General features: G+C 33.3%; 1 non-coding gene and 1 pseudogene across 1 annotated transcript; both read right to left on the bottom strand.

Moving 5' to 3' along the window:
* Positions 1-31,896: 31,896 nt before the first annotated feature.
* On the bottom strand, positions 31,897-31,977 carry LOC120070438 (small nucleolar RNA snoR113). The gene has a single exon (XR_005479934.1). It is a non-coding gene; the product is annotated as a small nucleolar RNA snoR113 (small nucleolar RNA).
* Positions 31,978-47,722: 15,745 nt separating this feature from the next.
* LOC150038780 (uncharacterized) lies at positions 47,723-51,342 on the bottom strand (annotated as a pseudogene).
* Positions 51,343-72,089: the final 20,747 nt, after the last annotated feature.

Below are 72,089 nucleotides of genomic sequence, written 5' to 3'. Positions count from 1 at the left end.
ACTGAGTCTTCTAATCCAAAGAGAGGATGTGGCCACTATATTCAAGACTCAAAATCAACCCTTAAGGGAGCAATCTATCTACTTACCTCTGCTTCGGGGAAGGAGTGAATTCCGTCTTGTGTAATTGAGTTCCCAGCTCCCCAATCATATAGATCCCCAAAAAAGGTAAGCTTGTTGAGTCGGCAATCTGGCCACTCTCACCCATACTAATCAAAGGACTGCCCTCATAAGCAGAAGTTCTCAAAACACTCAAGACTAAGGTTATGTCACCTATGGTCGTTTTAGTGAGATGTAAGTCTCAATAATCAATAAAATTATATAAAGAGACAAATCATCTCGTGGTTCGATTTTATACAAACTCTTTGTTTATTGGATATGAGTAAACGCAAATAAAATAACTTTTATTTTATTAATAACAATGTGTACAATATTTACAAACTACGAGACTCCGGAAGAATTAGGACACCAATCCCAACAAACTCCCATTTGTCCTAATGCCTCGGGAGGCTAATGTACAATACATGAAAAATAAGTACAATATACAATAAACTAGGGCATACTCTATACCCTTCCCACTTGCCTTAGGCAAGATGTCGCATGTCCCCTAGATCCAAACTCTCCAGATGACCCTCGAACACTTTAGCCGTGAGGGCCTATGTAAACGGATTAACAACCTTGTGCTCCGACATGATCGTCGTGACTATCACATCACCGCAATGCACAATCTCCCTGATCAAATGATACTTTCGTTCAATATGCTTGCCTTTACGATGACTTCAAGGTTCCTTTGAATTTTCCACAACCCCGCTGTTATACAATAAAAAGTGATTGGAAAAGTAATATTTGGACTAACTTCCAAATTTGTAAGGAACTTCCTAAGCCAAACAGCCTCTTTAGCAGCTTCACAAGCGACTACGTATTCAACTTCCATAGTGGAGTCTGTGATGCATCCTTGTTTGATGCTTCGCAAAACTATAGCCCCTCTATTCAGAGTGAACAATGACCTTGATGTCGATTTTTTAGAATCTCTATCAATCTGAAAGTCAAAGTCTGTGTATCCAGTAAGGATTAAGTCTTTATCTCCATACACGGGCATGTAGTTCCTCGTTCTCCAAAGATACTTGAGAATTGTTTTGACCGTCGTCTAGTGATCTAATCCGGGATTGAACTGATAAAGACTGATACTCCCTACTATATAGCAAATGTCAGGTCTAATATATAACATTGCATACATTAAGATTCCAACAGCTGAAGCATAGAGAATCTGTCTCATCTCCTCAACCTCTTGAGGTGTCTTAGGACATTGATCCTTAGACAAAACAATTCCATGCCTGAAGGGTAATAAACCCCTCTTGGAATTTTGCATCATGTACCTGATCAATATTTGATCAAGTATGATTCCTGAGATAAGGCCAACCTCTTGTTCTTATGATCTTAAATGATCTGAATCCTTAGAACATACTACGTCTCTCCCAAATTTTTCATTTGGAATTGGGCGACTAGACATTTCTTTATGTCACTCAGAAAACCTACATCATTCTCAATGAGTAGGATATCATCCACATACAGTATTAAGAAAGCTACTGAGTTGTTGATGATCTTCTTGTAAACATAAGACTCATCAATATTTTGATCAAAGCCAAACGATTTGATCGCAGTTTCAAATCTAATGTTACACGATCTAGTCGTTTGTTTTAGCCCATAAATGGATCTAAAGCTTGCAAACTCTTTGCTCTTGATCTGGAACTATGAACCCCTCTGGTTGAGCCATGTAGATGGTCTTCTCAAGATTACCATTAAGAAAGGCAGTCTTGACGTCCGTTTTCCATATCTCATAATTATAAAATGTGGCTATGGACAGGAGTATCCCGATAGACTTCAACATGACAACAGGTGAAAACTTTCCTTAAAGTCCACTCCCTCGACTTGAGTATAACCCTTTTCCATGAGTCTAATCTAAAAGGTCTGCACCTTTCCATATACACCTCATTTTTGCTTGTAGATCTACTTACACCCTATAGGTTTTACCCCATCAGGCTGATCCACAAGTTTCCAGACATTATTAAAGTACATAGACTCCATTTCCTGGTTCATGGCTTTAATCCACTTATCGTTGTCAACATCCTTCATTGTTTGCTTATAAGACAATGGATCCTTAACCCCATCATCAGACATGATGTTTTGGTCTTTAGTTAAACCCATGTAGCGATCCGATGGGTTTGCAACCCTTCCAGTACGTCGAGTAGTCTCAACTCTTGAGATGGTTGACTAGATGAACCGACATCAACAACTCCTGTTGATCTATCAAATTGTTCAACAACTCTTGTTGAACCCTCCATAGTCTCACTAGAAATCTCATGTAAAACAAGTAATCCTTGATGTGGTCTTCTTCCAAGAAAATAACATTTATCGACACAAACACTTTGTTCTTACTCGGATCATAGAAGTATCCATCCCTCATTTCCTTTAGGTAGCCTACAAAGAGGAAAACTTTCGAACGGGTTCCAACTTCTTTGGGTTAGCCACAAGCACATGGGCCGGACATCCCCAAATTCTAAAGTGGCGTAAATTACCTTTACGGCCTCTCTATAGCTTAAAAGGTATTTCAGAAACACTTTTCAAGGGAAGTTGTTCAAAATGTAACATGCAATTTGCACTGCAAATCCCCAAAACGAGTCTGAAAGATGAACATTACTCATCATAGATCGTACCATGTCTAATCGGGTTTTGTTTCTCCTTTCTGATACACCATTCTGCTGAGGTGTATCTGAGGTTGAGAGTTAGGACGTGATTCTATGTTCTATCATATAGTTTTGGAATTCGAGGTCCATATACTCTTCACCTTGATCAGATCGTAGTATTTTTATCTTCTTATCTAACAAGTTTTCAACTCCAGCCTTATACTCCTTGAACTTATCAAGAGCTTTAGACTTATGTTGCATTAAGTATAGATACTCATACCTTGAATAATCATACCCACCTTGAGCTCTAACACTCATCAGACCACAAAGGTCTGAGTGTAAGCTCTGGTTTCCGTGGCTCTATAACCTTTTCCAGTAAAAGGTCATTTGGTCATCTTGCCTTCAAGGCATGATTCACACACTGGCAAGGAGTTTTCTTCTAAACTCTTTAAAAGTTCACATTTCACCAAGTTTTCAATCCTATTGAGGTTGATGTGACCTAACCTTAGATGCCAAAGATGGGCGTTTTCCTTAGGAGAAACCTTTGGTCTTTTTGCTGTTGTCGCTATATTGAACATTTCAGTATTAAGCAAGACTTTTATAACTAACGACCTTAGTACATATAAGTTATTTTCCATTGAACCAAAATCAATCTCCATTCCATTCTTGAAAATAAAAACTTTACTCTCAGAAAAGGAGACGGTATAACCTTGTTAAAAAAGACAAGAAATCGAGATTAATTTCCTCTTGATATGAGGAACTACAAAAACATTATACTACAAATAATGTTTCTTGTTCAAAAATAACTTCAGCTTGCCTACAGCAATAGCTGAAACAACCTCACCAGCACTGACTCGAAGAATTAACTCTCCCTTTGGCAATATTTGCTAGGAACTAAATCCTTGGTAGGAATAATTAACGTGATTAGTAGCACCTGAATCAAGTATCCAGGCAAAATCAACATTCTCTACCAAACACGTCTCCAAGAGAAATAAATTACGTTTACTGTCTTTATACTTCTTTCTCTTGTGGAGAGTAGTGGGATCAGTATCAGAACCTAAATAAACTCCAATTTCCATTTCAGAGACCAATTCTCGTTGATGAACTTCATCAGAGTCAGCAACACTTGCTTTCTCTTTTACTCCCTTGACATTCAAGAAAGGTTGTAGATTATTTTGGGAATTGACACTACTGGCTTCTTTGTCATCAATCCCTTTGTGCTCAAAAAGTGAGAACTGACGTTCAAATAATTCTTGCAACGAGTCCATGATCTTACGTGCAATGACTATGTTCTCAACCTTTTTGGCCAAAGCATCAAGTATGCTAGCCATAATGTGAAGTCAGGCCAACGAGTTAGCCTTCATCCACACCTCATATGCATTACGAACATTTCGCGGTGCATCAAGGGTTGGGACTTGAGAACACTCCTCAACCATGACAAACTCGAGGCCGTTTACCACGGAATATGTTTTAATGGACTCTTTTCAATGTATGTAATCGGTCAAATTAGAGGCAACTAATAGAAAATCATACATGTTGCTGAAAAAGAAACACATTAACCTACATTAGGTTTTAGCAAATACTTGTTCAAAAACAACATCCAATATGGTTTAACAAAACTGAAATGAACCCCTGTGACATCTAGTTTTGCAATGACGCTTCAAAGGTTTAGGACAAAGGCCACCGAAGGGTAGTCAATTTATCCCTCCTCTGAATTGAGACATTCTCAACCAGCCATTAATACCAGAACAACTCTTGCTCCTATAACGACTAGCCATCATTGATTTGGTCAAGAAATCATTAACTTGTTTAACAATTTTCGTAAAAGTGACCCATCATTTTAGGCCCTAGAGTTCTGCCCAAGTAGTCAATCCGAAGGAAAAAATCCGATTGGGGAAAAAACTAAAGTGATGCTATCCATTTATGGAGTTCACCTTGATATTAACCAACTACAAGACACCCATCCGAAGGGGAACGCTCCTAGGGCGCCACGAGGAAGTGTAAGAACATCTTACAGTGCGAACCAATGAAGAAGACCGCAGGGCGTGTTGACACACATTCTTCACCCACTTACTATAAACACTATCTCCGTCCACCTTGATATTGAATTATGAAAACACCATCCGAAGAACCTGCCTTAGACAAAAGGTCCCTTATAGATAGATTTAATACAAATTTAATCTTTTATACCAATCAATTTAATCATATTAAATCGATTTAAAAGATTAAACTTAGGTATCTAATCTCATTAGAACCTTGAACTTATGTCTATCTCAATCCAATTTTAAAACCCTTTTAAAACATGAGTACGCCTAAGTCCACATGCAACTCTTTCTTATTGATTTTAGTTCTAATTTCCATTATAACACTTATAACAAGAAACAACCAAAACCATCACAATGTGAAGCTACACATGCAAGGCATTCATAACTCTTATAAATAAGCCTAAATGTCATTCTCCATGCATTGTTCATTCATTGCTGCTTGTATATAATACTTATATAACAAAGCAATAAACCAAGCATACATGCTTTCATACACCTTTATACTATAACTCTTATAATATAAAGATGATGCATGAATATGCTTAATGCATGCATATATATAACTCTTATATTTCATGATGCATATGCATGCTCTCTTGAAATTTCATCATACCAATAACTATATTATAACATTTATAATATATGATGCAAGAATCAAATGCATAACTTAAGGTGGGTTTCAAATCTATATGTCATGCACTATGGCATATAAACCAACATATTATAACTATATATAACATTTATAATATCTCATGTACCTTAAATAAAAGTTGATGAACCGGGATAATTAGCCTCAAATCCTCAAAAAAAAAAAAAAAAAAAGCTAACTATTACAAAGTACAATGAGTCTCCGGTTCAAATAAACGAACCAGGTCTTGAACTATCCGAGTGAAAAAACGCGTCTCCTTGATCGTGTACCAAAGCCTTATGATCGCCTACACGAGAGAGTAAACTCTTTACTCAATCGTTTAGCAACACTTCCTAAGCTTAAACGATCATATACCTTTGACTATGTGATGAAGCATGAAGGAACGTGATTGTGCAGCGTGCATCATGCAACGGAAGCCTTAAATGATCATCTAAACGAAAATGATGGGGTGAAGCACAATCGTCTACAGATCATAGGCTTCAATGATTTGAGATTATGTGGCTAAACTCATTAGACCAGATTAATCCCCATTCGTTAACTAATGAGTCACTCCACTAAAGCCCATAGTTGCACTCCCCTCACTGTAGATATATTACGTCCACATGTTTTAACCATAATCAACAAGTCGACCCTCCACAGGTTGTTCGTAATAATGACTAGGTCGAATATCTATTTTATCCTCGAGATTACGTCTTATTCCTCAAGTTCCTACTGATCCTCTAATGAATAACTAGTTTGTGATCCAATCACTAAACTAAACTCTCTCAGCCTAGTGAAAGGATGGGGCCCCTTGTTCAATATCCGGATTCAATACTTGAAAAAAAAAAATTCTCCTATCCCTAAATCGGGTAGGCGTGAACTCCGTCTTGCTTCCTATGTCCCCAGCTATCTATTCGGTCTTACCCATGAAATGGGAGTCTTATTGAGCTGGTGCTATTGAGCCAACTCTCGCCTATGCAAATCTAAGGGTAATTGAGCCAACTTTCACCTATGCAAATCTAAGGGTAATCCCGAATAAATAGGAGTTCATATTAGCTCAGGATTAAGATCGAGTTACCTAGGTCATCTAGGTAAAATAGTCAGTCTTATACAGTAAACAGTATTATAAAGTAAGAGTGACTAATTTCTTGGTTCTGATCTTATGCAAACTCATTACATAGAACGCCACCACTCTTCATGTCATCAACAACTCTTGTTGACGGACCTGCTCTATCAACAACTCTTATTGATACATTTGTCATTTCTCTGTACATTTCTTCTATTACTAGCTTACTGAGGTTGATGATTCTTTATATAGTCTTCCTCCAGGAAGGTTGAATTTGTCGATACAAATACTTTATCTTCCCAAGGATCATAAAAAAGATCACCTTTAGTTTCTTTTGGGTAGCCTACAAATAAGACATAATTTTGAATGGTGTTCCAACTTTTTAGGATTTTGCACCAACACGTGTGCTGGACAACCCTAAATCCTGAAGTAATATAAATTTCCTTTACATCCTCTCCAGAGGTAGTAAGGTGTTTCAGAAACACTTTTCGAGGGAACCATGTTCAAAATATACACCGCAATCTCAACTGCGTGTCTCCAAAAAGAATTAGGTAATTGAGTGTTAACTTATCATGGAACGAACCATGTCCTAAGGTTATGTTTCTTCTTTCTTCCACACTGTTCTGCTGAGGTGTGCCAGGATTAGCACGGTTAATAATATCAGCCCAGGTATTAATTACACGACCTTGACTATCAACTACAAATTGGTTGAAATTGAAACCATTTAAGTTGAAAGCCATAGTGCTAATACCTAAAGCGGTGAACCAGATACCTACTACATGCCAAGCAGCTAGGAAGAAATGTAAAGAACGAGAATTGTTGAAACTAGCATATTGGAAGATCAATTGGCCAAAATAACCATGAGCAGCTACGATATTATAAGTTTCTTCCCCTTGACTGAATTTGTAACCTTCATTAGCAAATTCATTTTCTGTGGTTTCCCTAATCAAACTAGAAGTTATCAAGGAACCATGCATAGCACTGAATAGGGAGTCGCTGAATACACCAGCTACACCTAACATGTGGAATGGGTGCATAAGGATGTTGTGCTCAGCTTGGAATACAATCATGAAGTCTGGAATTCTATGTCCATATACTCACCACCTCGATCCGATCGAAGTATTTTAATCTTTTTACCTAATTGGTTTTCAACCTCAGCCTTATACTCTTTAAACTTTTCAAAAGTTTCAGACTTTTGGTGCATTAGGTAAACATGCCCATACCTGGAATCATCATCTATAAAACTGATGAAATATTCATTCCCTCTCCTCTCACTCTAACATTTAGAGGCCCACAAAGGTCTGAGTGAATTAGCTCTAGGGGTTCTTTGGCTCTAAAACCTTTTCCAGAAAAAGATCTTTTTGTCATTTTACCCTCAAGATAGGACTCACATGGTAGTAATGAACTGTATTCCAACTTATTTAGATGATCATTCTTAATCAATCTCTCAATCTTGTTGAGATTTATGTGACCCAGTCTCAAGTGCCAAAGATAGGCATTTGGAGAAATCTTTCTTTTCTTATGTGTCCCAACAGTTTTAAATATCTCTATGTTCAAAACAGCTTTGACCACAGTTGGTTTTAACATGTACAAGTTATTTTCTAATTTTGCAGAGCAAATCTGTTTATTTCCCATATTGATGAACACTTCATCATTTTCAAAATAAACTTTATGATTTTGTTCTAGCAAACAAGAGAAAAATATTAGATTCCTTTTCATAGAAGGAATATAATATACATTTTTCAAATAAATGTACTTATCTCCTATAAATAACTTCATATTTCCCACTGCTTTGGCTGAAACAATCTCCCCGGTCCCTACCTTAAAGATTATTTCACCTTTTGTCAATTGTCTCTAGGAACTTATTTCCTATGAGATAGTACAAATATAATTAGAAGTACCTAAATCAATTATCCAGATTTTATCATTTTCCACTAAACATGCTTTGATAACAAGTAAATCATATTTATCTTGTTGTTCGAATTTTGCACTCTCATCTACATAATTCATAATTTCAGATGAGTTGGGAGATACAATCCCCTGTTAAAACTCTTTTGGTGTAATCAACTGCTAGTAATTTGTTTGTTGATTTGATTTTACTGTTATTTACATTAGAAGTGAGTTTTCTAGAAGAATTTGACATGGTGATAAAATTGAAATAAATTCTAATTAGCAAATTGTAACTAAATCCAAAATCAAGTTTTAGCAAAAAGTAATAATTTTGACCAAACACTATCCATGGAATAACTCTTATTTCTATTGCCTCCAGAATAACTCTTATTCCTATAGTCGTTTAGTTATCGTTTTTTGTCAAGATCTTTACTAACAACTTAATAATTCTTGTAAGTGTGACCCGCCATTTTCAAATCTTATAAAACAGTATGAACTTGCCTCCAAAATAGAAGACAATATCCAAGATGGGACTATAAAACCCTATTCATTTTATTGAAGCCTTGGTTGTTCGAATCCTATGTTACAACCCTCCGAGGGGATAGCCGTCGCTAAACGACTAGCAAAGGGCCGCCTAAAGCAAACCAGCAGGTGCAACATAGGAATCTCACGGTTCAGACTAATGGAGGAGATCGTAGGATATATTAACACATATCCTTCACCCACTTACTATGAATTATTTCCTCTGTTTTCCTTGATATTGACTCATACAAAATACTTTCTGAATGGAGGTCACTCCCAAGGTGACACAAAGCATCATATGTATCTCACGGTGTAAACTATGTGAAGACGTGATAGTTGAAATCTATATATCATATAAATGACTTATGTTTGGACAACTTCTTTTTATTCACCGAAATCTAGATTTAAGCTAAAAATACTTTCCGAATAGAGGTCACTCCCAGAGTGACACGAAGTACCGCTTAAATCTGGATTGTGAACTCTTAGAGACGTGAGAGTTAAAAATAACGTATCGTATATGTTATTAATATCCCATTGAAGTTTTCTAATAACTCTATCATATAGAAGTTATTTAAACTGCCACTGAAGTGTTCTAATACTTAGGTTCTTTTCGACTAATAAAACAACCCTAAGTCTATATGGTTTATCTAAGTATAACTCTTATAATTGAATTTTAACCTACGATGTCTAGGTGATAAACAATTTTATTACCTCACATCACTCACAAATGCTCATAAAACCGGTTACCAACACTCAATAATCGGCCATAATCCCTAGGTAGGAGGTGTTCCGTAAACTGTCAACTTAAGTACCTCCATCCTTAGACAAGATTATATACTGGTTGAGTTTGTAACCTCGATTTTATAAGTTTTAACAATTAAGATAAGTGGTCAATCTACGTGAGCATGCAACTGTTGTTTATGGATTTTAAATGTCTAACCCAATTTTATAACAACTTATAAAACTTTAGACATGCTAAACATTCATAACATATATAAAGGCATTCAATATTTAATATAACACCTATATTAAATACAAGAAATCCTAACATGCATACTATATATTATAACAGATTATAACATACTTTCAATGCATGTAACATGCTTCCTATGGTGGGATTTTATATATAAATGACATATTATATGCACATCCAAAATTTATTTAATTATAACATACATCAAATGCATAAATAATTAAGCACAGACTAATATGATTTTAGTTTTGGCATAAACAGGCAAACAAAAGCCTAACTCTTACAATCAACTTCAAAACTGTCTTTGAATTGGTCGAACCGCTCTAAATCGAACCCAAGCATCTTGAACCAGACTGGATGAGTCTGAACCGGACCAACAAAGTCTGAACCGAACCATCTAAAAACACTTTGAGGCTGAACTAGATTGGACCTTGAGAAAACTGGTCGAACTAGCTTCTCTCGGACCAACCTCAAAGTCTTGCTAAGGTCGATCGTGTAGTGTTGAAGGCAATCGTCTGGCTCTATCGCCTTGTGTTGTGAAGTAGTACATGATCGCTTAGTGTTTACCGCAACTAAATGATCGCTTAGCTTTATCGCATAGAACTACACGATCACTTAGTGTCTGCCAAAGCTAAACAATTGTTTAGCCCTATCGTATAGAATAACACGATTGCTTAACTCCATCACTTAGCTATCGCTTAGCTCTATCATATAAAACTGCAGGATCGCTTAACAGCATCGCCTAGCGCTACATGTCATTTTTTAATGTCCGCCGTGGCTAATCGATTGCTTAGTTCTATTGTATAGAACATCATCGTGTCGCTTAGCTCATCGTCTACACGATCGCTTGGCTCCACATCTAAATGATCGTTCAGCGTTATCGCGTAGCACTTCATCGCATCGCTTAGCGAGCGTAGCAGCTACACGATCATGTAGTGCCATCTTATAGCAAATTCAACGTATCGTTTAGTTCCCACGCCAAAGCTAAATGATCGCTTAGTACTATCGAATAGCAAATTTAACGTATCGTTTAGCTCCCGCAAGTACACGATCGTCCAGCGTTCAACATCACAATGACCAGCGGCCATTGCTATATAATCATCTAGCTTTTCTTCACATTGTTTAGTGCCTGGAGCTAGACGATCATTTAGCAACTGAACCTCAACAATGATTTTGAGTAGAAGCTAAAAAACTAGAACAACAGTTTGGCATCCTTCACTTGTTTCTTCAATTACATCTTAGTTTCAACTCTAATGACTCCAAATAAATTATAGACTCTTGCTAACACATAAAAACTCATCAAATAAGAGCCAATTACAAATTTTAAAGAGAAATTAAAGAGAATTAAAATGCCAAAACTTAAAAAATATATCAGTGCATCAATTTCATATTTCTCATATAAAACACCCACCAAATTAAAATTAAACCGAATTGAATGCTTATATGATGCTCTGATACCAATTGTAGGATTGTATCAGCAATAGCAGAAGCACAAGGATCATCTAAGCACTCTAATTCACTAATTTTGACAAAATATAAAGCATGCAGTTGCAGAAAACAAATGAGTTTCACGACATACCTCTTGTAGAACTTCTTCAAAGCTCCTTCAACTACTATCTTCTCCAAATCTGGATGCAGGCCACCTCAAGATCTTCCTCACTATTCTTTTGGTGCTCTAGATTGAGTTGTGGGACTCAAACCAAGCTTGAATCAAGGGATGAAGGAGAAAAGCTCACAACAGCAATCTTAGTGAAGTACCCTTTCTTCAACCCGAATGTTCTCTAAAAATCTCTATAGATTGCATGCCCAAATTTTACTCCAAACTCTTCATTATATTGCAGATCAACATGCAAGGAAGAGAGTTGCATGAGTTGCAGCTCATGCTTGGAGTAAGACAAGGCAAAGATTGATACTTTTGTGTGAGCAACTAGAAAGATGGATAATGGAAAACCGATTTTTTCCATTTTGTGTATTACTTTTCTAATTTTCCAATTTTATCATAAAATCAAAAATGATATTTCCAAAATCCTTTTTGATTTTAAAAATTGAAAAATGAAATTTATTTCATAAATTAATTTTTAAATAAAACTAATTAATTTAGTATCAAATATTAAATTATTTTTTACACATATCCATCTTTATATATTTAAATCATATTTAAATATATAAATTCTCCTATTCCATTTAATTCTCAAATTAAACACGTAATTATATCTCATATAATTACTAATTTTCTTAATTCTAATTTGAACGATTCAAATTAACTTATCAGCTATTCTAGAGCTAGTCCGTTACGAGCTAGTAAGGGTATCTTGCGAACCTACAAATCAAGGGTTCCAATGATTCAAGAGTAATTGGCTAAAATCATTAGACCAGATTAATCTCCATTCTTTAACTAATGAGTCACTCCACTAAAACCTATAGTTGCACTCTCCTCACTATAGATATATTATGTCCACATGTTTTAACCATAATCAACAACTTGACTCTTCACAGGTCGTTCGTAATAACGGTTGGGACAAATATCTATTTTACCCTCGAGATTAAGTCTTTTTTCTTAAGTTCCTACTGATCCTCTAATGAACAACTGGTTTGTGATCCAATAACGCAAACTCTCTTAGCCCAGTGAAAGAGTGGGGTCCCTTGTTCAATATCTGGATTCAGTACTTGAGAAAGCAATATTTCTCCTATCCTTAAATCGAGTAGGTGTGAACTCCATCTTGCACCCTATGTCCCCAGCTATCTATTCGGTCTTACCCTTGAAATGGTAGTCTTATTGAGCTTGTATCGTTGAGCCAACCCTCACCTATGCAAATCTCAGGGCAATCTCGAATAAATAAAAGTTCATAGTTAGCTCAGGATTAAGATCGTGTCACCTAGGTCATCTAGGTGAAATAGTCAGTCTTATACAGTAAACAATGTTATAAATTAAGAGTGACTAATTTCTTGGTCCTGATCTTATGCAAACTCATTGCATAGAACGCCCCTACTTCTCATGTCATAACATGTACGAATTAGGATCACATCGTATGTAGTACATTACAACTTTTTGTAACAACTACAGAGTAGGTCGCATCCAATGGTGTTACCTGAATAAGGTACTCAACCTTATTCATGTACCATAGATCATTTTGACTATTTACTCGAACCTGATCCACTCTTATGTCTCTACATAAAGTTCAAGTACTCATACAATAGTCATGAGTCTTATTTTTTTGGATTTAGACTTTCATACAATTTATGAAATCAATAATAAGTTTATTGATTATAGAAAATGTTTATCATTTTATAAACTACGAGTTTTAGGACATAAAACCCAACACAATGATACGACCGTTTATCATTTTATCAACACAATGATACGAGTTTTAGGACATAAAACCCAACCCAACCCAACACAATCGATTTAAACCCAACACAATGTTTATCATTTTATAAACTACATGATTGTTTAGCCAAATATCAACGATCGTTTACCTTGGGCTACATGATACGACCAACCTTTGGCCTTCTTCCGCGATGAGAATGCATCTCCATGCTTCGAAACTTCATCACGAATGACTCAACAACTTGAAACACTTTGAATTACACACCCGATTTCTTGTTAATTATACCCAAAAACGCAGGGGCCCTTACAAATTAATACTATGTAATCGTAAAGAAAGCTTTAAACAGAGGCAACTATCCTGTAAACATTCATCAATCCATCCACAAATGCAATTAACTCTTAAATGCAATCCAGAAAACTTAAAACCCACCACGACTGTAAAACAAGTTCAAAACAAAAATGGTAATTTGGAATATCAGAACAACCTAGCTCTAATACCAATTAAAGGAAATCCAAACATGAGGATTTCCATGAGCAGCAAAAAGGATCGTTCCAAATTCCATTCGAATTGAACACAAATCAATTACAGTCTAAGCGGAAACTAAAAAGTCATGCAAAAACCGAAATTACAGCATGCTATAAGATAATACAAGAGATAGAGGATGCATACCTTTGAAGAACCATTCTTCATGAATCCCTCGATCAATCTACAAGCGTCTAAGAATAGCACACTCGAACGTAACGACCGGTACAACCAACAAACACGAACACAACGAACTGCGAACAGCTCCTCGAACCTAATCGAGTCTAACTCGATCCACGAACTGAGTGAGGACACCACCATAATGGTTATCTTTGTATTCTCGGTGTGAGAATCTAGAAGTTGTAGGCTTTGTATGATCTTGGCTTGAGGAAGAAACTGAAGGTCTACGATCAAGTAGAAGATCGGGTAAGTGGGAGATAAGAAGTTGTCTATCGTATAGACGATGTGCTCCATCGTTTAGTAAATGGAAGCTTATTGTATAGACTTAGCCACTCGATCTGTAGCAACGATCAGCTGAATGACTATCGTATAGTCAAAGGTAAGTGATCGCTTAGCTGATTGTGTAGTCTCTCAATGTTATTGCTTAATGAAACTCTTTCACTTGATAGCTTATCCGTGAGTACTTTTCAAATGAGGTAACTCTTTTCTTTTTTTTTTTTAATTTTAGGAAAACAATTTTTCTTTTATCTCATGGTTACCATAAAACTACTAATAACCTCCCACACAATTGGTTATTAGAGAAAAAGAATTAATTATCACATAATTAATTTATTGTAAATAAATATGATAACCAACTTATCATATTATATTTATAATCTATAGTTTTAATATTTAATCTCATGAAACATATAAATCATAGTTCTTTTTCTATTTGATGGTACTTGATATAAATCATATTTATATCAATTCCTCCCTTTAATATATCTCATACATTACACCAATTATATCATATATAATTGAATTTCCTCTTGTTATTTGAACACTTCAAACTAACCTCAAAATCTGCTTCTCAACTGGAATCCATTGAGCTACTAAGGGGACTTTATGAACCTGTAGCTTGAAGCTTCAACGGTACGTGAATAACTGACTAAACTCTTTAGTCACGAGATCCACCATCTGTTAACTGCCGGGCACTCCACTAAAGAATGACAGCTGCACTTTTCGCACTACAGATTTATTTATGTGTCTATATTAACCAATTAATAGTGTGATAACCCTTCACAGACCGCTCGTAAGTACAGTTGGGCCAATTTATCATTTTGCCCCTGTAGTTACATCTAACTCCTTAAGTACCACTGATTCCTTTAATAAACAATAAGTCATAGTCTTACTATGACTAGGTCCTCTCTTCCAAAGAGAGGATGTGGCCACTATATTCAAGACCCGGAATTAGCCCTTAAGGGAGCAATCTATCTTACTTCAGCTTTAGGGAAGGAGTGAATTTCGTCTTGTGTAATTGAGGTCCCAGCTCCTCAATCAGACAAATCCCCAAAAAAGTAGGCTTTTTTCCACTTTCACCCATACTAATCAAAGGACTAACCTCATAAGCAGAAGTTCCCAAAATACTCAACATTAAGGTCATGTCACCTATGGTCGTTTTAGTGAGATGTAAGTCTCAATAATCAACGGCGTTATATAAAGAGATGAATAATCTCGTAGTCCAGTCTTATACAAACTCTTTGTATAGGACACCCCTACTCACATGTCTCTACATGAATGGTCAGGATCAGACTATCTGTAGTAGTTCACAACATTTGTAAACCTTTACAAAGCGGGTTGTATCCATAGTGTCACCAGGATAAGGCATTCGTCCTTTATCCTTATACTATAGATCTTTTAGGTTATTACTTAAGGCATGATCTACTTATATATTTCATATACATACTTAAGTTTACATACAATAACCAAGGATCTTTATTTATTAGATATGAGAAAATGCTGCAAATAAAATAACTCTTATTTTATTAATAACAACGTATACAATGTTTATAAACTACAAGACTTTAGGAGAATTAGGAAACCATTCCCAACAGTTCAATTGTTGTTTTTTTTTTACTGGACTGAACTTGAAGTTTCCTTCAAACTGCCTACGTACTCTTCACAATGACAAGGATCAAGTCATGACGTAATTCAACTTTTTTTTTTTTTTTTTTTTTTTTGCTGTTCACCTTTTAAGCTCATGCAGGCTAGGAGTACCATGCAGTTTAGGCTCTTGCGATAAGGAGTTTTTTCACTTAAACTTCAGAAGCTCTTATTTCATCATGACTTTGATCATCCTCTTCCTTGCAGTATTCACCAATATGATGAGTTTTGACTTCACTCAAGGAACCTTCTGTATTTATATCAACAGACAATTTCCTCTTCATTCGTGAAAGGACACGACTGTGAATCCTCTCATCGTTGTTTTCTTCACGAAATGGTTTTTCCTTCAAGGTTTTCATCTTTCTTTTATGTTGATCGCTTGTCATCTTGAGACGATCAAAAGTAGATGTTGAAGGCCGATCTTTCTTTGATGTGAAGATACTTAACCTCTTAAAAGCTGAAGTTCGAGTTGCAGTAGACGTTGGACATTGGTTTTCTTCTGGTTATACTCAATCTTTGGAAGATTGAAGATCAAGTAGTTGAAGGCTTGATATGATTGAAGACAGAAACTCTTTGCTTCATTTCTTTTGAGTTGTCGACCTTTTTAGTAGTTATATGATTGTTGTCGGCTTCTACTATGCTGACAGCATGACATGCAATAACTTCTGATACTTCCTTTTGATGATTATCAATGAAGCTTCTTGGGAGAAATTCTGCCAAAATTACCGGCTGTCGAAGGTGAGGGAAGTCCTTGTTTTCTTCTTTAGCAGGCTTAGGCTTCCATGCCATCTGTTTGCCTTTCTTTTATTTTAGTCTTATTCCTTCTTCTATAGCTTTGATAGGAGTGCGACTCTTTTTGTGTGGAATTTGGCTGTCTTCTCTTTCGACAAGTCACAAGGATCCACCCTTTGTCGTTATCTTCAACAAGCTCATCTTTCTTCTGGGAGTTTGTCGTTTGAATCTCTTGTTAGAACCAAATAACTATAGGCTCGAAGGTTCCAAACTGAATCATGCTTTCTCTTTGATCCTAAGACGCAGACGGTGTTGGAACACTGGAAGCTACTGCTACTATAGTCAACGTTGGAACACTGGAAGCCACCGCTACTGTAGCGTGATTTGTCTGAGCTACTTAATCCAAATATAGCTCAATCTTCTTTTCATGAGCCAACTTTAGAATTCGCTCCTTCAGCATGAAACACTTTTCCATTGGGTGGCTAACGACTTGGTGATACTTACAGTAGTTAGGATCATCTACTTTTCCTGCTTGTTCTGGTTGCTTACACTCCGACAGTTGAATAAGTTGCTTCTCTAGCAGTTGCTCTAGCATGTCTGCCACATCAGAGTCAGGGAATGGATAAACCTTCTCTTGTCTTTCTCTAAGAGTTGAGTGATGCTTCTGGTTGTCATCATGCCTTCTTTCAAACTTTGTTCCTTTTCCTTTGGAGGAAAATTTTAGCAGGGTCATCTGAATGACCATAGATTCTCTTGTGGCACTATCCACGATCTTTTCAGTGTCCTTGGTTTCATTCTTGTATTTTCTCCCTTTAGGGACTAGGAAATCTTTAGTTCCCCTATTGGAAATGCTCAAATCCATATCATGAGCGTGTGTTGCCAACTCCTCAAATGTACGAGGCTTTATCCCTTGCAGAATGTAGAGAGGTTCCGTGTGCATGCCTTGGGTGCACATCTCCACTGCGGATAATTTAGTGAGTCTATTTTTGCAACCCAAACTTAGAGCTCTCTATCGATTGATGTAGTTGATGACTGACTCTCCCTTCTATTGTTTGGTGTTCGTCAGCTCCATCATGTTAATGGTGTGCCTTGTACTGTAGAAGCGGTTGAGAAACTCTCTTTCAAATTGTTCCCAGCTATCAGTCGCTTCCAACTTTAGATCAGTATACCAATCGAAAGCATTTCCTTTCAAGGTACGGACAAACTACTTTACTAGCTGGTTTCCTTTGGTTTTGGAACTTTGAAGGTTGATGCCCAACTGGCATTCTAAGATTGTCGATTCTTTTGGTGTACGACTTGTAGTACAAAAAATAAGTTTGTGACGGTCCTTCATACTGAGCTCTTATAGAGTTTGTAATCATATTCTGCAGTTGTTGAAATGATAAGGCGGCTATAGAGGTAGATTGTTGCAGCTGGTCTTCTTGCAAGTCATTCTTTCCTTTGTCATTGACTTTTGTAGCTGGAGATTAATTCAACTCAACAATATTTCGAGCCTGTATCTAATCTCTTAAAGCAGCGATTTCATGATCTTGCTCCTTTACAGCGTCCAGTAGGAGATTTATCTTCCTTTCCATCTCTGCCATGGTTGTCTCAGTCGTTACATCAGCCATCATGACAGACACTATGTCAAGGTATGATTCTTCCATTGATTGGTCAGAAGCAGAGTTAGAGTTGTCAAACAAGGGATTTTCTCTTATGATGATCTCGCCTTTAGAAGATTTCACCATCTGCTCCCAGATTTTCTCCGTGAAGACAAAACCTCGTTCTTGCTTCTGCATGCTCTCCTTTGAATTGTTGCAGGTGACAAGTCCTGTGTAGGTGTTACTTGCAGCAGTTGCTTTAGATGTAGCTTTCTTTGGTGTCATTAGTTTACTTGAATGTTGAGAGAGAGATGAGAGGTAGAGAGGTCCCATCAGGCATGCCAATTTGTTCACACGAGATTTCAAGAGAAATTTATTTCGTGGAACTTGAACTTTGCATTTATATTTAATTTTGTGGAAAGTGAGTACAATCTCTAATATATAATATTTTGATGCTTTCAAAATAAACTAGTCTTTAAGCTAGTTGATTTTCTTGAATGATCGGCCTTTGGGCTTGATGATCTTCTTGGACGATCGGCCTTTGGGCTTGATGATCTTCTTCGAGGATTGACCTTTGGGCTTGTTGATCTTCTTGGACGATCGGCCTTTGGGCTTGTTGATCTTTTTGGACAATCGGCCTTTAGGCTTGATGATCTTCTTCAAGGATCAACCTTTGGGCTTATTGATCTTCTTGGATGATCGGCCTTTGGGCTTGTTGAACTTCTTGGATGATCGGTCTTTGGGCTTGTTGATCTTTTTAGATGATCGGTCTTTGGGCTTGATGATATTCTAGGATGATCGACCTTTAGCGTTATTGTTCTTCTTGGACGATCGGTCTTCGATTTGTTGATCTTCTTCGACGATTGGTCGTTGGACTTGTTTATGTTCTTAGATGATCGGCTTTTGGGCTTGTTGATCTTCTTGGATGATCGGCCTTTGGGCTTATTGATCTTCTTTGATGATCAACCTTTGGGCTTGTTGATCCTCTTGAATGATCGGCCTTTGGGCTTGATGATCTTCTTGAATGATCAACTTTTGGGCTTGATGATCTTCTTGGACGATCGACCTTTGGGCTTGTTAATCTTCTTAGATGATTAGTGCTCGCACGAGGCTTCCGGAGAAGCTTGTTTCGTGGAGTTGAACATGAGTTGGTGTTAATATTGATATTGATGTTGATTTAATAAGATGTGGTTCGATCTTTAATACTTCATCCTCTGATTCTTTCTCGGTTGAATATGTATGCTTGATTAATAGAAGAGGGGCATGTGGATGTTCTTAAGCTTTGAGTCTCGGAAGAATGCTTGTATCTTCAAAGGACTTCAGACTTCAATCGTGGTTAAAATGCTTGTATTTTCAAAGAACTTCCGTCTTCAGAATGCTTGTATCTTCATAGTCTTCAGAATGCTTGTATCTTCACAGGACTTCAATCTTCAAGCATGATCAGATTCAAGCTATGAAACACAAATACTTCATGTGAGGCAAAGAATCAGTATCAGACACGTATCGGATACCGATACTTCTAGATACTTTCCAGATACATATCTGACACGCAATTTGACGTATTTATTTCTACACGTATTTTTTTTTAAAGAAAAAATACAAACAACTCATCTAATCTTTCCCAATCTAAAACTAGGCAACCTATATAAAAAACTCACTAGAGACCAAAACTAAAAGGAAAAAATAAATAAATAATGAATCAAACTCTAGACTAGAATCATAAAATCTCCATCTTCATATTTGAGTCTCCACAAAGTCCACCAAAATATAAACCATTTGGATATCTTTAACAATTCAATGAAGAAGTTCTTCGTTTATCTTCATATTTGTCCCTCTAATCTTCTTCTTCTTCTTCTTCTTTACAATATGAGTCACTTTTCTATTGCATTTTATTAATTATTGTAATTCAACATCTTAGATGTTGCTTTTCTTTTATTGTATTTCAATGTTTGTATTCTATTTTGTGCTATTGTTATTAACTTGTATGCTAAATTTATCTATATCTTAGATTTTTTTTAAAGAAAAAAAAATGTATCTGCAACGTATCAGTATCCTCGTTTTTTAGAAATATATATTAAAAATATATATAAGAAAATGACGCATCCTTAGACGTATCCGCATCTTAGTTTTTTAGAAATTGTCGAATCACCATATCCGATCCTATCCATATCGTGTAGCCGTATCTGTGTCTATGCTTCATTGGATTCAGGAGTCAAAGAGTTTTCTGATATAGAGAATTCCCTCTAAGCTCTCTAGAGTGTAGAATTGCTGACTCTTTTAAATGAGAAGATTACCTCTATTTATAAGGCTCTTTGATGGGCTTCATGGGCTTGGGCCTGGTTAGCCCATGGATTTGGGCTTGTTTGATCCATGGGTCGGGCCTTTAGGCCCAATTAATTGGATTTGGGTCTAATTTGACATTCAGGTCAAATTCAACCTATTTTTGGGCATAGTTGAATTTTAACCCAAATAATAATATCAAATTGGGCCAAATTAATCGTCATTGAACTTTGTTTTCAACTTCAATTCGAGACACATATCACTCTTAATTGGTCCGAAATTTGATGATTTGAAATTTGGTCATTAATTTAGTAAATGACGTAGCAATTTGTGATTGGTAAAAAAATTTCTCCTTCAACAAACACTTTAACAAACTTTAATCATTCATTGCATGCTTATAACAAATCTATCTAATTCACTCTCCAGGTCAGTTCCCAGGTAGGGATGTTTTGTTTCTATCCACTTAAATACCCTAACCTAGATAGAGTTGTCTTTAAACAAAAGTCCCTTATAGATACATTTGTTACAAATTTAATCTTTTATTTGAAATCAATTTAATTCTATCAAACTGAATCAAAAGATTAAATCTATTTCTAATCGTATTAAAAATTTGTTAAACATAGGTCTAATGTTAAATCAATTTTAAACTATTTTAAAAAATAACCTTTATTATAGATTTTAATTTTAGTTTCATTCAACTTATAATTATTATAAAGATTAAATGAAACAATTAAAACCTATACATGAATCTATTGACATACTTTAAAAGATTATGACAATTATAATTCATTAAAGTGGTGTCATACATCATGCAGTTCCTTTTTCGTTACATTACATATATAACAATTACATACTAAGGTAATGGAAAAAAAAAAACAAAAAAACAATATCCATCCATACATCTAAAATATATTATAACATTTATAATATTAATGATGCATGAAAATATTATTTATGCATGCGTTCATACTTAATAATATTTATTCAATATGATGCATATGCATGTTTAATAAATCTTGCAGTCTTATAATATATTTCTATTAAAAAATGATGCATGAACAAATGTATATCCTGTGGTAAGATTTTCCTACATGACATACATTATATCATATATAGTTAAAAAAAAATTAACCATACATCACATGCATAATCAAAAGCAACAATTTGGATTGGGATTGGCTTTTTAAAATTTTAATTAAATTAATATATCATTTTATATTAATTCAATTAATGAAAAAACAACAAAATACTTAATTATTACAAATAATAATTAAAAAATTGAAGAAAGCTGCTGTTGAACCACTTGGAAGCCCTGGACAGACCATTTGCTCGCATGCCTCTTGTTTAGAGCATAACGACGCTCAACAGCAACGTCATTACGCTCACTTTTAGAACCATATTCAAACATTCATTTTCTCTCAAATAAAACTTTATATTATTATATCTCATATAAATAATTTTATATTAATTATATTTTATAAGAGAACAATTTCTCTACTTATCCTAATAGTAGGAAATGAGTGAATTTCTTCTTATGTAGCTATGTTCCTAGCTCCCCAATCAGATGAATTCCCAAAATGGTAGGCATATTGAGTTGGCGAAACGGGTCACTCTTACTCATACAAATCAAAGGACCGCTTTCATAGTCAAGAGTTCACAACTCACTTAAGATTCAAGTCAAGTCACCTATGGTCATCCTGATGAAATGTAAGTCTCTTCTAGCAATGGTGTTATACAGAAAAACTATTCATTTCATGGTATGGTCTTATACAAACTCTTTGTATAGAATCTCCTTACATGTCTTAACATGAATGATTAAGATCAGATCATTTATAGCACTTTACAACAATTGTAACAACTATAAAGTAGGCTGTATTCGTAGTGTGACCAAGATAAGGTACCCAACCTTATCCATATACTACAAACTGTTTAAGTTACTACTTAAATGTGATCTACCTGTATGTCTCCACATATATGTTTAGTTATAGAAGATAACCGTAGATCTTGGTTGATTGGTTTTTTGTGAGTTAATACAACTAAATACCAAATAAAGATCCTCATATTTTATTATATAAATAAAATATTTGTAATACAATTAGAAATTACAAGACCATGATAGATCATTAACCCAAACACGATCAGTCTTTGACAATAGTCCTATCTCTTGTCCTAATTCAATGTCTCTATTGAAATTGGATGCTTTTTCATGTAGATAACCCCTCGATTTGAAAAGGAATTTGGGCCAGTGTTGCGACGATGTTTAATAGCATTGCATTGCTAGATAGCGTTGGCCTCAATGCCCCTCATCACTGAACAACATGCACTGGTCGACCTCCAAGTTCCCAATATCTTGACACTGTCCTGTTTTGAGCTCTCGAGTTTGCAGTGCCGTGTAGCGCCATGGTGGTTTTTACATCATTTTTTGCCTCGACTCTTCATAACTTGTTTCAGTAGCTCAGTTCTTGAAATTTACTTAATATAACACGTTAAACCACACAATTGCATAGTACATCGATAAAAAATGAAACTATTCAAAGTCTAGGGACATAATTTAAACCTACTCAAAATTTATATGTATTTTGTATAATTTAACTGATGATAAAATATAACAACTTTCATTTGTCAAAGTGGCAAAATAATTATACCTTAAGAGGGGATTGTAGATATTGTTTCATAGATATAGATATTATATATCTAAAATTTGAATGTCTAAATTTTAAATGTTTGGGATAATTAAATATTTATGTTCTATTCAATAATTTGTATATAGAAATTAAAAGTAAATAACTACTTAATTAAATTTAGGAAATCAACTAAATTTAAAATTAATTAACTATTGTTATGTTAATTAATTATTTAATTAATAAAATAAAAGTAAATAAATATATTTTAATTAAACCTAATCAGATTAATACTAAATGAATAAATAAATTAATTAGAATATTGATAATTAATCATGATAATTTATATTAAATAGTTAAGATAACATAAAATATTAATGATAAATATATTAGTTGAAGTTTATCAAGTCTAAATAATATCTAAGCTATATTTTTACTGCTAATCTCCCAAACATAAAAATTCCACACTTTTGTAAGGTATTAAAAAATCCATGTCAGATTTTAAAATTTTCTGTATAATAATTTTTTAAGTTTTAAAAAATAAAATTCTGTGAAAAAAAAAATAAAGATATTAAATATCTATCTAAAATCCCATGAAAAAATCGGTGAAATAAACAGGGTCTAAAAGAAATTGTGCCAATTCTAAGAAAAAAAAGGTGTAATTGTGCCACACAAATGTCTGATCTTTCTCAAATTTTGTTACTTTTTTTATTAATATTAGAAATACCATTTATGATTTCGAATAACAATGAATCAAGTTAAATGAATTGGTATCGAATAACAATGAATCAAGTTAAATGAATGGTTTTTAAAAAATCTTCATTGAATTTTAAAAAGGGGAAAAAAAGTTAAACCTGTGTATTTGTTTTCCCAGTTTTTTCTAAAATTTAAAAAGTTGATTTTTTTTGGGACAAATATCAATTTGTACTCCTAAACTTTGGAAATTATATCTATTTAAACCTTAAACTAACAATTGTATCAATTTAAACCTCAAACTAATATTTGTATCAATTTAAACCCTAAACATTAATATTTGTATCAATTTAAACCCTGAATTTTCATAATTGTATCCATTTAAATCCAAGATATATTTATGAAAATTCAGGATTTAAATTGATATACATATAAAAGTTCAAGATTTAAATTGATACAATTATTATTTTGAGGTTTAAATTAATACAACTCCTAAAGTTCATATTTAATCGATACCATTTCTAAAGTTTAGAGTTTAAATTCATATAATTATTAGTTTAAAGTTATTGATATAATTCCTAAAGCTCAAAGGTATAAATCAATATTTGTCACTTTTTTACAATAATTTAGGGTGAAAACTCAAATCTCGTCAAGAGTGTATGTGTTGGACTTGCTTATATTGGATTAAAAATAAACTAAAATCTTGATGGGTAACCATTTGAATTTTAGCTTATTGATTTTGAAATTAGGCTCTAAGTACTCATTTCAATACTAACTTTCATACTTTCTTATCTACTTTTAACCAATGTATTAAAAACTCAAGTCAAAATTTGAAAATTAAAAAGAGTAGCTTTTAAAAATTGGTTTTTTTATTTTAGAAGTTGGCTAAGACTATAGTCCTTGAAACTAAAAGAAATGCAAATTATGGTAAAAAATTAGGATGAATTAGATTTAATTTTTAAAAATTTAAAAAAAAAACAGAATGGTTAACAAATAAGATATTTATTTTTAGAATTGATATCCAATGAAGTGATATTTAGATCAACTTTGATCATGTTAAGATCGAGATTACGGCGTGTAAAACTTTTCTAATAATAAATAAGTGGTATGAAAAATTGAAGAGTAATTATTTAAAATGACATAAAACAAATGAAAATATTTTTAAATATAGCAAAATTTCACTATTTATCAATGATAAATATTGATAGGCATCAATTTATTAATATCTATCACTGATAAAATAGTAATATTTTACTATATTTGTAAATAAGTTGGTTCATTTTTTTTATATTTAAAAAAATCAAAAATTAAAATAGGAGGATTAGTTAAAAATTAATGATTAAATTTTTTTCCGTAATTTTTTACTTTATTAAAGAGGGAAAAAAAAAGAAAAAAAAAACTCTCCCACCTCTTTTTACCTCAACAAGTGAGCTAATTACAATAAAAAGGAAGAAAATTACTTGAGTGAGACGTTTGATTTAGTAATTATTTAGTGTCAAAATGAGTTTAATTTAATGGTAATTAATATGAGACTCTTTGTTTTAGGGTCAGATTGTCAATCCATCGTCTCTACAATTGTCGTACTAAAAAAAAGTTAAAGATTTAGTTTCTGAACTTTTGTGATTTGTATCTCTACTTGGTCTATAAACTTTTAAAAAATGTTGGATAAGTTCATGAACTTTAGATATTGTATCTAATAATAGATTAGTGAAATATAAAAGATACTAAATAAGTCAATAGCCTATAAGATGCATAAATGAAAATTTAAGACCTAGTTGTTAGACATATTTGTAAGTTCATGAACCTATTTGACACAAACATAGAAACTTGAGAGACATAGTAGACACAAATATCAAAATTAAGATACTAAATGAAAATGTAAAATTAAATTGTCAAAATGGGATAACAAAATATTTTATTTCATAGAACTCAAATAATATATCAATATCCCACTAGGATCACCTCTAACACAATCAACCAAATGATAGTACTTCAATACACCACAAATTAATCACCAAATTATCACCAAGCAATCAACCAATAATGATCAACAATAAACTATAAATTTTTTGGAAGACTAAAAATAAATAACCCATGAATTGTACGTGGAAAACCTCTTCGATGAGAAGAGTAAAAACTACAAGACTTTTGAGGAGTCCACACTTGTCAACTTCTCTTATTATGATAAAATTGAAAAAAAAAGAATCCAAATCAGTCATATAAAGATTCATTACCTATTGATACTTTCATACATAAGAGATCAATACTTGAGAGATAAAAGGAATGAAAAACACCCAGTTTTATAGATATTGTTCAACAATGCTTATGGACAAATTAAAACAGATCTCCAAATGACAATCCAATCGTTCAAAACGAGACCCCCTAACCAAAATTCAGCATGATCCAGCGGTTAGAACTTCGACAATCAACAATTTTGTGGAAGTTGTCCTTGAAAAATCGAATTGCCTCTGTTCTCCCTATGTTTCTCTCCGTTTTATGTTTTTTTTCTCTCTTCATCCTTAGATCATACCTATATCACATAAAAGAAAACCTAGGGCTTTCAAGATGGGCTAACAAAAAATTAGGCTCAATTAGGCTAAACAAATACTTAACATTTTGGGCTCATATAATACAAGTTTAAAAGAAGAGAAATTGAAGTAAATGGCTAAAATGTGTGTGATTGTGAGAGATGTCGATATTTTGAATATGCTGAAATATGGCCACTAGTATTTGAGGAGGGATCCACTCATTAGATTATTCCATATTTATCCCTACAAATTCCTACAAAGGATGTGATTAGGCGCTTCTTTTAAGTAGTTTTGAAAAGATATTTACAAATAATATTGGTTGTAGATTTGATTTAGGTTTGAAACTTAAAATTATATATTTTTAATTAATTAAAGATTTTTTTTTTTTTATATTTCCAATAAAAATATTATATATATCTTTATCTCTAGATTTTTTTAACCAGATCTCTATCTTTAGATTATGTTTATCTTTTATGTTCCCATCTCTAATAAGAGCAAATTTTTCATTCTCTTTGGCATTGTTTGACTTCATCTTCCTTAATGATGGTCGGTTAACAAAAAAATTCACACCTTGTGTCCAAAACCATGGCAACGTTTCTTGGACACAAATTTTTTTACCCCATTACCGAAAGCCTTGGTTGCCTTGGAGAAGGATGCGACAACCGAAATCCATGTCCTATAACTTGTAGGTATGTAATGTGTTTTTTAATTAACGTTAGTTTTTGTATATTAATTTGTGAGATTTTCAAATGATGGTGATTAGAATGAATGATGAATTGGACATTTGAAGAATTTGTTGTTGGAAATGACCTTTGGGCTTAGGGTCATAGAAAAAGTGAATGAGAGTGGGAAGTTTTAACTTTTGCCCACATGAATAGTTTTAGAGTTGCCTAGAGAGTATAAATACCAAGGCATTCTAGATGAGAATCCAAAGTGAGTTGATGGTGGAAGTATAACACTTTAACCACACGTGCGCGTTGCCATCACCATCTATCCAGTCGGAAAGGTTTGGGTTTGGGTAACCGTGCTTGCACGAAAAAGAATTAATTTTTTTATTACTTATCCTTTTATTTTTTTTTTAATATTGTTAACTTTTGATCGTTGGAGTTTTTATCCATTATTGGTCCGTTGGAATCCTGACCGTTGATTTATGTCCGTTAACTGGCCATTGAGGATTTTGTCCGTTATTAGACCTTTGAGGTTCTGATCGTTGGTTTTCGTCCGTTAATGGACCTTTCCGTTCCATACATTGGTGTCCTCCTCTCCTCCTCTATATAATTCTATCAGATTTATGAAGTGGATACACAACAAATTTATTCTTCCTTCTCCATTTTCTTTCTATTATTCTGAGCAACCTTCTTTTCAATTCTAGTTATTTTTTTGGCGAGTGCACGCATGAATTTGGAGGCTACATTAACCTTGGGGAACAACCAGCTTAAGCGATTAGCACCAAGGTCGCACCGTATTTGCTTCCAGGGCAGTGGTTCTTTCACTACGCAACAACATTCATGACATTTGATTTAACAATCTGAAATCAAATATCACAGATGTCGATCAAGAATGGTAAGGTTCTCCTTGATATGTCCAAGCTCGAATCACTGACAGAGCAAATTATCGTCGCTGGTCTAAAAAATTATTGATCTTCTTCGAGCAGTTGGAGATTGATTATATCATCACCAAAGAAGTGCCTACCAAAAAGTTGAGCACTGTCCCTAATCCAGAATCCTCCTTTCAACCCATTGATGTTTCTAATCAATCAAAGCAGTCTGCAAATGATCCTAATAAGTATTAAAAAGACAACAAAACGGTTCGCAGCCATCTGCTGAATCATATACGAATTCAATGTTCGATTTATTCGTGGTCAAAAAATCAGCAAAGGTAATTTGGAGTACATTAGAGTCCCTGGGGAGATGATGCTAGTCACAAGAATGTACATTGTTGGTAAATGGCTTCAATTCCAAATGACAGACGAGAAACCAGTAGTGGAGTAGATACATGAGTATGAAAATTTAATGGCAAACAATCTGGCCGAGAGGATGAAAATGTGTGAGATTCTATAAACTAATGTGCTGCTTGACAAATTTCCCCAATCCTGGAGTGACTATAGAAATCATCTAAAACACAAAAAGAAGGATCTGACACTCCAGGAGCTGATTGGTCACATGCACATGGAAGAAGCCAACTGCTAAATGATAAGCTAATTTCTGGTAATCTAAATTCAGTTAATACTAATTTGGTTGAATATTCTAGTGTTAACAAAGACAGATCCAAAAATCATAATAAGCAATCTAGAAAGATTAATTCTTTCCAGAAGAATGGACATAAAAAAACTGCTGGTGGGAAGATTGAAAAGAAAAAACTGATCTGCTATGTCTACTGGAAAATTGGGCACAAATCCTACCAATGCAGTCATAGGAAAGGAAGACCAAATCAGCAACCCACACCACAAGTTAATCTTGCTGAACAAGGTGACATAATTGCTACTGTTGTGGAAGCAAACCCTGTGGAAAATAAAATTGATTGGATACTTGACACAGGAGGTTTAAGACATTTATGTTTAAATCGAGAGCTCTTCCATGACTACGAGGACACTACTGACGGAAAATGTATGTTCATGGGTAACTCGGGCACAACAGGAGTGTTTAGGAAAGGAAAACTTCTTTTAAAATTAACCTCTGGAAAAACTTTATCCTTAAGTAATGTATTGTATGTACCTTATGTAGGAACTTGGTATCTGGGGGTCTGTTGAATCGGGCTGGGTTTAAGATTGTCCTAGAAGCTGACAAGGTTGTCCTCACAAAAAATGGAGACTTTGTTGGTAAGAGATATCTTGTTGATGGTCTTTTTGTACTCAATACTATCTCTATTTCAAATATGATGAATGCAAGTACTTCTAATTCTGTTTACATAATTGAGTCTATTTATATGTGGCATGGTAGAATAGGTCATATGAATATTGCATCAGTTAAGAAACTTGAGGATTTGAAATTGATTATTGCATCTGAAACACATGAAACTAGTAAATGTCCTATTTGTGTAGAATCAAAGTTTATCAAGAAACCTTTTAAACCTATCACATCTAAAAGTACATAATTACTAGAATTGATTCACTTTGATTTAGTTGATTTCAAAAACACCACAAGTAGAGGTGGAAAAAATTAATACATTTCTTTTGTTGATGTTTTTTCTAGATGTACTAGAATTTACCTAAGATGAAGTTGGTAGTATGTTTCTGAAATATAAAGCAGAAGTAGAAAATTAATTAAATAAAAAGGATTAAGAGGTTAAGATCAGATAAAGGTGGTGAATATAGTGATAATATACTGAAAGAATTTTGTGAATTAAATGGTATTATTCATGAATTTACTGCTCCTTTTTCACACAACAAAATGCTATAGCATAACATAAAAACAGAACTCTTAAGGAAATGATGAATGCTATGTTGTTAAGTTCTGGATTGTCTAATAACATGTGGGGGGAAGCTATGCTTTCTACCTTTTTTATTCTTAATAGAGTACCTCACAAAAAACTGGATAAGACGTACTAAGAACTTTAGAAGGGATATGCACATAATCTCTCTTATCTGAGGGTATGAGGATGTCTGGCTAAGATTCCATATCCTCTATTCAAGATACATATAGTAAGATCTAAAACGTTTGATTGCATGTTTATTGGTTATGCACAAAATAACGATGCATACAGATTTATGTGCTTGAATGATAGATCTGTATGTGAATATATGGATGCAAAATTTTTTGATCATGTTTGTCCTTTGAAAAAGGGAAATGTTGAATCTGTTAGAACAATTAATTATGAGAATGATTCTATTTCCATGCCTTCTTTGTCTAATAGTATGCATGATATAGGTTCTAGTAATATGTCTGACATTGTAGATGTTAGCAACACGGATAGAATGCCTGTTATAGAACCAAGAAGAAGTAAGAGACATAGAACTGAGAAATTTTTTTGTCCTGATTTTTTAACTACTTTTTTAGATGAGAGGCCAAATGATATTGACTATCAGTTTGCATGTATGTACCTTATAGATGAGGTTCCTAAATCTTACCAAGAAGCCTTAAATTCTGTAGACTCTAGCTTATGGAAGGAAGCTATTAAAAGTGAATTGGATTCTCTAATCATGAACCAAACTTGGAACTTAGTAGATCTTCCGAAAGAAAGTAAACCTATTAAGCGCAAGTGGATTTTCAAAAGGAAGATAAGGCCAGATGATTCAATTAAAGATACAAGGCTAGATTGGTAGTAGTAGGGTATACACAAAAACAAGGTGTTGATTACTTTGACACGTATTCTCCTATAACAAAAATAGCTACTATTAGGGCCTTGATTGCGTTGGCTGCTATCCATGGACTTTTAATTCACCAAATGGATGTAAAAACTGCATTCCTCAATGGTGATCTAGAAGAAGAAATCTATATGGTACAGCCTGAAGGCTTTACAGTTGTCGGTCAGGAAAACAAAGTATGTAAACTAAACAAATCTCTTTATGGTCTTAAACAAGCTCCCAAAATAATGATATGGAAAATTCAATGATACTTTGATAAACAATGGGTTTAAGGTAAACTCTTTAGACACGTGTGTTTATTCAAAATTGTTTGGAGCAGAGTGTGTGATTATTTGTTTGTATGTTGATGATATGCTCATTTTTGGAACAAACATAGAGGTGATATGTAATACCAAATTGTTATTATCTTCCCATTTCGAAATGAAAGATTTAGGGAAAGTTGAAGTAATGCTTGGTGTTAAGACAAAGAAAACTGCAAATGGTTTTTCTTTATGCCAATCACACTACATTGAAAAATTACTAAAGAAGTTTGATTGTTTCGATGATCCTCATTATAGGTAGCATTATGTTTTTAATGAATTATACTAGACTTGATATTGCATAGCTAGATCGAAGTTGGATGACTTAGAAGCCACCACTATTTATTACTTATCTTTTTATTTTTTTTAATATCGTTGACTTTTGATCGATGGGGTTTTTATCCGTTATTGCCCCTTGGGGCCCAAACCCAAAAGGTTGGAGTACAAAAGGAGACTTTCAAATCAAAATTTTCCAATGTGAGATTCTCCAACCAAAAGTTGGTTCCCTCTCATTTTTTAAAATTAATTTTTCACACAACAGAATTTCTCATTATTAGAATAATGCAAAGCCTAGTAAAAGATTAAAGGGATGAGAGAAACTCTAAATTAAGAGTTGGGTTTTGTGTGAAATTTGTAAGTTAAGAAAATTTATATAAGGGTTTATTTCGCACACTAATGAACAAGAGAAAATAGTAGTGAGTTTTGAAAGATCTACTACATTTTTTTTTTTAATTTGTGCTAAAATTAGTGGGTGAATGTACCCAAAATTGAATAGATGATAAAAATAGTAGCACTCGTCTAAATCTAGACTTCAATTTTAGGATAAAAATTGATTAACATTAATAAATTTACAGTAAATTTGGGTTTTTTTTTCCTTGACAAGTATAAGAAATGTAACTAATAGTAACATTGTTTTCTACAATTTTATTCATTGGATATCAATAAAATTATTTTGTTATCCCACACACAATATTTTCTTGAAAGAGAAAGAAAGAAAAATCTCAACGGTATAATTTACCCATCAACTTTACTTTTATACCAAAATCTTATCCAATGTTGTTTTCTTTTGGTTAAATAATATGCTATTAGGGATTCAAATCTATGACTTTTTAATTATATTATCAATCTACTACCGTCCAAACGGAAGCAGCCGTAAGTCCGGCTTTTGATTCATCGTTGCCAGTAACTTGTTACATGCAAAACCATGAGATTAATGATATCAAAATACGAGATGCTCAGGTTTTACTAAAAAAAAAAGCATGCTTCAGAATAAGAAATGAAACTGCTAATAATTTCAAAGGAGTGACCATGGACCGACGACAACCACCTGATTCGCTCGACCAAGCTTGGATGACGGTAAGAAAGAGCCTTTCGGACGGAGGGTTTTGCACGAACTTGGACGAGAGTTTGGGAATGGAGGGTTTTGCACGAGCTTTGGGGGGAGTCTGGGAATGAAAGGAAAAAGAAAGTGGGGGTGGGGAGAATGAAGCGGGAAATGAAAAAAATCAGGGGGGAGGGGGGATGAAAGTTTTTTTTTTTTTTTTTAAAAGCGGATCTTTAATGTTGGTTTTAAACCGACATTAAAGGTATACCTACAATGTCGGTTTAAAACCGACGTTAAAGATCCGCTTTTTTAAAAAAAACAAAACCGACATTATACATCCGATTTCAATTTTTCCAACCAACATTAAAATTTAAAATTCTTGTAGTGTATAATCACAGTGCATGCTCTATTGGCACCTCATCCAAATGATTTAAAACTAGAGTTACATATGGTTTCTTATAAAAGAAATACTAAGTTATATATATGTTAAAATGATTATAGAAAAGAAAAATATTAAATTACAAGTTTGGTCTCTAAACTTACATAATTGTACTTATTTGGTCCATAAACTTTAAAAATATCAAATAGATCTTTAAGCTTTCAATTTTGTGTCCAATAAATTCTTGAAATTTCGATTTTATATGTAATATAATAAATCTTTGGTCCATTATATATATATAATTCACAGATTTACTAGACACTGAATTGAAAGTTTAAAACTTATGAGACATAAAATTCAATTTTGCTTAAATAATAAATTTATGATAAATTTAGTCCTTGAATTTCAAGTTTATATTTTTAGTCCCTAAACCTTTAATAAGTATCTAATAGTTAGTCCCTTAACTTAAAAAAAAAAAAAAAAAATTAGTAGAGCCTTTCGACTCTCAATTTTGTGCTCAATATGTCATTTACATATATTAAAAATAAATAAATGAACTAATCATTCAATTTTATGTGCCTAATGCATCCAAGAATTTTTAAAAATGTTAAAAGAGGGTGAAAACCCTGGTTAGAAAAAAAATTGAATGCTTAAAGGCCTTTTACACATTTTAAAGTTCATAAGGACTTATATTGAACATGAAATAGAAAATTCAAAGACTTATTTTTATTAATATTTTAAAATTTAGAGATCAAATAGATAAAATTAAAAGTTTATGAACTAAATTTGTAATTTAACCTTCATATTTATCTAATATATCAAATAAATTTTTAAAAATATGAATATGTTAACTTAAAGATCTATTAGATACAAAATTGAAAATTCAATTAAGGACTTATTGGACATGCCATTACAAGAAAAGTGGACTATAACAATAATTTATCTCGTTTATAGTAATGATTTTTTAGAATTTAAAAATCCTATTTAAACATAAACTTGAGTGAAGGTCTAAATTTGTAATTTAACTAATAGAAAAAGAGAACTATATATCAACTATACCAAAAAATGTTATTCACTCAAGTGAATCAAACCATCAATAAAATATCAATGTGGAGAATATGATCTAAAAAAAATCTGAAAAATATAAAAGCTCATAAATTTTTTTATGAAGTAATAATTAAAAAAAAAACCATGCTTCTTGGGCAAGTTAAAACTTATACTAGCTATGTTCTTATCATCGAGATAATGAGAGTACACATATATCAATATCAAACTTTTAACCTTTGAAAAGATGAGGGCCAACATGGATATAATTTAAAATGAAAATTTTAGTCTATGGTTACATTAGTCAAAAGTGGAAAAAATGTCATCTCAACTTAGAGGGAATTGATCCTCTCTCATCACTTAAAATAGAGCTTATCTAACTTTAAGCTCATTATAGCCAATTGAATTTTTTTTTATTGGTGCTAAACCAACGACATCTCAATCTTCCCACCAAAGTAGTAATTTTGGCAATGTTACTTAGAGGCTAGAAATTTGGATTGAGTATTATATTCAATGGTACTCATTGGTTATATAATCTATGAATTATAATAATTTGTGTGTGGAATATAGATTGTTTTGATCTAGATTATAATAATCTTTGTTTGAACAATAAATTTTATAACAAAGAGAAAAAGATATATAATGAGTAGTAAATAATAAACATTATAGTAAATAATAAATATTATAATAAAAAGAGATTTAAATCAGTAATATTGTAGTTAATTATACGTTATAATAATTAAAAATATTAATTAAAGATATTCAGTCATAGCACTAGTTACACTTTCATTTGAAAAAATAGCAAAAACATAGAAATTTTTAGAAATATAGCAAACTAGCCATTTTCCACATTATTAGACTTTTTCGAAATAGCAAACTGACCCTTTTCCACGTGATCAGACTTTTTCAAAATTCCAAAATGCCTTCTATAATACGTAAATTCAGTGTAATTGAATCTGATTGGTTATAGATTTAATAATAAACAGAATCTGACTTTACTAAAAAAAATTGAAAATCTGTTGGTTTGGATCTTGGATTTTAATCAAATCTTTATTTTCAAATATGAAATCATCTAATTATTTTGTTTTATCTACATATTTTTATATATTTTAGATTTTATTTTCAAATATCAAATAATCTCAATTTATCTAATTATTTTTTGTTTTTCCCTTCTTTTAACCTATTTTTGTTGTTTCTAATTTTAATATTTTATATCACTTTGTCTTATTTCTTTTGCTTATTTATATTACTATACTTTGAATTCATTAAACGCTTATTTTAATAAAAATTTTGATTTTTTTCAAATTGATTATCATTCTTTTGTTATTTTTTTTTTCAATAAATTTCAAATAAGCATCCATAACCTTTTTGTTTTTGGTTTGTTGTTTTTCCAAATAAGCATCTATAACCTTTTATTGTTGTTTTGTTTGAACTTTTTTCATCTTGCTATGGTTTTTCAACCACCAAGGTTTTTTTTTTTTTTTTTTTTTTTTTTTTTTCAAAATGATAAAAGTGGGATGATACCTGTAGGGAGCACCATCGGTTTTCTCTTTAACAACTTCTTGAAGAACACTTGAGAATTTATTTGAGAATGGAGGTTTAGGTGCTATTCGAGGATCTCCTAACTCCAGGTTCAATTTTCTTCTTCTCAACTTTATAAATGTCGTCATCAGTGCTAATACTACCATGGACCGCCCCCATGCTCAAAATTTCGTTTAAAATACCTGTAACCCATAATTTTGTTTAAATTTTGGAATGTACGACTCCATAAGTTTATTTCTGATCTTAATGCTTTAGGTTTCTAATTTTTTTTTTAAAAAAAAACTTATGGAGAAGAATTACATTGTAATTATTTTTTTGCCAATGAATCCGACTTTGTAGTTGAGTGTTTCTTCGAATGAGCTTTCTGTGTTTAAATCAGAATTACATGGTAATTCATTCTTTTGTGATCTTGATTGTCACATATTTTTGTTGTTAGGTAGTCCTTTAATTTGAAATGTATAGATCACATTTTAATTTATTAGGAGGTTGGATCATATCTTACTTTCTCCAAATAAAATCTATTTTAAATACTAAGAAAATCTAGGTTGTTATGATTTTTAAAAATATCTATTTTTGGAATAAATTAATTATAGATACTATTTGGAATATTTTTTAAATCTAATATTTAGTAATTAATCAAATCCATTTTTTTTTTTTGGCTATTATTCATAAGGTAAAAACATATTGCTACTTTTCAAAATTAATTAAATGTTATTTCTCTCGTTAGCTTTACTAATGATTATATTGGAGTCCCATATAGAGTGACTATTGTAACCTCACTCTATCCACTTGAAGTTGTGGGCCCAAACATCCCTAAGTTATTATACTTAAAACACTATTATAAAAGTATAATGTTATGTTATTGCTAACTAATTTTGACATTTCTATATATTTATAGATTTGAATACCGATAGAAGAATGAATTGACATTTTTATCGTATGGTACAAAATTGGTGCAATGTAAAATATCATGAATAATTTATCGCTTGTATCAAAATAATATTAATGATAAAGAAACAAAAAGGAAATTGTTAGAAATAGCATATTTAAGTTTTCACCTACAGAACTAGTATGCTTTTTGAAGAATAGTTTTCTTGGTCTATCTCGAATGAGATCAACCACATTAGTAAAAAACAAATTTTTTTTCTAACTGAGATTTGCTAAATTTTTATGTACTCTTCCAAATTTTATGTCAAATCTTATATCTTTTCAAATTTTTTCCAAATTTGGTTAAATTTGGGGTTAGATCAAACTTTGCAAAAATTGGATAAGATTTGGGATATCTATAGAAACTCGATGTTAATTTTGTCCGAGATTCTACCGAAAAATTATCTAAATAAGTTACCAATTATCTTTTCAAAATTCTCCAAAATATTTTTCCAAATTGTGTAATATTTGGTAACATAATTTTTAAATATTGGAATGATTTGAGAAGATTACATAATATTTTGATTTTTTACTCAAATATGGGTATGTAATCTGACAAGGAAGACCAAAACAATAAAATTTTTAACTTAATCTCAGTGTCGATTTAAAAAAAATGTTGTTGTGAGAGGACATATTTAAAAAAACTGTGGAAATGCTTATTTGTATGTTGTTGTGAGAGGAGATATTTATTCCTTTGTTAAGCATAAATTTGTAATGTCAATTATTTTAGTTCAATTGTGTGGCTAAGGTATAAATTCTGAATTGAAATGAAAGAGAGGTAACGTTTTTATTAAAGGAAAAAAGAAAAAGAAAAAAAAAATGCACTTTTTGCTGAGCAATGCATTATTTTAGGAGAAGAAAGATTGCAAATTTTAATGAAGAAAAGCTTAAATATAATAATGGAAAACATGAATAATGAAACTAGATTAAGGCAAGGACATAAAAGAAAATATAAAATAACAATGGGCCAACTTTGTCTTTGCCCAAAAGTCATCACCCAAATAGACCGTAAATGAGTTTATCTATTCCCTCTTTTACCCATGCAGCCCAATTATATCCTTATCTAAATTTTCTTATTTTCTTACCTGAATAGCTGAATGAGCTATTATTTTATCAGGGCAATTACAGGAACGTTTAAAAGGTTTCTTAAAATTAGGTTAGTGGACAATATTTATTGATTTTATAAGAATGTAAAACATTTTAAATCCAGTCCAATTTCATTAATAGACTGAAAAGAAAAGATTGAAAATACCATTACTTATTTAAATCAATTCGTGCTCTTCCTCAACGTAATTTTAGGGTATCACTTCCTCCAATTTCTTCTTCTTCTTTTCAACACCGAGATCATCATTTTTCACTCAATTTCTCAACGTCAATGTTGGGACCATCATCTTCCACTATAGTTCTTCAACGTCATTTTCACGTCAATTATAAGTTGATTCCGTACCCAGAAAAATCTTCATCTTCTCTTCAAGCTATTGTTTTTACTTCAATTGGGATAGAAGAAAGAAGATTGCTTCACGTGATTGTTTTTTCTTTGAAATATGATCTTATTTATGTTAACTAATTTTTGCTTATGGATATCATCTTCCACTCCTCAACATATTTTGATTCCTTCTGTTAGTCATATGTTGTTTTGGATCTTAAGCATTGTTTTCCTATAAGAATAACCGCGCATTGTTTTGTTAGTCGATGATTTTAAGCATTTTGGAAGTTTGTTGTTGGAAGTTTTGTAGTCTTGAAGATTGCTTCAAGTGATCCTTTTTGGAATGCTCTTTCATTTTGAAAGTTTGCTATTGAATATCTTAATGGATCCTATCTTAATGTGCAATGTTCTGTTGGAAGGTTTTTTTTTTTTTTTTTTATGATCCTCCACTTCTAAAGCATATCTTAATGGATACAGAATGCATGGTTATTGAAGTCCAATTCATTTGTTATTTTTGGTTTAAAATATAAACAGTGTGTATATATATGAAAAAAAATCTAATTGATAGTAGTCTGATTGTCCATAAATTTAGGAATTTATAATCTAATGGATTACAATGCATAAATTTAGGGAGATTGTTTCAAGTAATTAATAGTTCATAATAGTCTACTGATTGCCTTCTAATAGTCATATAATTGTCGTCTTATTACCTTTTGATTACCTTTTTTTTTTTTTTTTTTTTTTTTTTTTGTCTATTGTCATCTAATTTTTTGTTGTTGTTTTTGCTTCTCTCAATGCACAAATTTTTCATTGTTTGCACTTTTTCTCTAAAAAATAGTTAATATTTTCATATAGTCATTTGATTACCTTCCGATTTTCACATGATTATGCTATATTCCCTATCACATAGTTTGTTTGTACTTTCTAATATAGTCAACTAATTATCATCTGATTACCTTCTATTTTTTGTCAAGTAGTTAATAGTTCATGATAACATTTTGATTGCCTTCTGATAGTCATCTGATTGTCATATTATTACCTTCTGGTTGCCTTCTTTTTTCTGTCTGTTGTCATCTAATTTATAATCTGATCACCTATTTATCGTCACGTATTTAATAGGTTTTTATATTGGTTTCTCATTGCAATCTTATACCTGTCAGATTACCTTTATTCTTTATAACAAGTTGAAGGACATAAGATCTAAGAAAAACAAAGAAGAGAAGAAGAAGAAAAAAAGGAAGATTTCTATCAGATTGTTATTTGATTACTATATGATCTCTTTTCACTTACCTTTTGATTACTATCTTATACTTAATTCTATTTTTCCTTTATTTTTTAGGTTGTTTAGAATAGAATGCTGACAAGAAACACTAAGCCTGAAGTGGAGAACGAATGACCAAAAAAAAAGTTGAAATCCACAACCAAGGCTGTTGATTTGGAAATGGCAAAAGAAATAAAAAATCTCCAAAGAAAACACAAAAAAACATATACTACTATTGAAACACCTAGTTTTAATTTTAACATTTCACAACTGAAAAGAGATATTTTTGTTTTGAAAAATTTGTAGGCTTTGATGTTAGACTTTATGTTTTTTTTGTTGATAACATGTAGAACAATGTTTTCAAATGTGACTTTGATGGCACACATATTTTGATTGACAGTGAAATTGTTGTAAAGCCTGATTGACAATGAAATAGTTGAAATAGTTGTTGATAACATGTAGAACAATGTTTTTAGTATTATGAAACTTGATCATTCAAGGAAACTAAAACTTGCTCCCCTTTCCTTGATTACCTTCTAATTATTATATGATTATCTTATATTCCTTGTCACATAGTTTGTTGTCTATGACATTGTTATTTGACTGCAATTTGATTACAATTTGATTACATTCTAATGGAAATGTATTCAATCCATATACTAAAGAAAATGTCAAACAACTCCTAAATCAAAATGCAATATGATAATAACAATGTCATTCATATACTAAAAACAACTCTAAAGTTCATATACTAAAAAAACAATGTCCAGCAACTCCAAATAATACATTGTTGTTATATACTCAAATGAAAACAAATAGTAAAAATATCTTTGATGTCCATAATATGATTGTTCAAATAGGTGGATGTTGACATCTTTTTTATTATGACCAGCACGCTTACAATAGCTAGACTTTTTGTGCTTCTTCAATTCACCAATTAAAGACATCCTTTGATTCCGAGGTCTTCCTACTTGACATTTAACAATTGGAGGCAATATAGTGTCATTCATCTCTACACTACTCCATTCATTATGGTTACCAACATGACAAACTACTCCACTATACGTTGATGCTAATGTGCTAGCAAAATAAAACTTTGAGACAAAAGAATATGGATTTAAATCAAGTCCACGAATAACAACAAGAGTATGACTGCATGGTATTTCTTTCAAATCCCAAACATGACAACAACAACTATGAAAATTTAACTTTACCAAAAATGTTTTACCTCCATCAACTACTTGATATTCAAAATCACCAATATGATTAACCTAAAAAATATAAAATCAAAATAAATAATATAAGATAACAATCACATACCAATTTTATGTCAATCAGATAGCAATCATATACCAATCTGATGGCAATCAACATAAGATAACATTTAATGAATCAAATAGAAGTAAATAGCAATCACTTATAGTGAAACTCTGTGATTCATCAACTAGCTTTCTTATCACTCCTTCAACCCAATTACTCAAAATATTCTTCAAACTACATGTTGATTTACGTCTATCATAAAACCATTGTTGGAGTAACTCTCTGATTGAATTAAGTAGTAATGCAATAGGTAAATTTCTTTCATTTTTCAATATTGAATTCAAACTCTCAATAATATTCGTTGTCACCATTTAATATCTTCTTTGCTTAGAGTATACACGGGCCCATCTATCAAACCTAACATTCCTAAGTTATTTTCTAATAGATGGGTATATTGGCTCCATCCAACTCATATACAACTCGAAATTATCTATTGAATAAGATTTTGTACAAGAACGAAAAATTTGATCAATCAAAGAATCTTTGAATGAAAACTTTAAATTCTTCAAAAGATGTTCCATACAAACATAATATTGAGCTGACGGAAACACATTTAAAATAACTTTTGAAATGCTTATATGCCTATCATAAACAATAACTAATCCCTCTAAATCCCCAAAACAAACTTTAAATTTCTCAAAAAATCATTCTCAAGAGGCGTCATGTTCTGAATTTACTATGTTAAAAGCAAGAGGAAAAGTTTGACTATTACAATCCATCGTTGGGGTAGTCAGTAATGTTCCTGCATATTTACATTTCAAAAATGTCCCATCAACAGAAATATTTGGTCTACCATATCTCTAACCTTCAATTGATGATCTTATAGCCTGAAGCAATATTTTAAATGTCCGTTTAAATTCAATTCATATTCAGTATATGACCCTACAAAAAAATAAGAGAAAAATAAATAACTTATAGTAAATGTATGTGCAATCCGTGAACTGATTGCTAACTGATTATTATTTGATTACTATATAATCAGTTGACTGATATACCAATAATAGGTATGTGAGTCAATTGATTATTAACTTATTACTAACTTATAAGTATAAAATCAATCAACGACGAAACAAAATAAGTGAGAAACAAACCATGATTCATTTTTTTTAACTTTAGAAAGAACTTGGGAATCAAAGCATAAGAATCATCGGCATCTTCTTTAAACAACTTCATAATGGATTCTTTTGCCTTCATGCTTTATATTAACTGACATCGACCCCATAATTCATCTGCATGTGATGTATAATATCTTTTGGTGTTGAGTGATCATAGCTATATCTTAAATTCTCAACCATACAATCACTAATAAACTGTGAAAATGTCTGCCTATGAGAAATACGAACTATCATAGAGTAATTATACTCACTAATATACTTCTGAATCATCCATAATTTACTACTTTATAACATGAGACTCTAACAAACCATTGACAACCTTCTTGTGAACATTCCAACTCAACAGATTTTGGATTTGATCTCAAAGTTTTAAACTCAAAATTATTCTTCATTCCTACAAAATTAAATGACTTCAATAGAATTTTCTTACTAGCAAACAAGCCCTTCTTCACAGACGACACAGAAGACATATTGTTAGTATGGAAATCTCTAAAACCATGTAATTCACCTCCGAAATCAGTCTCAATTATAGAAGAAGAAGTACCCACTAAAACTTCCAAAAGTGTATTCATAACATGAACAACCAAGGGCTATTTTGTAAATTGATCCTTAATCATGATAAAAAAAACCAATATACATCTTTATTTTCAAGAATCTTAACAATATGTTGAACCCCAATACTACCTAAGTCCAATAAAACTGAGAATTCAATGGATGAATCAAGTCAAGTTTCCTTTTATATGAACTAAACAAAAGACTAAAAAAGCATCATTTCTTTAACCAACAAACCAATAGTTTTGTAATCTATATAACATTGCTGATCATCCCATTGACCACTATGGAAAACGACTATTGGAAGCTTAATAACTACAAAATACTGTAAAAATACAAAAGTTAAGTATAAGATTAAACTCACATTGATATATAAGTATATAATACCAAATCAAACAGTAATCAAATATTAATCAGATAGCCATCACTTGACAATAAAATAGAAATCATAAAGTATTTAATATCTAATAATCATAATTGTATTGAATAGAAATCAGGTAGCAAATAGATGACAATTAGATATAAATCATCTAAGTGCAATAGAATTTAGAAAAATTGAAATGGAAAGAGAACACAAAATAGTCAAAGAATATTAGAAGAATAAGAACACAAACTAAAACACAAAATCTGTAAATAGAGAGATTGAATACAAATTGAAACACAAACTACAAATAATCTTCAAGCAAGAATGAATTTCAAGAAGATAATTGAACAGGCTACCTAGTCTAAAAAAGATACATCAAACACAAACTGAACATAAAATTGAACGAAAATTGATCATGAAAATAAGAAAAAGCGAATTAGAGTGAAAATGGACTTCATGGAAACAATAAAACAAAATTTCATCTCAAACAAATAGAGAAAACACAAACTATTAACAAACATTCTTGCAACTACCCCAAATCTAAACCACTCAAAGACTGATTTCGATATCAAAATTGTTAATGCACAATCGTGAATAAGAAGGAGATGACGCACTTCAAGCCAAAAAATCAAACACAAATCATGAACAAACCGTAAAATAGAGAAATCTGCTTCAAGAAGTCTCCAATTGATGCAGTTGAAATCAGAAGAAATATTCAACAATGAACTACACAATGGAGAAAACTAATGAATCAAAGTAATCTTGAAGGTCATTTTAGGAAAAAAGATGAAATCGAGGGAGAAGCGCTTAAGAAAAGAGGAGGAAAAAAATATATAAAATCTCTAAAACCTGATTTCCCTTTTTAAGATTTTGACATAGATAATATTTTAAAAGCTAATGACATAAATACTAAAATATAATATTAATTTGACATTCAATGCAATTCCCCAAAAATTTAGCCTAATTGTCTTTTTCAATCCTTTTAACTATTAAATTCTTTTTAAATAATATTAATATTGAAGACACATATGAAAGACTGGTTCTCACAATTATGGACTTCTCAATATTCTTTTCAAAACCTACGTAAGGAATGTTTTTTCAAAAGTTTAAAATTATTTCTCATAAACGAAAGCCAAAAACAACCATAAGTATAGAGAGTGAAAATAAAGTATATTTGATATATACGACACAATATATTCAATATATATTTAAAGTTTCTATAAATAAATCAGGATATATTTGCTAAGTGTATGAACAACTCAATTTGTACAATATATTGTCCTATATACCGAATAATTTTATATTTACATTGACTACAACATTTAGTTGTTTATTTTTATGTCTCATCAATTTTTTTTTTTATTATAAATGTAAATGTGTTGATTCACTCCTATATTGATGTCGAACTTATGAATTTGTAAGAATATCGATATGTTGAACCTATGAATTGTAACGACCTGACTTTCTAAAATACCTGATAAGACCGTTACTTCATGTATGCATAAACTTGTACATAGACGTTTGCTTTTAAAATATGAGAATTAGACCATTTTATTAAACAAAGAATTCAGACAAAGTTCTAGCTCAAAATTTCATAACGTTTTGATTCAAGGTATCCCTAAAACATAAAATATATAATAAGGGAATTTACTGAAAAATCTAAAAAAAAAATAAGTTCTACCAAAATCTAGATCGTGGAAAGAAAATAGGAAAATATGAAAATGACACAAGAACTCGTATGCGAAAATGTTTTTCTGGTTCATTGGCACAATCATGGATTCCTCTTGTCAATCGCCCGGGTATCCTTGCCCTTGTCTGAAAAACATGTAAACATAAAGGATGAGTATAAAATATACAATAAGTGACCCCATTACTGGGATCAGGCTAAACAATCACATGCAGTGAATGCTTGGGGCTAGTGGGCCATGCATACTGTAACTGTTCCTGGATGACAATCTAAGAGGGTAACCTATCTCGCCCTAACTCGCATGTCTGGTTACTTGATGGTACACGTCAACAAACATGAAAGTGAAGTTGTCGATTCAGAAAATCATAACATGCAAATGAACCCGTCGATTTGCACATATCTAGTGCCCTGATGGCACACCGTCAAAATATGGAACTAGACTTGTCGGTCCACTGTATCAAAACATGGGTCGTGGCGAGACATTAGATCGTCCTTGCTGGTCTAACATGTATCACATACGTAAATCTCACTCATGGTCCCAGAACACAAATCATAACATAACATATAAACTCAACATGCTCATAATCTTTGTAACTTTCATGCATAAAAAAAAGTATCACATATTCAAAATCATGCTTCTAAAATCTATTAAATAACTTGATAATTATAAGCTAGGGCACCTAACACGAAGACATTAGTAATAATATCACTTGCCTCAAATTAAGTCCAAAAAAAAGTTGATCACAATAATGAAACTCCAATAGTCTACTTGAACTAAAACGTAGAACATAAGTCCAATTCAAAATTCAATCATTAGGCCTAATTCCAAACACAATTTATCTAAATAATTTTCACAACTCTAAGTAATTTTACCTACATAGTGACGGTCCAGAAACACCAAATCAAGTTCTAACACCTTTTAGACAACACCTCAGCTTCTACAAAACAAACCTTAATTCAACCTTTAAATGTTACGAGAACAATGATATTAGACCCAACCATAAGGGGTGTTTAAGAACCAATCAAGAACATAATAAAAAATGCCCAAAACTTACCCAAACCTCAAGATTTTGGCGATTGGAACAAGGCGGGCATCGGCAGCGATGTTTGCAGAATGGATGCGGTGGTGTCTTCGCCGACAAACAGAAGTGTAGAGAGAGAAAAAGAGAGAGGGATCTTGCGACTTCTCTCTGTAAGACCCACAAATGATGGCGATGGTCCGAAGAATTGGAATGACGGATGAAACTAGTGAGTACGAGCGACAGCAAGGGGAGATGCGACTGGTAAGAGCGATAGCGTCTGACGGTTGCACGAACGAACAGGATTCTTAGTGACAGACAAATAAAGGTTCATACGAGGCTCAGACAAAGGCGTGACCGAGTGACGATCAACAGTAGGAGAACTCTGGCGAGGTGAGACGACTGGTCTCATTTGATTGGCTGGGAGAAGACCTTCGACGACTTAATTCAAGCGTGAAGAAGATGAAACTGAAGGATCTCTTACCAAAGAGTTCCATGAGCACTTCGGATCACTCCAATTTCACAGTGACTGAAATACACAATATACATTCAAACGCACAGTTATGCAAACGAACAGTTAATTAAAGGCATGCTTTGAACAAAAATAAACAAGGGATAGAGTTTCCATACCAGTTGAAGACGTTCTTCAAACTTCGGAACTCAATGCAGCGGAAACCTCTACCTGGTCAACCAACGCCCAACAGATGCATCGACTACAGCAGCACGAACAATTGTAAACTCACGGATGCAACGAGGACGACACCACCAGAAAAAAGTCCCAGATTCGGAATGAGGATGAACAGATCGTGTAGGCGATAAGCAAGTCGGTGGGAAAAAAATGCTATCGTATAGCATGATGCTTATCGTTTGGGAGAAACTACACAATCGTGTAGATTTTACTGAATGATCATTTAGGAAAAGGTATACAATCAGTTAGCTAACACCGCATACTATACGATTGTTTAGGAAAACTATCCGATTGTTTAGGACAGTGTACGATCGTTTAGGCGCGAGGTAGACGATTGTTTAATCGCAGAGCAACTATCGTATAGGCTCTCGATTTTAAGTGATCGCTTACAATTTCACCAACGCGCGACTTCTATCTCTTTTCGGACGATTCGACGAACGATTCAAAATGAAACCAATTTCATTTTTATTCATCGGTTACAATAACTGATGCTGCCCCACTAACGCACGTTCGAACATGATTTTTGGCTTAATTATCGTATAATTAACCAATTAAAATATTAATAAATATAATCATATTATATTTTTAACCTATAGTTTGATATCACATATCTACTATAGTATTTTCTCCTCTATTTGATATAAATCATATTTATATCTAATTTTCTCCAAAATAATGTATCTCATACATTTAGCCAATTATATCATATATAATTAACCAGTCCAGTTATATCATATATAATCAAACTTCCTCTTGTCAATTTGAACATTTCAAAATTAACCCAAACACTGATTCTCGACTTTATCCAAGCTACCCAGGGACCTAATGGACCTGTGGCTCGAAGCTCCAACGATGTGTGAATAGTCGACTAAACTCTTTAGCCACGAGATCCACCATCCGTTAACTGTCAGACATTCCACTAAAGACCAACAGCTGAACTCTTCTTACCACAGATATATTTCTGTGTCCATCAGATATAACAAATCATGAGTACGATGACTCTTCACAGATGCTCGTAAGTATAGCTAGGTAAAATTACTATTTTGCCTCTGTAGTTACATCTCATTCCTTAAGTACCATTGATTCCTCTAATGAACAATACAACATAGTCCAACTATGTGTGAACACCTCCCGGGCCAAGAGAAGATGTGTGGCGCCACATCGTTCAAGCCCTAGACTCAGCCCTCAAGGGAGCTATCTATCTACTTACCCCTGCCTCGGGGAATGAGTGAATTCCATCTTGTGTAGCTGAGTTCCTAGCTCCCAAATTAGACGAATCCCCAAAATGGTAGGTTTGAATCGGCGACCTGGCCACTCACACCCATACAAATCAAAGGAACACCCTCAATGGTAGGAGTTTCTAACTCACTCAAGATTGAGGTCATGTTACCTATGGTCATCCTAGTGAAGTGAAGTCTCTATCATGAATGGTGTTATATAACGAGACGTTAACACTTCGTGGTTAGGTCTTATACAAACTCTTTGTATAGGACGCCCTCGCTCGTATGTCCCCAACACGAATTATCAGGATCAAACCATCTGTGACAAGTCACAACATTTGTGACCATACCATAAAGCGGGCCGCATCTGTAGCATTACCAGGATAAGGTTTCCCTCTTATATCCATATACTATAGACCATTTTTTGTTATCACTCAAGACATGATCCACTTGTATATCACCACATACATGCTTGAGTCACATACAGATAACCAAGGATTTTATGTTTAGTGGTATGTGGTAAAACAAATAAAACAAACAACTGAGCAAAATACAAGATGTGAAGTAAATATCATATATTATACAACACAAGCGTTCATACAAACTGTCTACAAACTACAGAACATGAGACTTTAGAGCATCAACCCCAACAATCTCCCACTTGTCCTAAAGCGAAGTGGGGTATACAATAAACTAGTACAAAACAATAAACTAGGGCATAAAAGCCCAATACAAGAGAAACTCCCTTCTTCTTCTTTTCTACCTTTCATGCTAACCGAGGCGCACGTGCGTGCACACATACATATATATAAATATTTTGAAACCAAAACTCTAATTACTTATACTTATATTTCATTTTCCCTTTCCCTTTCCAAATCCCAAATTAACTCAATTTTTTTTTCCAAATCTCATTTAGTTCCTTTCAAAATTCCAAAATCAAATCTTAACCTTCCAACTTAGAATAATAACCTTATAATTTAAGATAATTAAATTAAAAGTTACCTCAAAATTAGGTTGTTACATTTTTCTTTCCTTAAGAAACTTTCGTCCTCGAATTTTTTAATCCTGAAAAAGCTCTAGGTACTGAGTCTTCATCTCATCCTCTTGTTCCCATGTTGCTTCCTCAAACTGATGATTCTGCCATAAAACTTTCATTAATGCTATTTCCATGTTGCGTAAATTCTTCACCTCCCTTGCAAGAATTTGGTTAGGTTTCTCCTCATAACTCAAGTTCTCATTCAATTGTAATGGCTCGTAATTCACCATATGAGATAGATTTGTCACATACTTCCTCAACATGGAGATATGAAAAAACATTATGAACTACAAAGAGAGACGGTGGCAATGCTGACCGATATGCTATAGGGCTAATTCGCTCCAAAACCTTGAAAGGCCTAATGAAACGAGGACTTAGCTTCCCTTTTCTGCCAAACCTTAGGACACTTTTCATGGGTGCCACCTTCAGAAACACTTTATCAGCCTCCTCAAACTCAAGGTCCTTATGCCTAACATCGACGTAACTCTTCTGTCCACTCTAGACTATTTGCATTCGAGCTCTAATCTTCTATATCACTTCATTTGAAGTTCACACTAGCTCGACCCTAACAACTTCCTTTCACCAACCTTAACCCAGTAAACAGGGATCTGCAACCCTTTTTATACAGGGCCTCAAATGGTGACATTCCAATAATAGCCTGATAACTATTATTATAAGCAAACTTTATCAGATGCAAGTGAGAGTCTCAACTCCCTACAAACTCCAACGCACAAGCACGTAACATATCCTCTAATGTTTGGTTCAAAGACTCCATTTGTCTATCTATCTATAGGTGAAAAACTATGCTGAAATCTAACCTAGTACCCAATGCTGCCTGGAGACTCTTCCAAAAACTAGATGTGAAACGAGGGTCTCTATCAGACATAATAGATATCAGCACTTTGTGTAATCTCACCACCTCTTCCATATATATCTGAGTCTACTTGTTCATTCAATATATAGACTTCCCCAAATGAAATATGCTAACTTAGTGAGTCTGTCCACTATAACCCATATCACCATATATCCTTTTATTGTTCTTGGCAAACCCATAATGAAATCCATAGACATATTCTCGCATTTCCATTCTAGTATGCTCAAGGGCCCAACATGCCTGCTGGCTTCTGTCTCTGGACATTCACTTGCTGACATAAAAAACACTTACTAACAAACTCACCTATCTCTCTTTTCATGTCATACCACCAGAAAAACTACTTCAAATCCTGGTACATCTTGGTGTTGTCAGGATGTATCGTGAAGAGGAACTATGAGCTTCTATCAATAATTTATTCTTAAGATCACTATTTGCAGGCACACATAAATTTCTTTGAAAAGGAAGGTCGTGATCGAGGATGCTGAAAAATCTTTGACTCGTCCTAACTCTACTTGACAAAATTTCTTAACAAGGTAAAAATCATCCTGTTGTGCATCAATAATCCTCTGTCTCAAGATCGACTATATTATTAATTGTTCCAACTCTGCAGTGACTTCTCCCACTGTTACTGCAATTCTAGCTCATTCATAATCATTACATAGATAAGTTTGTTTAGTAATTGAAGCTGCTAAATGAGCTGTCTTTCTACTAAGAGCATCTGCCACTATGTTTGCTTTATTAGGATGTTACAAAATCTCACAGTCATAATCTTTCACTAATGCTAGTTACCTACGATGTTTCATATTTAACTCCTTCTAAGTGAAGACGTATTTCAAGCTCTTGTGATCTAGGAAAATCTGTATTTTCTTTCCATATAAGTAATGTCTCTAGATCTTTAAAGCACAAACCGTTGCTGCCAACTCCAATTCATGTGCAGGATATTTCCATTCATGGTTCTTCAACTGGCAGGAAGCATAAGCAACCACATTACCATGCTGCATCAACACACACACCAATCCCTTCTTGGAGGCATCAATATAAATAACGAAACTTCCTGATCCATCTGGTACTATAAGAACTAGTGCAAAAATCAATTTCTACTTAAAATCTTAGAACCTGTCCTTATAAGCCTTACTTTAAAAAAAGGAAGCTCCCTTTATAGTCAACTATGTCAAAGGAGTGGCTATGAGAGAAATATCCTTAACAAATCGACGATAATAGCCTGCTAACCCCAGAAAACTACACAATTCACTAATTGTGGAAGGATGAGGCCAACTCATAACTACTTCAATCTTTGTAGGGTCAACAGATACTCAATTCTTTGACACCACATGCCCTAAAAAGGACACTTGCCTAAACCAAAATACACATTTAGAAAACTTAACATATAACTTATCACCCTCAAAGTCTCCAAAATTTTTCATAAAGGCTCCTCGTGTTATGCCTCTATGTTAGGTCTTTAAATGATGTATATTTTCTATGTTAATTCTCCCAAAATAGTGCTGATTATTTACTTTAATTGCTAATTTTGTAGGTAAAATGGTCCTCGACACGTTTATGAGTCATTAAGAGAAAATTACGCCAAAAGGATAAAAAAATAACCAAGAAAACCAACAAATTGAAGAGAAACGAGTAATTACTAAAATGCCATCCAGTACCATCGATTATTCTATATTTTCATTGATGGCATTGAGTATAATCGAGTATAATAAACCATCGAGTATGATTGAGTACCATCGAGTATTATCGAGTTTCTTCTTATTCTATTTCTTTATCGAGAAAAGGCCATCGTGCATCGAGTATCGAGTAAAGGATCATCGTGCATCGAGTATCGAGTTGAGGACAAAATGCTCGTTTTTTGCTGCAAAAACTCGATGCGTTGCAACGCTCCAGATTTTGTCATGATTCATCCCGCACGCCTTGCGCAACCAAGCATCAGTGCAGCGTTGCAATGTTAGCCCAACGCTTCTTGGATTTCTTTTACGATTTAGCATTCTACAACTTTGGAATGTGCTTGGCACATTGCAAAGGCCAAATGGCATGCGACGAAAAGCAAAGGTCCCATATGGGTAGGTGAATGTGGTATTGTCTTGGTCTTCTGAAGCTATCATAATTTGGTTGTACCCGGCATAACCATCCAGAAAGCAGTAAAAATCATTTCCAGCTAAATGGTCTAGCATTTGGTCGATGAACAGCAGAGGGAAATGATCTTTCTTTGTGACCGCATTCAAATTGCGGTAGTCCATGCAAATGCACCATCCAGTGATGGTTCTTTGCGGTATTAGTTCATTGTTTTCATTCGGGACTACCATCATGTTGCCCTTCTTCGGCACATACCACACGGGGCTGACCCACGTGCTATCTACTATAGGATAGATAATGCCTACATCTAGCCATTTGATGATCTTCTTCTTGACAACCTCTTTCATTGCAGGGTTGAGCCTGCGTTGATGTTCAATCATTTCTTTGTGGTCCTCTTCAAGACGAATGCGGTGCATACAGTACGCTGGGCTAATTTCTCTGATGTCGGCGAGCATCCAGCCAATTGCGCGCACATGCTTCCTGAGAATGCTCATCAACGCATTCTTCTGGTCTTCGTTGAGCGTAGAGGAAATGATAATTGGCAGCTTCTCATTCTGCCCCAAAAAACGCGTACTTTAAATGTGTTGGTAGGGTCTTTAATTCAAGTGTTGGTGGTTCTACTAGGGAAGTTTGCGTTGTTTTTCTTTCTTCTTTTTCTGTTGACTCTTCTTCTTGGTTTGCGATCATTTCTTCTTCCTTGCTTGTTTTTGTTGTGATCGCATTACAGGCAGCAACGGATACACTGGCATCCTCTACTTCACTTTCTTCATCAAACTTTTCTTCTTCAATCACATTCTGGTCATCATCTGAGTCATGCAGATCTTCTTCATCCGGAAACTTCATGGCACTTATTATGTTAAACATGAGCTTCTATCCGTTGATACTCAAAGTGATTTCTCCTTTATATACATCAATCTGAGCACGACCCGTTGATAGAAAAGGTCGCCCCAGAATGATGGCCACATCTTTGTCGTCTTTATAGTCCAAAATGATGAAGTCGGCTGGTAGGATAAATTTGTCAATGGTGATCAGTACATCGTTCACCTTTCCCTCTGGATGCACCAGAGATCTATCGGTCAGTTGGAAAGTCACTGTCGTGGGCACAAGTTGCCCCACGTTTAGCTGTCTAATGTAACAACCTATATTTGTACGCATACAGGAAATTAAATGTCAAATATTAAGCAGAACGAAATTTTATTTAAAGGGGTGGAAATTTAGGAGGGGAAAAATAGGAAATTTATTAATTATCCAAAAATAATGAATAAGGGAGTAGAATCAGGGAGGATTAATTAGAAGTTGGACGCTAGCTAATTCAGGAGACAACGGACAGTAAATAACTTTTTGTTTGGGCACTGCTCATTGGAAGAATTGGAGGTGAATTAATTGCTCATATACTCTTAAAATTTGAAAGAGTTAAAAAGAGGAAATGGAATCCACAAGCAGTGAAGGCAACTACGCATGAAAACTAGCGAGATTGGAGAGAAAATTGAAGAGAGCGGGAGTGGGAGCGAGAGCGAGAGCGGGAGTGGGACCGAGAGCGAGAACGAGAGCGAGAGTCGCGAGAGCCAAACCAGCGAGAAAGCTGGAGAGAGCGAGATTCTGAGAACAAAGAGAGCGAGATTTGAACAGAAGCGTGGATTATGCATTGAATTTGGCCACGATCTTATAGATTATACATGGAAAAACCTAAAAATTGAATACAAACAAAGAATGATGACGTAAGGGCAAACATTAGCCAAGATTAGGTGTCTTATTGAGAGGAATCCTTAAACCCTAAGTAATTTTAAAGAAGCCACCTGTAGGATGATTTGTCACACTGAGAAGAGCTGAAAACTACTATAAATAGGACCCTTTGCCTGAAGATTTAACCCATTCTCAAAACAAATCTCAGTAACAAAGAATCGTGTGAAAAAGTAAGTGTGAGTGAGGAAGTTCTATGAGGTTAAAAGAGAAAAGCTCGGGTAAGGTGCTGCCCAAATTTCTTCCCAAATTTCCTTCTAGTTTAAAAAGGGAAAGCTCTATTGATCAAATCATAAAGAATAATAAGGAATAACTAGATCACAGTAAGTAGTTTATCTCACCCTCTCTTTAAATGTTCTATGGTAGTATACCTTTATTATGTTGCATGGTTATGTTATTTGTTATATTGCATTACATGTTTAGAACACATTTCTCTACAAGGGACCCCATGCATTATGTTTGTTCACGATTACGTTAAAATCAAGTTTTAATTAGGTGTAAGTTATGCTTCCAGTCTAATCTTACATTTATGTTAATGGTTGATGTTGGATGCGACTCTGGCCCTACTGACTGCATGACCCGCTAATCATCAGATGGGTTAGTTTTCGCTTAAGTCCTCATCTTCCTATCAGGGCGGAGAAATTTATGCTTCCAGGGCTGGCAGGGTATGTATGGTTGCACCCCTCCAGGCCTAATCTTACGTTATGTTTACGCTAGAGACAAGCAGGGTATGTATGGTTGCACCCCTCTAGTCCAATATTACGTTTATGCTAATGGTTGATGTTGGATGCGACTCTGGCCCTACTGACTGCATGACCCGCTAATCATCAGATGGGTTAGTTTCCGCTTAGGTCTTCATCTTCCTATCAGAGCAGAGAGATTTATTTTGGAAGCATAACCGACCACCACATGTTATTATACGTTTTCGGTCCCAACCATATGTTTTCATGACATGTTGCTTGTGATTGTGCATTTGGTCACTACCCTACGTGAGAACTACTTACTAGGTATATTATGTACTCATCCTATATTTTACAGACTTTGTAGGTAAGGACACAGCGTAGATGGCAGAATTGGACGTCGCTCAAATGGCCAACCATCAAACTCACTATTATAGGCACGTGCATTTTGTACCACCACGCTAATGTTTTATGGATCCTGGTGTTTTGATAAATAAACTTTTTATATAGTTTTTCTATCTAATTAATAAAATTTAGATATGTTCTTTGAAATTTTATGCATGTTGTAGCGGTCGGATCATAATGTATAAGGATCCAGTCGTTACACTGAAGATTGACAGAGGCATCAAATTTATGCTGGCTCCTAGGTCACACAGGGCTTTCCTAATGTACAATCCTCCTATGGAGCAAGGAATAGTAAAGCTCCCAGGATCACTCATCTTCGGTGGAATGATTGATTTTGAACTTTGAGTTAGCGCCATTGGGGCAAACTTACCACCTCCCCTCTTCTTAGTTACCATATCCTTCAGAAACTTTGTGTAGGCAGGCATTTCCTCAATCGCTTCACTGAAAGAAATATTAACATGTAATTGCTTTAACAAAGATAAGAAGCATTGCTACTGTACCTCTTCATTCTTTTTCTTCCTTAGTCTCTGTGGGAAAGGGGGCAACTGTACTTTCATGGTTTCCGTCTCAGTTGACTTTGAGGTCGACGCAACCTCTGGTTCTACTACTTCTTTCTCTCTTTCTTCTTCTTGCATCACCGCAATCTCGGGTTCAGTGGGGGCTGTCTGACTAAGCTCCTTCTTCTCTCTTTCCATAGTCTTCCTACTTCGCAATGTCACAACCTAACATTGCTCCTTACCTGATCCCCCCGGGTTGCGTGGGAGTTCTGTTGAACTTGGAAAAGCCCATTGCGGTCTACTTTTTAGCTCACTCGCAATCTGACCCATCTATAATTCTAGATTGCGGATGGACGTAGCCTAACTTTGAAGCACCGTTTTGTTTTTCTTTATGTATTGCTTAAATAGGCTTTCCAAAGAAGAGGATTACGGTGGTTGTGAGCTACTTGCTTGATTGTTTGTCTGACCGTTGTTACGTGGGAAGAATCCTGGTGGCCTTTCTTTATGCGCCACATGTTGGAAATTCTGTTGCTGATTCTTCCAAGTAAAATTGGGGTGATTTCTCCACCTGGGGTTGTAGGTATTCGAAAAGGGATTATTCTTTACAAAGTAAACTGACTGTGGATTTTGTGGGCAATCTTCATCACATGCCCATCACCGTAAGTCGCACACCTTGCGGTGTTTTGACTGATTGCGTTGATTTGCCCATTTTGCGGTGTTGGACTGCTGATCGCAATTCCCTAGATTAAGTTCATCATTACGGTCATCCGGTTTTGTAGTGAAGCAATAGCACCATTATTTGTGTCATTGTCTTTGAGTCTCAATCTTTGGTCACTCTCTCTCCAATCTTCATGGTTCTTGGAGATGCGATCCAAGATATTCTTCGCCTCGTTATACATTAAGCAAACCACCAGCGGCTGTCGCATTGGCAGTGGTCTGCGAAGCGGGATTCAAACCATGATAAAAAAATTTCATCTGAAGGCAGTCTGGTAACCCATTGTGTGGACAATCCCGGACGAACCTCTTAAACCTTGCCTAGGCATCGCTGAGTGATTTATCCATGTCTTGTTCAAAATTTGTGATCAGTTTCCTTCGTCTGGCATTCTCAGTAGGTGGGAAGTATTTCTTCATAAACTTCTCCACGACCTATTCCCAAGAAGTGATCTCTCCCGGTTCGAGAGAATACACCCATTTCCTAGCCTGATCACAGAGAGAAAATGGAAACAAAGTTAGTCGAACTTCTTCGGCAGAGATGTTCGGGAACACAAAAGTATTGCAGATTTCAATAAAACTTCGGAGGTGGGCGTGCGGGTCCTCGCCACACCTTCCTCTGAATTGTCCTGTAGTCTGGATCAGCTGCAGCATCACCGACTTCATTTCAAATCTGCTCCCGTCAAGGGTAGGCCTCATGATTCCTGGAGAGAAATCATAGAGGTTTGGCAATGCATAGTCCCTAATAGGTCTATTGCGATCGTTTGCTAACAGGATTGAATTCGCCATGACATTATTATCATTTGATACTCCGTTTCCAGGCTGCTCTACCATCTCTTTTTTATCTGATTGTGGTTGCTATTGGCGATCTTTCAGTCTCCGTCTAAACGTTCTCTCAATCTCTGGGTCGTAATTCGCTAGAGATTGAGAGTCTGTAAAGAAATAAAAAATTACCGTTAGCACACTATTTTGTCGAAGTCCCCGACAACAGCGCCAAAAACTTGATGCTGGATTTTTATGAAGTGAATTATGGATGATATACGTTGATGAAATTGCGTTGTGCACTCATGTTTCCTCAGCGGAATCCAAGTGTAAATTCCACTAAGTTTCCTGGTATGTCCAGGGTCGAACACAGAGACTTGTGAAAACAGGTTGCGTTGGTAATTTTTATGAAAACTTTGCGGTAGCCAAATAAATAAATTGTTGGTTTATTATTGATTGCGTTAATGAGAAAGTAAACAAATGCAGTGGATATGAGAAAAGTCAGTTGTGTGATAGATGCACTGAGTATGCGATGAACGGGTTGAGAAGATCTTTAGCTAGCGTTACTTGGGAATGCGTTAGACTATGCGATCATGCTACCACCATGCACAACAAGTCATTTTTCAATGCAAATGCGATGCTCCTAAGTCTAGGATGCATGTGTTGAATGCAAAAGTGTCCATAGAGCTTATCCCTAAGTCACTACTTTTGTCCTATGCGATGATGCAAAATGCCTAAAAGCAAAATGACCGCATACAATCATATCCTATCTCTAGGATGCATGCAATGCGTTGATAACAAATCGTGCTTATTCCTAAGCTCCTATCTCTTGTTTATGCGATCTAATCTGACTCTCCCGAACCTAGATTCTAACCTGACATTCCCAAGCCTAGATCCTGTCCTTAGACTACCCTCTCGAGTATCTCTAATAGACGAATGAAGCATACATAATACAAGATAACCACATAGAGTGAAGATTCTCTAGTTGTGCTAGCTAAATGCTTCTCAACCCATTCAACTAATTTAGCTACTCATGCGTAAATAACAGAAACTGAATAGATATAGAGAAGAAAATTCCATTTTTATAAATGAGTGGAGTACAAAATAACAATGGAAGTTAAAGGTAGAGAGCCTGGTTGCAATTCATTGCTGATTGAGGCTTTTACACTGTAATCTCTATTTGGTTCTAAAGATGTTCCCGTTTTCGCAGGCATCGACCCTCTCTCTATTCTTGAAGCTTTCGGCACTCTCCTAAGCTTACCGAAACGATCGATCGGCACAACCTCCTCTCTCGCATCTGCCTTAAAACGAAAGAAAACTATGAACAAGGACGTATGAAACATCGAACTAAAGAATGGTGAACTGCTGAACCCCTTTTCTGAAGGTCACCCTTGGTATTTATAGAAAATCCAGGGTGAACGGTGGCTTCTCTCTTATGATTGCACGGATAGGACGGCTTTAATTCTCCTGACTGATGCGTCAAATATTTGTCATCGAAAAGCTGAATGTACTTGTGATCGTTATCGGCTGTCAACTTAATACGGATTCGACTGCCATCAGCTTTCTGTCCCATCGCACTTAATTAGCCTTTCACCTAGATGCGCTCACCATGTTGCGCTGACCAAGTTGCGGCAATCCTTCGCAGACGAATGTTTGTGAACACAATCATCGCAAAGCCTTGCGGTGAAGTTGCGCTTGACCAATGATCATAATTCTTACATTGCGTCAACGCATAATCTACATAAAAACACTAAAATCAACTGTTCCTATACGATGAACGCATGGGACTGCAATATTATGAAATTGATGCTTGATGGATGCAATTTACAATGTTTTATCAACGCAATCCAACATTGTTTAAGAATTTAGCACTATGATAACGTGCATTTATGTTCGTTATCAATCCCCTAACCATCTCGTAATGTTCTCCTCTCGGGCTCAGGAACTCGATTTGTTGACCCCCTGACCATCTCGATCACATAATCTCATTCTCATACTAGATATTCATTCATAAAATTAGCATATACAATTTACTTAAAAAGATATGCTTTAAGACTTAGAAAATACCACTCACCTTGTTAAGGTAGGAACCTTTCTCTAAAAGTTCCTTGATCACCTCAGGCTCCCTTTTGAACCCTAAGATCTAAATTCAATTTAAAGCTCAGATTACTCATAGTTCTAAGACTTATGTCGAGATACTTCCTACTAAAAACATGCTCTAAACTGTCTCAGGAAGCTTACCTTAAAATCTTAGCTCAGAACTCCTCGTGGTTTGGCCGGAATCCACAAAACATCAAGACTGGCCCAAGCTTACCCAACAGCTTGCCCTTATGTCTTTTCCTCATTCTTCAGCCCAATTCCTTGGAGCTTCTTCTTCAGCAGCCCTACTCTGAAAACTAGACTCTCAGATCTTTTAGGTGGCTTTGGAATCACTCTAAATGCACGAGTATTCTGAGAGAAATCCTCGTCCTAAATTGATGTTACTTTCAAACTTCACTGTCCGACAACATCTCCTCCTCTTGGAACTTCATGACCGATGCATGATCTCACTCCCAATGCATGGTCTCCTTCAAATCCATCTTCTAACACTCTTCCTTACGTTCATTGAAAAGGATTTGGCTTGTGATTTGAAGAGACAATCTGTGGGTGGTATTTATAGGACAAAGGAAATGATCCTTATCATCTTTACCAAGTCTCAACGCAAGACACCTTCTACTTTGGAGTGTTTGCACCATGATTTTCCACCACCTACTTCCATGTCATTCACCTACTCTCATGCCACAACACCTACTTGAGTTATCTTCCTCATGCACAAGACTTTCTTTGCATGAAACTTAATTCGTCCAGCTCCTACTAACTCAAGTCTAACCATCTCTCGGTACAACCGTTTGTTCGAGTGAGCTCATCAACCTTGTGTAACACAAGCCTCAGCACCGCTCCATCGCTTAGTTCTTGCATCTATCGCTTAGCTCCAATGCCCCATCGTGTAGCTCAATCATTTAGTAAACAATCTCGCTCTCAACGATCTCGTGCATAGCCCATCACTTAGCTGCTGTACCCATCGTGTACCTCCATCGTTTAGCACCTATGCCCTATCGTCTAACGCATCCACTCATCGCTTAGCGTCATCGCCCAGCGTCTGCATCTATCACCCAATGGCCATTTCTTAGTATTCTAGTGTGTAGCATCAACGTCCATCGTCTAGCGTAGCACGGTTATCGTCTAGCGCCCACGCCCATCGTGTAGTCTATCGCTTAGCACCCGCGCATCGTTTAACACTTAACGCTTAACGCTATCGTTTAGTGCTATCGTCTAGGGCTATCGTCCAGCTTCTATGCTTATCGTCTAGCGCTTACATTGATCATGTAGTGTCATCACTTATTGTGTAGCTCTATCATTTAGCGCCATCCGAAGCTACACGATCATTTAGCACATCATTGGCTTCGCGCATTTGCTATACAATCGCCTACCTCATAGCTATACAATCGCCTATCTCACTGCTTATTTGCTACACGATCGCCTACCTCATCATGTAGCGCCACTCATTTGCTACAGATCGCCTACCTCATCGTGTAGTTCCACTCATTTGCTACACGATCATCTACTTAGCACCTTGCGCTCAACATCTCGCTCTCTCTGCTCTCGCTCACGCATTCTCAATGCATGAGCAACTTGGGCAATGCCTTTTGCCAACGCCTTGGCCAATCATGCATCCAACCTTACAAACACATGGTTGCCTTTGACTTAAACCTCTACTAATTTAATCTTATCTTATACGTTAATGTTTCCTAACACTCAACGCATGGTTCCTTTTGGCTTCACACTTAGCCAAATTCCACTAGTAAAGGTTTATCTCCAAACTACTTAAGGAAAATCTATTAACACTTAGAAATTTCCTTCTCTTCAACATAGGATTTAACTTTCATTTAGTTAATTTCCTTAATTACCTACTTAAGTAGGAAACATGAAAATCCGAGTTTCACATAGCTCTAGGGCTAGGTTCGATAAACAATGGACTTGATAGATATAGGCTTCGACATAAGCTTTAGGATTGAGTTCAATTTAATCAAAATTTGAAAAGACATTGACCTTAGCTCTAGGGCTAGGTTCCATAAACAATGAACTCAATAGATACAAGCTTTGACATCAGCTCCAGGAGTGAGTCGATTTAACCAAAATTTGAAAGAACATCAACCTTAGCTCTATGACTAGGTTTGATAGATATTGGACTTGATAGACGAGCATTGACCTCAATTCTAGGATTGAGCTTGATTTAGTTTGAGAGAACTTTGATCATAGCTTTAGGGCTAGGTTCAAAATAAATGGACATGGTTAAATTTGACCTCAGTTCTAGGACTGGGATAATTAAGGTATGTGCTGAGGACTAGGAGTAAACCATCATTGTTACAAGAAAAGTGTCAAGCTGAGGGCAAAGGATAAATAAATTAAGTACCATCACAGCTAAATGTGTCAAAAACCAAAGAAAAACAAACATCACGCGACATAACTAAGTTATGCGTTGAGGGCCATCGATACATTTAATGGACCTAGGCTTGGGATATGCTTCAACTAAAATCATTTAACCTTGTTTGATGACATTTCTACCTCGACCTTGTATAAAGCTTGGTTTAACGAACCTAAACTTAGTCTAGGTATCAACCATAATTTTGGATTGGGTTGAATTTAAACAAAATAGAAAAGAACTCAACCTAAATCTTGGATAAAGTTTGATTTAGACCTTGGTTGGTGCAAGCTTCAACCATAATCATGGATTAGATTGAAATTAACAAAATTTGAAACCAATGTGAAGACATAGTATTTGAAAAGATAGACCTCGGCTTGGCATACGCTTCAACTAGAAACTATTGACATTGCATTATTAGATTCCTACCTCAATCTTGGATAAGGTTTAATTCATTGAACCAAGCTTGGCACAAGCTTCAATTTCGACTTGAATACTTCACTAAATTTTGAAACCTACCTGAAGACATATTAGATTTGATGAACCTAGAATTGGGGTAGACTTCAACCATCATATTGGATTAGGTTGAATATAATCAAAATGGAATTGACCTTGCTTGGTAAGAGTTCAACCTCGATCTTGAATCGAGTTTGTTTCTTTTTTAAGGGCATACAATAGCACGTGATTAAATTTTTTTTTTTTACAAAGAATATGATGAAATGATAGTTGAAAAGCTTGAGGAAATACTATTTTGAGTGTGAAAAGGATGAGAGAGTGCAAGTTATGACTTGATGCAATGATAAAAAAAAGTGCAACTTCTTTTTTGACGATACGAATGTATCATTTAATTCACATCTATGCCAATTAAAGAATTAATTTCTCATAAGCATGACATTTGAGAAAATAATATGATTTAATGATCCATAAAAAAATTATTGTTTCTTTCCAAGAGGTGCAAATAGTATATGATTCAAGAATTTCATTAAAAATGATGAAATGATTTTAAAAGCTTGAAACAATACTATTGTACATTATGACTTCATGCAAAGATAAAACATGCAATTTTTCTTTTTGAACTTTATTAATGACAAATTTAAGGATTACTTATGAGCATGGCACTTATTAAAAAGAATGATTAAATGACGCATGCAAAACAAATTACTCACTTTATATTTGTGTTTACCCAGTATGCCATGACATACAAAAAATGTTTTTCTTTACAATGCTGATGATTCCTATTAATGCAATGATAATGCAAATGTATGTAAAGACTATACTGACATATGAGATGCATATGGAAAATCAAATGTATGTTAGAAATCTTTGATGCATGTTGGATGCTTAAAACTTTCAAACAGTATTGACTAAGATTTCTAAAATCCAAGTGGAATTTAGTGATTGTGTCTGCATAAATAATGATTATGATATGGTTGACCAAATGCAGGCATTTTTTTTAAGCTATAACTACGAATTGGCTTGAAATGGAAGAATAATCTTCACTTCCATTTACCCTAGTATACATTAAGGTAAAATATCTCTTTATCCAAAACACATGGTTATCTAGTAATGGAATGATGATGTGTATGCATGTGAAGACTATGCTAGCATATGAAATGCATATGGTAAGTGAAATTTATGTCTGAGATTCATGACACGTATTGAATGCTAGAAATTTCAAATGATCTTGACCAAGATTTCTAAAATCTAAATAGTACTTGGTGCATGTGTTTGTATAAATGATGCAAGACTTTGGTACGACTAACCAAATGCAAGAGTCCTTTTAGCGATAACTAGATGTTGACCTAAAATGAATAAACAATCTTTTCATGAAGAACAATATATTCTTCAATTTTCTAAAAGAAAAATTTGAGCAATTACTTTTGACAACATAATGATCATCTTGTTTATATTCACCTTGTTAATCAATATCTAACATAGAAGTTATGAGAAACAAAATTTGTCTTTGGGATAATAAGTGAACACTTTATCCATTTTTTAATGCCTTCATTTAATGAAAAATTATTTATGTTTAAAGGTGTATTGGAGTCTATACAAGATTATATCATGCCAATGGTATAAGGGGTGAGCTCAATTGAAAAGGATTTTGGGATAGGTATAAGGATAATTTAAACCTTATTAAACTTTGTGAGCTCATTCAAAATTTTTTAAGATTTATATAAGGATAATCTCAATTGTATCAAATAGGTGAACTCATTTGGAAAGGACTCTCAAAGCACAATAAAATGATCAAGTAGGGCTCATTTGGATAGAATTTTATGCAAAGATCTCAATCATATTTAATTTGGTGGGCTATTTTGGAGAAGTCTTCTATGTATTACTTTAGATAACCAAAAAGTAAATCAAAGTATTGCTTGATCAAGTTAAATCGCCCCATAAACTCAATCCTTACAAAGAATGTTAGGTAAAACAAATTTGACTTGAAGCTTATGTCTGAGAATGCAGATAGCAAATAAGAAAGCACAAAAGCTTTTATTTGACGAAAATGAAGCTTGAGAATAAACCTCTGGAACAATAAAAGGACTTTTTTTTTTCACAAAAAGGATATGAAGATGAAATTAAAGAAGAAATACTCTAATTCCCTTTTTAGATAATAGTCCCAAAAGCAGACAATTGTTTCTCATCATTTCTTCAAGTTGGTTCAAGACATTTGGTGCAAAGATTCTGGTTTAGCCTTCAATAATGTGATTTTGTTCAGCTTTTATTGTCCTCAATGTGAAAGGCTTCTTTGATTACGTCGAGCCTTTGCCTTCATTTGTTAACAAAAAGATGGATTCTTGCTTCCTCTAGTGTTTACCCCAGTTTGTGAGAACTTTTTTACGAAAAATTATGATGATAATTTTACCCAATGAACTCGATGACTTTGCCAATTTGATAATTTTTTCAACTTGATGAATCTCTCGTTGCTACTTTGTCCCAGTTTGTGCACCCTTTTGTGCGAAAAATGATGATGCCAATTTTACCCAATGAGCTTGATGACTTTTCCAATTTGATAATTTTTTCAACTTGATGAATCCCTCGCCTCTTCTTTGCTCTAGTTTGTAGATCTTTTTTGTGGAAAATGATAATGGTAATTTTACCCAATGAGCTTGATGACTTTGCCAATTTGATTATTTTTTCAACTCGATGAATCTCCCACTGCTACTTTGACCCAGTGTGATGAATCTTGTTACAATCATGCTCTAACTTGATGATATTCTGCAAACTTTGATTTATCTCAAGCATTTCTCAAATTAACAATCAATTTATTTACATATTGATTGCTCCAGTTACGATATGAGTGTTGTCATGCCCTTTTATTTTAACTCTCTCCTTTTTTTCCTTTTTCTCTTTTTCTCTTTTTCTTCTTTGCCACTCTTTTTTTACCCAACACAATTATTATAACAAAATTATGATCAAATCATTTAACACATACATGTGATTCGAGTGACTCTTAAGATCCATTTATTGACATCTGCTTGAAAACATCCATCTATGCTCAGTACTCCAATGAATCTTGATAAAGTTTATTTTAAGCAAACTCAATGAAAATAACAAGGATATCAAGATTACCTCCTAAGTTACTACTTATCCAGTTCTTAAAATCATTATCCAAAATTTACCAAAAAGAGGAAAGAGAAGTGTCATATTAGGATGTGAAACAACGAGGTGAAGGAATCAAATTGGACAAGAATTCAATGATATAGAGTCAAGACACTGGATCATGTAACAAAATTACAAGTATTGAGTTATAGAACAACCGACTTTATAAAGTTTAACATAATTTCATTACTTTCCAAGCTTTCCTAGTAATACATAAGATGGGCAGTTGAAGGATTTTGGCCTCAAAGTTACCCAATAGGGACAAAAACAGACAGTTTACCCAGTGTATAGACTTTTTCATTGGCCGGTAATATGATAACTTATTAAATGTATAGTAAGCCAACTAAGCTAAGATAGATTGAAATCTGGCATAATATGGTATGCACCAAGGTATTTTAAAATGGTTGAGACCTTGAGTATTTATCATTGTTCACACATAAATGAAAGCATTCATATGGCTTTTTGTCAATTTTTTGGGCCTTTTTTCTTTGGTTTTTTTTTTTTTTCTTTTTGCTCACTCATTACACAGTGACTCACCATATTTGTTTATTACTTTAATAACGTCTTAATTAATAAGGATTGTGAAAATAAACAAAATAATGGAGAAACTTTCATTTTTTTTCAGAAATTTTTTATATTATGAATCCTTGCTAAAGATATTAGGAAAACATGGATATTTAAAAATTGGTGAATTAGGACCACAGAATGATTGAGAAAAATTAAATTTTGGTATTATTCAAAAATGCAAAATTATTTTAATGCATGTAAATGTAGTGCATGAAACTGACACCATGAACCATATGATGCATAAAACCATTGATGAATGAAATGGATGCACCAAAAGTAACATAATGATTGAAAAATTTAAAATGCTTTGAAGTTATCTTCAAGAAAAATGTATGAACACTTTCCTATGATGCATTCAATAACTTGGTGAACCGGGACCACAAAATGATTGAAAATTTTAAAATCTTAGTATTTATCCTAAAGTGTAAATGTATCTCAATGCATGTTAATGTAATGCATGGAACTGATCCAGAAGCCATATGATGCATGAAACCATTAATAATTAAAATGGATGCAACAAACCAGAATTATAAAACTCCTACACTAATATTGCTTTTAAGTGATTTGAAAACAAAATGTAGGAAAAAAAAAAGTTATTAGTTAATCGAATAATGAAGGTTAGGAAAATTAATCAAAATTCTAGCTACTTTTGCAAAATGCATAGGTTTCTATGAACAAATTTATTTATTTATTTTCTCACTTAACAATAGGTTCGATGCATGATATGGATGCATGCAACGGTCCAAGTCCAGGATTCAAATCAGGATTCAGATCAGGATTCGAAAACCGGATTTGAAACCTTATTTACCTCGGCATCCCCCTACATTTCCTACAACCCGACACGTTATCCTCTTGGACTTACAAGATTAAAGTCTATCCCTACAAACCAACACTGATCCTTTTAGTGGACTATGCATTCAACTATGTTTTGCTTAGGCTTATGCTTATGATGCATGCTCATGTTTTGCTTATGCTTCTCATGTACCTAAGTTAGTGTTCACACATCCTTCTAGGCATCCAAAAAACCTCACTTATGCATCCACACTTGTGTTTTAGGGTTTTATTCAACTTGATGTATTGAATCTTCTTATGTGTTGTCCAATACTTAACCAATTTTAACTATGCGTCCAATTCAACCCCATACGCCCATATTGGTCCTATCATGCGCCCAAGATAGTGCATTTAGGGTTTTAGTCAACTATGTTACGAGTTGAACTTCCTCAACTAAACCTAGTCAAATTCTCTCTTCTTTAGTGGACCATGCGTTCAACCTTACTTCCAACACTTAGCCAATTTCTCTCATCCTTTACTTTTAGGCCAACACATGCCCTTTTCCTACAAGCTTCCCTAGGTTTAAAGCATGGTTTGCACACTAAGCCAAATTTTTGCTTCTTTAATCTATCATACAATCCATTCTTACTTCGTGGCTCAATTCCTGACTTATTTTTATTTAGATCGAGTGCTTACAATGCAACTATTGATTTATTATTTTTCTTTTTTTTTTTTTTTTTGTATTTTTTAACTCAATCTATGTGAAGCCCAAAGGAATATGTTACTAACACAATGATGTATGTATGAGAATTGTTATATAATGATATATACAACTACTGATAACATTTTTTATAGTTGTTTTTTTAAAAAGAACTTAATGATGTACAAGACAATGAAAATCAATTTGATGTAAGAATATGAATGCAGTTCAAATTTTTTATTATTATTTTTGAAGAATTTTTGTACCGATTTAATGATGCTAGAAAATAAATTTTCAGGAATCACATGTGATATATGAAATACTAAAATAAAACGTGCAAAATGCTCAAATGCATGACATAAATAGAAAAGAAAATATATTTTTACTTTTTGATTTTTTATTTTTGCAAGAAAGATAAATGATATGGAAGATTAACAAAAAGGTTAGTAAGATGACACGAATAAACAATATAAAAATGAAGGGAAAAAGTTGTGATTTTGCATAAGGTGTGAACGAAATATTTTTATGGATAAACAAATGAAATTTTGCATGAAGTTTGAAATGATAGATACATATAAAAAAAAAAAAAAAAAAAAAATTATGGGTCATGAAGAACATGTGAAAATTTTTTTTTTAAAAAAAATTAGGATTAGACAAAAAAAAAAAAAAGGAGATCAAACAAGATATTTAAAATTAATTAAATATGTGCACATTGAGTTGATGAACTTAGGATACATGAAGGAAATAAGTAATAAGTAATATGTAATATGAATATGATAACAAGGACATCACGCATGTAAATGTCAACAAAATTTGGTGTATCCTAAAATTAAAACTTTTAATAATTATTGGCTATCTCTAGGATATATAATAGTGTAAAGTTGGGTTCTAACTTAGAAAATAAAAAGACCCTCAAATTAACTTTTATATATATATATATATATATATATATCAACAATGGAATCAACTTGAGCGAGAATTTTTCATGTGCCTATATGGGAGTTGATAACCCTTGAAGGTCAACACTATTCCATTCTCAATTCTATTCCTATAGGATAGTAGCCCGAGAGAGAGAGAGGGCTTGTGAAAATGTGTGAATGCATGGTAGTATGCAAAATAAATTTGCACAAAGAAATTAGTACAAAAATATTTACATAAATCACATAGAAAAGGCAACAATAAAATGGATCAACAAATTATAATAGAATAATAAAATATAAAATGAAATGGCTTGACTCTCTTAAGGTGGTTGACACAGAAGTCGTCAAGCTATCGCAACATGATCAGGATGCGTAGTGGTCGACGTTCTCTTTTATGGGTCTCTTTAAATAAAAAGTTTTAGAGTCGCTACCAACCATATTAAATGCATGATTTTAAAAAACAAATATCGATCTATGTATATTTGAGTTTTGGAATCATTTTTGTGTAGGCAAAGTGTAGCACCCAACAACACCCGTAAAAACGGTTACCAAATTTTATCTTTTATTATTAAATTAAAAAAATAAGGTCCACAAAATACTGTTTTGCTTTTTATAAAATGTCTCGTGTTTATTAGCTCACATTTTAGAAATAAAATATGAGCTAATAAGTATGAGTGATATCAGAGCTAATAAGTAAGTTGAAATTTTATTTTGGATTCCCAAAATAATTTCTTATACCTCAAGAATATTATAACATCAAACTTTAATGTTTCTAATCTTCATCGTTGATGTTTGATGAGAAATTTCATATATTTAAGGAATAAATAAATTCCAGAAAGAAAACCCTACTTAATCTCATTTTAAATTAGAAACTATTTTTTATGGTTAGAAATTCAAATTTCTAATTTTTGTGAAAATGATTTCAATTTAGAATTTTAAAGTAGCAAGAAATTTCATGTATCTATGGAATTTTAACATAAAATCCATAGTGGAATACTAATTTTTTTCAAATTTATTCTTTTAAAAAATGTTTTATTTGCAAAGAATTTTCATGTATTTATGAAATTTTTAAAAAAATAACAAAGATAACACTACTAATTCTTAATTTCAGTTTTGGTTTGACATTTCTTGGATTCATGGAATTTTAACAAAAATCCATAAACTAACATTACTCTATCTTCAACCAAATAAGTAGATAGATTAGTTTAGTTTTTGATATTCTAAACTTTAGACATATTAGAATTAAGTGAGATTCAATTTCTATGAAATATACAAAATTTGAATAGAATAAAATGAGGATTTGAAATTTCATATGGAATGAGATTTAGTGTCAATAATATAATAACAGCAAGTTTACAACATAGTAACAAATTAATACCAAATTAAATCGAATCTAACAAACCTAATAAATACCATATTGAACTACAACAACAGTAAATCCTCTCCTTAAAAAATTAATATTAAATCAGGAGACATAATTTAGCAATTGAAAGAGAAGAGAAGAAAAGTCAATATTCATAATAACAACGAAGAAATTCTATCTCCTAAAATTAGAAAGAAAGGATAGCTTTGAAATCTTTACTTTAGTCTTCTCGCCTCATTTTCTCAACACATTACACGTACAATTAAAATAGAAAAAAGAGTGGAATAGAGATGTTTTTACTAGTGAAATTCGAGAAAAAGAGTGAAGAAGAGACCTTCGTTACTTTCACACTGACATGATGTTGGTCCCTTCTAATTTTACAGGGGATTCATTTTATAGGGAAAAAAAGTTAGTTTTTCTATGTGAATGTGGAAGAGAGGAGAGATAGTGATGGGTGAAAGAAGAGAAAAAAAAGTGGGAAAATGGTGAAGAAAGTAGGAAATAGGAGGAAGGTGGAGAGAAAATAGGGAAGAGGTAGTTGAGAAAAATTAGGAAAGAGGAAAGGAGAGAATAACGTGGTATATTAATGAATGGGAGAGAGAAGTAGAAACAATTAGGACATCTTTGGTAAATATAATGATTGTTAATTTTAATTTAATTTTTTTTTTTTTTAAAAAAAACAACTTCAAATTAAATTCAAACTTTATCTTGAAAGACTAAATTCAACAAAAAAAAAAAATGAAAATAAAAAGTAAACGGGACAAAATACGGTATCTACACTTAAAAAAAGCTAAATATAACAATGAAAATATGAACGGTTAGAAATATGAATTTGGCTAAATATATTTGTTTAAGTCTCTGCCTCTGTGTTCTTAGGCTGCTTTGGAGTTATCTCAAATTTTGTCTCTGCGGAAACTTATCTTAGAGATTATTCTTCAAAGTGTCATCTCTGTAGAATATTTCTTTCCTTATGCTAGGGTTGTCACATCTATTGTTTATGAGATCGTTGTGTGAATTTTATATTCTGCATTGCATTGATTTCAAGAAGGCTTCATGCTTTGTTTGTGGCGACATGTTCTTTACTTGCTCTTACAGTGAGTGTTTCACAAGAACAAAGATTGCTCGGTCTTAGGGGGAGCCTAAGACATTGTTGATTGAGAGGATTTCTCACACCTTGGGGGAGCCTAAGGTTTCACTCTTCAAGAAGGGAGTTCTCAAGACTTAGGGAGAGCCTAAGTCCTCACGTGAAGGGATTCATAATAAGAAGCAAAGATATCTTCAAGTGATAAGTCTCATATACTTAAGGGAACCTAAGTGATCCGACACTAATATATGCATACATAAAGGACCTATGTTCAAGTGAGAGGGAGTCTCACGTCTAGGGGAAGCCTAGGTGATTAGCTAAGTTGGGCTCTACGTGTATCACTATAATATTCTCTATTTACAGATAAATACAACGTTATAATTGTCTTGACTTTTATATATTAGTGGACTATCTTTCTTTGACACTCTGCCTCCTAGATCTTGGTGGTGTATCACCGAACTGGGTTACTAATTTTCTTGTGTTTATTCTTGATTTAATAGTCTGTTGCTCTCCTATTGTCCCTGACTTTATTAAGATATTGCATGTAACATGTATACTGTGTGCGGAATCACATTCCAAAATTTCACTAATCACATCCGTATAGTTTGATAAATGTAAGTAGAAAAAAAAAAAAGATAAAATAACAATGGCCAACTTTATCTCTGCCCAAAAGCCAGTCAAACTTTATCTCTACCCAAAAGGCACCTTTCAAAGGGATATTCAGGTATGTAATAGTAATTACACTATTATTAGGAGAAATAACACACCGCAGAATTCTTTTGAAATATAGAAAATTGTATGACACACGTGGATTGATTTTTCGTCAATCCTAAAATACCCCAGCCTTTTTAATTCAACTATAATTAATTCTGCATCTTTCTTACAAAGTTAGTTTAGGAAAGGATTTAAAAAAGTTCAAAAAAAAATTTAAAAATAGAAGATCGTTGAGATACAAATTTAAATTATTTTCAAACTAAATCACGAAATTTATGTCAAATTTTTCGCATGAAAGATGCATTTAGTTCATGAAAATCTCAATGAAAATTAATAGAGTATGCATTATAAATTTGATAAATTACTTTCTCTTAATATTAACTAAATCATCTGTTTTTAAATTATGTTTATGATTATCTTATTTTGAATTTTCAAATCTTATATTAATTAGTTTTCCTAACTAACTTTTTTTTTTATTTATATTACATTTTTTGCTAATCATATCTAAATCATACGTTTTTTAAATTGTTTTTATGATCATCTTTGTTATAATTTTGTTTTAAACCGAAAATATTTGAAAATATCTCATTTTTATTAATTAATCTTATTTTAAAATTTTGATTCATATTATTTTTTGTTTTAAAGATTCATTTGGGAAGAATAGCAATAAAACAGAAATTTTATCAAATTTATAATAAATACACTCTCATTCATGTATTCCCACTTTTCTTTAATCTTGAAATGTCCTCATCTGGATTTTCAAGTGGGTTCAAGATCTTTACCAACTCTATTCATTTTTGCATATGATGTGTGATTGAGGTACTAATCATTTTTATTTTCTAATTTTGATTTCCTATTCTTCTTTTGTTTTTTACTAATTGATTTTGGTTTGTTTCTACAGAATATACTAACATAAGTTTGGGAATATTATTAAATCTAAAATATATCCGTTGACCATTTTGAATGACATTAGTGGTATCGTCAAACCTTGAAGGTAAAATTGAGACTTTAATTTATAAAACATAATTATATACTTACATGCAATAATTATTTGAAAAGCTTAACTTTATATGGTGTGATTTATGCTGAAGTTATAGCTTTAACATCAAGTTCGTACATCAAAAGTCTTTGTTTTGTTTCTAGGTATTGTAGTAAGTTGGCCTATTACACTATATGTGTCGAAAACTCGTGTAATTGGATTTTAAACCTTTCCATTTAGATCTTCCAGGTTGTGGGTCTTGAGAAAGCCGTTATGGTGTCTAGTTGATGGCTTTGTAATGAAATGTTATTTCTTTAAAAAAATAATAATAAATAAATAAAATAAAGATTAATTCAAAGAGGATATACATTTTAGATCAGTAAAATTTGCATATGTGAACTCATTACGGTTGAGATATGATCTAAGTAATCCCTAATATTATGTTGAGTAATGAGTAGAAATTGAGATTAAGATAAATTAATATTTAGAGTTAAAAAAGATGTTTAAAAAAATTAGTGATTAAATTAATATTAAAGTATATAGAAGATTGCCATGGTTTGTAACAATCTATAAACATAATTCCCTATTCATAAATTGTGGTGAAATTTTAGGATGACATTGCTGCTGAGTCCTCCAGGTTCTGGAAAATCAACCTTACTTCGAGCCCTTGCTGAAAACTTGATGGCAACTTAAAGGTCAGTGTTGAATATCTGTTTTATTATACACCAAAAAATTAATTTTAATATAAAATGGTTAATTAATTTTTTCATAAAACAAAATTATATATGATTAATAATTATGTATGTCATAATATTTACTCTGAATAATTTTCCCTATATTTCAATCATGATTTTAGTCTTTGAAAATTTTCATTCAACGTTGAACTTTGTTTTTTTTTTTTTCACAAAAAATCTCTTAGAGCTACTTTTTTTTTTCCCTCTAATTTTATTTATTTATTTAATGATGAATGGAAATGGATTCTCAATGCATACCTATAGCCAGGTAGAAATTTATTTTATGAAAACAGTAGTTTGGTTAAGGAGTTATTTTCAAATACAGTAAAATGAACTAAAATATTTATAAATATGATAAAATGCTATTGTCTATTAGTCATAGATACTGATGGACTATTAACATCTGTTATTAATATATACTAATAGATATCTCATTTTGTTATATTTGAAAATATTTTGAGTAGATTTACCATTTAAAATAATTTTTCTAAAAGTATCTTTTTAAATCAATGAAACCTTAATGTGAATACATTATAAATATATCTCTTTACATATTAAATTAAAACTACAATGTCACACTATTTAAAAATTAATATCAAATTGATCAACTGCAAAAAATGAACACACTTTTAATTAAAAATAAATAAATAAATAAGATTGTTGATATATTTGTATTCAATCCTTTATAATTATATTATTGTTGATTATGTTCCAGAAAAGTGGTAGAATTAGTTATGATGAATTT

Source organism: Benincasa hispida, chromosome 1, assembly GCF_027475165.1.
Source record: "Benincasa hispida cultivar pf3 chromosome 1, pf3_genome.v1.1, whole genome shotgun sequence".
Classification (NCBI taxonomy): domain Eukaryota; kingdom Viridiplantae; phylum Streptophyta; class Magnoliopsida; order Cucurbitales; family Cucurbitaceae; genus Benincasa; species Benincasa hispida.
This window is presented reverse-complemented; position numbering and strand designations above follow the sequence as displayed.